The 72,089-nt window shown below is 43.2% G+C and overlaps 1 protein-coding gene across 1 annotated transcript; it reads right to left on the reverse strand.

Annotated features, from left to right (window-relative positions):
• Positions 1 to 11,743: 11,743 nt before the first annotated feature.
• On the reverse strand, positions 11,744 to 38,118 carry PAG1 (phosphoprotein membrane anchor with glycosphingolipid microdomains 1). Its single transcript, XM_043601262.1, has 6 exons — positions 37,913 to 38,118; positions 36,056 to 36,107; positions 31,706 to 31,802; positions 28,806 to 29,407; positions 24,886 to 24,945; positions 11,744 to 20,418 (listed from the first exon to the last, which is right to left on the reverse strand). Exons 1-6 carry the CDS (start codon positions 38,035 to 38,037, stop codon positions 20,050 to 20,052), a joined length of 1,305 nt encoding a protein of 434 aa, XP_043457197.1. The 5' UTR covers positions 38,038 to 38,118; the 3' UTR covers positions 11,744 to 20,049.
• Between the last annotated feature and the right edge of the window lie 33,971 nt (positions 38,119 to 72,089).

Consider the following 72,089-nt stretch of genomic DNA (forward strand, 5'->3'; position numbering starts at 1 on the left):
TTCCACTTTGAGGGTCCCTTCTGATGAGATTGGTCCCATGGGAATAATCCAGGATAATCTCCTCATTCCAAGGTCAGTTGCTGAGCAGCTTTAATTTCATCTGCAATTTCAACAGCTCCTTGGACATCTAAGTTTCTACAGATTTATAGATTTTGGGGATTAGGGTATGGGCATTTTGGGGGAGCTACCATTCTGCCTGCCACATATGGGGAGCTACTCACGGGCATAAATAGAGGAGCAGTATGACCGGGTTTAGAGGAAATGCATTTAGAGGGGCTGCCATTATGGTTGTGTGGAGATTGGGCCAGGGTGGGGTTGGGAAGGGCAGGGCACAATGGAGCTGCTGGGGCAGAGGCTGTAATTAAAAAGCCTAGGTGAGTGACAAATGACAAGCATCTGAATGCACATAAGGTAGATAATTTACCCCTAGAATTCTTAGAAAAATTTAATCTAATTAAGCTTGAGACACACCCCATAGTGTGGAGAAAAGGAAATTGATTTTTAATCCTGTTTTAAGGCATGAATAACTTTGGAACAGAGGCTATCTATGTCCTTGTACAGAATTTCCTTGCTTTTCCCAAGAAGGAGGGGTGTTTTCTGAACATTGTCAAATGGGGCTGTTGGATTGGGGCACGTCTAAAGCTTTCTCTACACAACTTCTCTGACTCCATGAAAAGGAGATGTTTCCACCTTCTTTAAATTGTGACTTTACAGTAAATTAACCACAAGACTGAAAAGACCTTTGTGAATATAACAGAGCTAATGCTAAGTGCCAGCGTTTTACCGAACTACAGGAGACTAGAACAGATGCTTCAGTGTAGGAAATATGAACAACTCTGTAGATCCCAAGAAAGGGGAAATCTCTGAAATCCCCAGGGTGTGTTTTCAGAAGAAACACAGCAGGCTTTAGCTTCAATTCTTTTCAACCTTGCTGGGGGGAAGAGTGGACGGAGGAGTGGATTCATACGGTGTCCATCAGGACTCTGGGTGGCAGTTGAGAGGGGCCGATTCGCTTTGGGAGGATCCTGAGGATGCAGATTGGCTGGGGGCTAAAGTCTGGGCTGAGAGGACCATCAGGAAGCAAGGGAACACAGACACCTCAGAGCTGGGAGCACAGACGAGGGGATGCTACAGAAATGTCCCGACATTGTGCCACCCCTGCTTCTGCCAAGCGCCTGACCTCAGTCCTTGTGTTGCTAGCTGGAGAGTCAAAGCCCTGGGACGAACATAGGGTTGGTCATGTGCCCATTCCCTTAGCTGGAGAGGAACAGTCCGGTCCCTGGAGCTCGGCCTGCTGTGTAGCCCACAGTTCACACTGAGAAATCTCCCACGAGGAAGAACAGATTCCAGTAAGTGTGTGTATGTGGTGGGAGTGTTGTGTGTGTATGTTGTCGGGGGAATGGTTGGCCACCAGATAGCAAAACAATGACAAATGTCTTCTAACCCAACCAGCTTGGCTTTTCTCTATGGCCTCTTGGCTTCCTCTTGGCTACTTTTTAGTTTGTTAACTTACTCTATGGGAGGTATGTCACTTGCGTTTAGACTGGTGACCAATTGCCAGGGTGAGTTAGAAAATAAGATTTTGAGTCACTTTGATTTTTTTTTTTGAGAGTGCCATCCTGTTATAGCATCCTGGATGCTGCAAGTCTAAACCCCAACCAAGGTGCAATTTTTTTTTTTAGCAATTTCTAATTTGTCTGTGTGGTGCTGACATAGCTTCTGACTGCTTCCCAGATAAGGCTGTGTGGAAACAACACGCACCAAAAAAAGTGTGGAGAATAGTGTGGAAGGACCCTTGCTTTGGGAGGAGGCTGCATTTGCAGTAGTGGTGTTCTACTGCAAACCCCTGATGCCATCCAGTTCAGTATGATTCTTGTGTGTATGTAGTAACTCTTCTAGTCAGTGCTCAGTGACGGAGATGAGCTTGAACTGACTGCTTTGTTTTCTGGACATGTGCTTTTACTGCTAATAGGACCAGAAAGGGGTAGCCTTGGTACCAAATTTTACCATCAGTTGGTCCAGAGTGAGAAAATAAGATGAGGGGCGCCTGGGTGGCTCGGTCGGTTAAGCGTCCGACTTCAGCTCAGGTCATGATCTCACGGGCCGTGAGTTCGAGCCCCGCATCGGGCTCTGTGCTGACAGCTCAGAGCCTGGAGCCTGTTTCAGATTCTGTGTCTCCCTCTCTCTCTGCCCCTCCCCTGTTCATGCTCTGTCTCTCTCTGTCTCAAAATAAATAAACGTTTAAAAAAAAAAACAAGATGAAATCTAGCCGCTTGGGAAGGAAAGGTCTGGCTTTCTAGGGGCCCCTTCTTGTGCGTCACTGGCTGAGGGTTGGAACAAGCACACGCTTGCTGGTAGGGGAGGAGCCAGAGGGTCAGGCTGCATGACTCCAGTTCTATGGCTGTCCCAATGTGGGGTGCAGAGAAGCAGACAGAATAACTACTTTTTCCTCTTTCTAGACTCCTTTGTCTATTGGTTTCTTTTCTTTTTTTTTTTTTAATTTTTTTTTAACATTTATTTATTTTTGAGACAGAGAGAGACAGAGCATGAACGGGGGAGGGGCAGAGAGAGAGGGAGACACAGAATCGGAAACAGGCTCCAGGCTCTGAGCCATCAGCCCAGAGCCTGACGCGGGGCTCGAACTCACGGACCGCCGCGAGATCGTGACCTGGCTGAAGTCGGACGCTCAACCGACTGAGCCACCCAGGCGCCCCTGTCTATTGGTTTCTGGCTGGGTTCAGCCAATGGGACACATGGGTAGGAGATTAGGGGGCAGGAGGAAGGAAGGAGCCGGAATGTGTCCGTCTCTCTGCTTGGGGTGTCGTATTAGACGGCAGCTACAAGCCTTCCGTGGGGGCTCAGTAAAGCACCTCCACCCCGGCTCCGCCTGGGCTCTTGCTTCTACCAGGTGCCCGGCCTCTGATAATGCTGCCTCTTCCCTCTCCCCTCCAACCTGGAGATAGTAGTGCCTTTCCTGACCTTGAGGGCCTCCAGAATGCCTCACCATTCCCTGGCTGGCTTCTCAGCAATTCAGTAACACGATCAAGACCCTTAAATTCCATCTTGTAAAAATAAATAGATGGTTTCTGTTTTCCAAATCAGATCCTGACTAATACGACCAACGTGAGGCTGTGGGGTATTTTCCGGGGGCAGGAAATGAGGCCAGCACAAGTGGCTGCCACTGGGGCAACGCCAATGTCCCCTTCGACCATCTCTGGAGGTCCCACTAATTCTCTCCCTCGAAGAGCTACCATCCGGATGCCCGCCATGACAGAGTGATGGGACCACTGGGTTCAAGGTGTCTCCCGTCTTTCTTTTTTGCCCCCCTTCGCCATGCTTTCACTCTCGTCAAACCCCGGAGGGGCCTGAAGTAGCAAGCAGAGGTGAGAGCAAGAGAAGCAGGTGTGGGGAAGGAGAGGGGAAGACAGACTCCCTTCTGCCACTGCTGAGCCCACGGAGAGCCGTCCTCAAGACAGAGCGCTGCTAGTGAGTCTGGGAGGGATTAGATACTAGTGGACACGTAGGTTGGGAAATCGTGGTCTAGGTCACAGTGACTAAGAATCTAACTCAGGTTTTTAAACAGTCTTTGCAAGGTGGGACCACACATGAAAATGGCTAGGTGTGACCGTGTCATTTCCATTCATTTATTTGTTTATTCATTTAACAAAATATTTATTGAATATGTATTAGGTGATGGCCATATCTACGGAACAGATCTTTCTGTATTTAGCATTGGGAAAGTGCCAAGCTCCTTCCTGGCTTTCTGTGGCTGTTCATAAGATTCCCCTAGTGGCTCTCAGAAAGATCCATACTGAAACACCAATGTGTCCTTTCTCATCATCAGCAGCATTGTTTAATCTGAAATGCACACACCATAAATCGTCTGATTCTGTATTGAGGCAGCATCTTATTATACACTGGCAGTTTATTTTCTAAACATTTCTAAACACACCAGGTACCTACAAATGGTGAAACTCCAAATCTTTGGAGGGTGAATCCCTCCAAATCTTGCCCTATAGGTTCGGAAGTAAGAACAGCACTCACCACTGTGTTTCTGCCTTCGATCCCTGGGACAAGGAGGCTGGCTTCTCACCTCTCTAGTGCTCAACTACAAGTTAACCACTTTCTACAGCTGAATTAGAGCCTTGTACTGCAGCCAAAACACAGTGCGGATTAGACAACTAAAGATGTCTTTTCAAAGTGAAACAAAGAAATTAATTAAAGCCAGACAGGAAGCGTCTTCGGTGTGGTGTCTGTCGTTGTAGCCTTTCTCGGGCCCGCAGGCTCTCGCAGGGAGGGTGCAACGTGGCAGGTGCTTATTGGGAACCGCGGCCAGACCTTGTAGTCAACAGAGGACCCCTCGTGGGATCCATGGTGGGCACCCCCTTGGTGCTGGCGAGCAGGCTGGGTGGCCCCGGCCATAGGGAGGGAGTCAGAGTTGCGTGTGCCTGTGTGGGGGCCTCTGGGGGGCCTGCGTGGCAGAAGGAAGAGGCTATTAGAAGACATGACAAAGATAAACAGGTACCTTGTCTATTCCCCAGCACAGAGGGACAGGGTGTCTGAAGGAAGGAACGAAGAAAACTAAGCGTGTCGGGGAGAATAGTCAGTCACTTGCATCCATGTCGTTTCATATGTCATCCTTTGAGGTGAGCACCGTCCCATGTTCCCGGAGGAGTAGACCGAGGTCGACGGAGTGGCTAAGCTCACCTGACACAGGTTAAATGGTGGGCAAGTGGCGTTGCTGGGATTTAAGTTCTGGTGTTCGACACCAAGCGAGCCTGCAGCCGGCCCGCTCCCCACACTGACTCCGCAGGGCCTTCTTCCTGCGGTTCCTCCCCAGGGATGTGTCTCCTGGGGCCTTCCTAAACGAAACTCAGGAGGGAAATCGCTTTGCCTCATGTCTTCGTCGGTAAAAGGAGACAGATGAATCCGGTGAGCTCAGACTCCTTCTGGCTGTAACCGTTTGTGAAGCCCGAAGGATTTCAGGAGAGGTGGTGGGGTGACCTAAACTCTAGACGAAGTTAGTCATGGTGGAAAACTTCCCTCCTCATCAGTTCCAGACACACATAGTGGTATTTAGTTTCTCAAAACTGACTGGGAATCGGGCACTAGTCCCCACGCTCTTCAGCTGCAGTTCTACTGTTTTTAGAGGGAAATAGAGTGCCTGGAAGATTAGTTATTATCTGGGAGATCAAAGAGTGAGTGGAAGCCAGCGTTGTACGTATGGGGAAAAGGGAAGGAGCTGTGTACAGAGGAACAGAAAGACACATTTGTACGTAACAGAATTTTAAATATTTACTACCAGGATCATGTGGTGAAGTCTGGATTTTTTTTTTTTTTTAAAGCAAAGAAAGATCTAGTTTCGGGGGGTTGGTTAAATGGCTTCCTTTGATGCGGCCACTTTGTTGACCCAGATACGCAGCCCCTCAGAGGCTGTTTTGTGGAAGGCAAGAAGCGAAACTTTAACGCCGCTGCCTGTTTATCTTTTCTGAGAAGAGGGAGACCCAGAGTAGATGATCTTTTGTATCCAGGAGGCTGTTAATTAGTCTTAGAATATGTAACGGAAGGTCTGGGGCTCAGCTGGGCGTGCAGAACGGGATTGTACAGCATGTTCAAATGAGGAGTTTGGGAAGCAAGTGTGTTCAGAGGAAGAACATTGCGGGTGGACGCCTGCGGTTCAGCTGAGATGCTTAATATTCAGTTCTAACTTTTTCCTGCAGCGACATCTGTTACCTTCATGAATGCTCTGTGTGAATGATTTCCAGGGACATTCAAAAGGTGGGGTCTGAGTCACCGTAGAACAGGAAAGAGAACAGTTGTAGGAGCTAAGAAGACAGCGAGATGGATGGTTTAAGGAGCAAGAGCCATGCATGCCGAAGGTCCCTGGCACTCCACAGATAGCTTGGGACAACTTTGGACTTGCACTGTATATGGGTGCCATTTTGCTGAAATTTAAGAGAACACGACCTTCGTTGATTGTAAGGTCTTGAGTGTGGGGAGCATTGCGAAGGCAAGGAGAGAGGGGCATTTGATTTACAAAGCAGAGTGAAAGCAGGGCCCACAGTACGCATGGCTGCTTTATTTCAGGACTCAGTGGGAAACCACTGGTGCCAAGGGATATGAATATTTAACATTTTCTCAAGGAAACAGTCAATCTGTTAGTTCTACCCTTCCCCATTTAACAAGATGTGGATGATAAGCAAGTGAAAGACACTGGGGACAACTGAAGGTCACTGGATCCAACTAGTTATGAAAAAGAATGAAGTGAGAAGCGCCAGGGGATTGAATACCATGGAGGAAAAAAACCGCTAATAATAATTGTAACTGACAAGAATCTCAGAACCAAAAACGTGTCGTTTTCAAAAGCTTCCCAGTAATTAATGAGTAATGGATTAAAGGAGAGAGCGGGGAATATGTTGTTGTTGTTGTTTTTTTTTATAGGAAAATTATTTTTACTGGGCTGATCAGTAGCGGTAATTCCCTATGCATTCTTTCTTCCCTCTATCTGCTGGCTGGCTCCACTTAATTGAGTCTCTCTTCAGTTACTATGCTAGTCTTCATTCAAGAGTTAGTGGAGTTTTTCATCCAACATTGTCTGTGATCCTAATATAACACGTCTTCATTGGGACTGGGGTTAATGTAAACTAAGTTAATGAAGATAGCTATGAGTTTTCAGTAAACCCTCATATGGAAGGACCCACTGATCCGGCTCATGTCTGGTTAATCATCGTTCAGTGGAAACTCCGTAGTTTTCCAATTTAGTATAATTGGAGAGTTTAAATCTCTTTCTTTCCTCCACCCCCAGCCTGGTACATGATATTACCTAATATCTTTTACTAGGAAGCTCAAAGCAATATTATTGAATAATTACGAAACCAGTAGGAAATAGGTGAATATTATATTACCAGTTGTGGAAATGGAAAGGCCGATATTATAAACTCAAACTGAAATCCTTATCTACCCCCCTTCTCACCCTCTTGCTCTGTATTTGTGGTTCATCAATTTTGTCATCTGTCCAGAAACCCAAGAGTTGTCTTTTCATGTCTGTACCTCTAATCGCCGACATCCTATCAGTTGCCAGATCCCTTCTGTTCTACTATCTGCTTGTGTCTGGAATTAGCATCTGTTCTTCCTACTCCCTCTGCGCTGGTCCAGCGCTCATCACATCCGAACTGGTCTCTGGCCTCTGGTCTCAGCAGCCCCTAGTACAAACTCGAAGTGCCTCAGATTGGAGCCTCTCGGTGACCTCCCATTGGATCTGCACATGTCACCTGCGTCACCTGGAAGGTTGGGTGCTTAAGGGAACGGAGCAAAATCCATCTGATTCACATTCGTGCTGCCAGAACATAGCATAGAGACTGGAACATTGGCTCCACATAAGCCTCCACCCATCCATCATCCACCCTTTCCACATATGTTTATTGAGGTCCTACTATGTGCAGCTACACTCTAGGTGAATGAGACTATGTCAGTGAATAAAACAGATACTGCTGCCTTTGCATATGTTCCTTCTTACCCTGATGCATATATTTAAGCTTTTATAAACAGGTTTTGTAAACATATGGAGTCAAACATATCTGCGTTTCCTTTATGATTTGTACTTTTTGTGTATTGCCTAAGACATTCTTTGGTTCTAAACCATAATAAAAAATCTTGCATAGCGCAATTATGATTAAGAACTCAGGCCTTGCGGTGGCTGGGTGGCTCAGTTGATTGACCATCCGACTCTTGATTTCTGCTCAGGTCAGGATCCCAGGGTGGTGGGATTCTCTCTCTTTTTTTCTCTTCCCCACGCATGCTCTCTCTAAAAACAAATAAACAAAAATCCCCTCAGGCCTAGAGTACAGTGACCTGAATTCAAATTCCATCTTGTCCACTAAAAGCTGGGCAACTTAGCTTAGGATTCTGTGCTTTAGTTTGCTCATTTGTACAAATAAGAGCATTTAAGGGTATTTAACTTGTGGAGTTGTTTTGGAGATTAAATGAGCTAATACAATGACATGCATATAGAGTTGTATCTGATGAGTTGTAATTTGTACTATTATTCTATTATGTTCTTTTTTATCATCTCTCTGATCAATTTGAAATTTGTTTTCATTTATAGTGTGTAAGTTGGGAATTCAATTTTATGTTATTTTTCATATGGAAAACCAATTGCCACTGAATCCTTGTTTTGACTTTTTCAATGGTTTCTCTTTGCTCCTAGAATCACTGTACAATTCCTTATTTTAATCTTTGCTGTATAGGATCCGGCCCCCACCTGCTTACAGAGATCCCTTTTTACTACCTTCCACTGTTGTGCTATTGCTGCCCTTGCCTCCTTTGTGGTCCTGGAACATACCAGCCTCTTCCTCCCCAGGGCCTTTGCACTTACTGTTTTCTCTTGTTGGAATGTTTTCCTCCCCAAGTTTTATAGGGCCGCTCCAGGTCATCCAGGCCTTCCCTAACCACCCAGTATAAAACATATCATCCCTCCCACCCAAACCTAGGCACTCTTTCATCAGCATTACCTTAGTCCAACCTATTCATTTTTATTCATCACATTTATGATCTGAAATTTGTTTTGATAAATCACTTCTTCCTCCACTGAAATGTAAGCTCCATGGGAACAGCAGGCCTTGCCTGTTTTAATGTATTGCTGTATCCTCAGAATCTAGAATTGTGCCCAGGAAATAGTAGGTACTTAATAATTACTTTATGGGGTAGCCTGTCCTTTTCTTCTGACCAAAAAAGGCTTGGTTTTGAAAGAGATTATTCTGAGTATAATGAAGTTTGATTTGAGGTATCACAGAGATAGTTAGGACGGGAACTGGATGGACAAGGGCAAGGGTGATGGAGAATGAGAAATGCCAGGAGGCCCGGCAGGTTGTATTGCCTCAGGTCTACTTGTGGGAGAAGAGCTTGGTTTGTTTGCTTGGAGTGCTGGTGCTGGCCATGCTGCACGCTCCGTGCCTGGAACACTTGTTCTCTGGCTTATCCTTCTGGCTTCACCTGAACTGTAACCTGTTCCCAGAAGCCTTTCCGGACCCCTGCATCTAGAGTCCATCTCCAAGGACTTGTTACAACTGGCTGAGGTATTGAGTTACTGGGCACCCTGAAAATTTAAATATGTATGCCAAGCCTTTAAAGGTAAGCATTGAGGCCATTCGAAGGGGAACTCCAGGTTGGGGCTCCTGGGTGGCTCAGACTCCCGATTTCGGCTCAGGTCCATGATCTCACGGTTCCTGAGATAGGTCCCTGCAAGGATCTGTGCTGGCAGCGTGGAGCCTCATGGGGATTCTCCCTCTCCCTCACTCTCTGCCCCTTCCCCATGAACTCCAAGGAGGCAGGAGTTTTTCTTCAATCGTTGCTGGTTTCAGCAGCTGGCACATAGTAAGTGCTCAGTAAATATTTTCTGAATGAATCAATACATGGTTTTTCTATAGTTTTTAATTTTCCGGTTAACTTGTTTTCTACTTTGAGGCTGCAATTTATCTACCATCTGTCTATCCATCCATCCATCCATCCATCCATTTTATGCTGGACCTGAGCATTTAAAGCTGTTTGCTTTGAATGACTTGTCTGCTTTACAAGACAACTGCCAGGTTGTAGGGCTGCTCCTCTACATGCCAGGTGCTTCCCTTCCTCTCCCGGTTGCTGCTTTGCAGGCCGGTCTAACTTGGAAGACATTCCTACTTTGTTACTCCACTGTCTCTTCAGAAATTCGCAGTCACAGAGAGGCGTAGGGGAAGACCTCAAGTGTAAAACTCTCAGGGTTTATACATGCTAGTCCAAGGCAGGCTCACTGGACTACGGTTGATAGAGAAGTGTGAGAATTCAAGTCAGATCAAACATTTATTTAGTGCTTGCTGTGTGCAGGAAACTGTGGTATGTGCCACGGGGGACACTTCAAAGCTCAAATGTGCCCCGTAGGGCAAATGAGGCTGGCGGGAAAGATTCACCGCACTCCAGGATGATCACGTTTTGAGATGACCTCAGGACTTACAGATGGAGACATCTCAGAAGATGTTGGCTTTGGAGCGCCCAAAGGCCAGTTGGCTTTGGAGCGCCCAAAGGCCAGCCTGGAGATTTTAGGAATTATCAAGGATGAAAACAAATATTCACAATGGTGACCTTCCAGGAAGGTCCTGAATCATTAACAAAAATAAAACGAATCATAGTGCAGATTGTATTTACAGAAGTAGAAAGATGGACCAATGAATAATTTTTTTTTTTAAACAATGACAAAAAAGAGTGGAGTATATCTGGCTCACCTGAACTAGGGCCTCATAATACTCTACTCCCTGTGATGAGCAGTTGTTAAATATGTCCTAAGAACATGTCCTAGCATTGGCAGTGCGCCTCTGACAGAATTGCAAAGACCACTGCATTCCACAGGTGACAGCAAATGTACCAGATTGCTGAGCTCCAAAACTTCAATTTCCTCAGCTCGTCCCGGTGGGAAACCAGGTTCTGTGATCCAGAGACTCCGAACAAATGTTTAGCCCTGACCCTCTGCACACAGAATGGAGTTGGGACTAATATCTCTGGAAGGGAGAGGAAATTCTCCCCACGTGGTGAGAAACGAAGCAGGGGTTTGAACCGGAGGTGGCCAGGCTCTTCCTGCATTTGCCTTGTTGCCATCTTGCACGAAAGCAAAGGTGGAGAGGGAGCAGAGACCTTTTGGCATGGGGCGGGGCAGGGGATGGAGGGAAGCAGGCATGGCCTCTGGGAAGGCACAGCAGAGCATTTTCTGATGAGGCAAATGTGCTCCCTCCTTTGCCTCCCCCATCACTCCCTGCAGCCTCTCATGGGTTTGCAATGCCCACAGTGAGAGTTACAGGTGGTTTTGGCTCAAGACTGTGATAGGCAGCAAGCTCCCTAAATCATAAACAATCCTAGGAGTAGTGGGCACGGTAACCTACCACAGGGAGGAGTTAGTTCCTTAGAAACAAACAGATGAGCCCCTGGGAACAGGGGATTTATGATTGTGCAGATGGGGTGCGGCAGAAGGAGGGAGCAGGGAAAAGGTCCCAAGAGAAGGGCCAGGTTGTGTGTGTGTGTGCGTGGCTGGGTGTGGGGGGTCTAGTAAGAAGCAATGTGTGAGTTTGGGGGTATCCAGGAGTTAAAGGGCACAGACATAAAGGAATCAGGAGCTTGCCAAAGAAAACCCTCGCTTGCTTCCCCTTTGGGCCCCAAGGCCAGTCTCCTGTCATCAGAAAGGGGGCAGCCAGGTCGCTGATTTAAAAGCTGTTTGCTCTGAGATTCCTGCTGGGGTTAGACCACCCTCAGCCACCAAGCAGGTGGGTTTTCCTGATGGCCTGGGCACTATTTGCTCTCAGGTTGCGTTTCTTCACCAGAGTGGCTGGCAGTGTGGGTAGAGGTCGTCACAATTTTCCCAGGCTTGTGAAGATGGTCTGTTTGCATTTACAGAGCATTTAGCATTTTCAGGGTACCATGCTCAATACCACATTTAATCTCCAAGACAACCCTGTTAGTAGGTTCTGAATTACCGTCCCTCACTTTTTATGTGGAAACAAGGGCAAGGAAAAGTCCAACAGCTTCTTCAAAGTCATCATAGAGCTGGGACTCAGACTCCTTTTCTGCAGTTTGCGATTCTAACCGCTACACTCTGTAGCCTGGTCATTGTCTTTCCTTTCACTTAGTGAACCGATTGCTAAAATCCCCAAACCCTGGTTATGCACGGAGGCATATAAACTAGCATTCCTGACCTTCCCACAATACCAAATGAGTTTTAACAAGCTTTTATATAAAACTGACTTTTATTGCAATTTAAAAAGAACAAAGACAATTTGATAAGTGCCTTTAATTACAACGTACCTGCTATTTACATGTAATTATACTTTTATACACAGCTTGAATAAGGTTCATTACATGTAAACTATAAGGTATTACAAGTTAAACTCCAGCCTTTTGGGAACATTCAGAATAGAAACACTACAGGCAGAAACACACAAATCAAATACCCATTTCAGTTCCTTAGGTACCATTACTGGATGAATGATCAAGATTTGGCCACAGAAGAGAATTGTAATTATGCACTGAGTTGAAACTTATTCTTAACATGACTAATAGTATTGCTATTATTTAAACTCTAAACATAACAATTGGATCATTAAAAACAATATAACTGTAATTTATATAGCACCTTTCTTCCAGAGATCAAAGCATTTGTATTTATATTATCTCATTTGTCCCCATAACATCCCCATGAGGTAGGCAATGGTTGGTATCATTATCCCCATTTTGCACATGGAGAAACTGAGGCACAGAGTAGTTAATTTGTTCAAGGTCACACAGTAAAGTCAATGCTGAAACAGGGATCACAGAGCTGTGAGCTCATCTCTGAATCCAATGTTTCTCTTTAAATTGTCGTCTCTTAGAATTTAATTCAAAACCTCAATTCACTTTTCCAAGAAGTGTGCATTTTTTTCTCCCATAAAAATTGTTGAAATACTATAGGTAAGAAACAAGCACTCTGGGGCAGATGACAGACTGATACCACACTCTTTTACTGAAGTCTTTTTGTTGGCTTTTAAAAATTATTATTATGAGGAGTTTCTTTTCCCAGTTTTACAACCAAGTTAGGTTTTTAAATGAAACACATTTGAAAGGATGTATCTGGTTGCCTAAAACTGTAGCTTTGGTAGCCATATTATGCTATCCATAAACCAGGCTTATTCCTGAGTTTACAAAGAAGAAAATGTTTAAAAATGATCGAAATCTTTGAGGTCATCCTTCCCATTTCTACACACTATGGTTTGCTCCTTAGGCTACTCAGGGTGGTAGACAGGGAGCTGGGATAATCTGTTTTCCAGAGACACAAACTGAGACGTGAGGAATGGGAAATCTTGCCCACGTCGCTTAGTTCAGATTTTATTCCTGCTCGCCAGGCCCCCCGTATCAAATATGTACTTGCTCCTCAGAAAAATATTTTTTAAATGTCAAAACCTGAGGCGTAAATGCTTGTTGACTTGAACATAAAATTCAGCTTGTCTGACACTTTGCACTTGCTTTTCCCTAAGAGGCAAGTCCTGCTAATGGTGCGGCCACATGTCCAGGACACCAGTAGTCACCCACGGAGGAGCCTGTCGGAATGGTCTTAGTGTGGCTCCAGGAAAAACAAGAAAGCCTATCATCAAAAAATAAATGCAAAAAAAAAAAAAAAAAAAAAAAAAGGCAAGCAGGCTTACGGGACAGGTCAGAAACATCATGTCAGATTCATGTGTGGGTTTTACATTAAAAGTACCTAAAAAGGAATCTTCAGGGATAGACTTGGGCTTTTGGTTCTCGCCTCTTTACCTGGGGAAGGACACTGACTGCTGTCTTTCAGGGAAGCCTTGACTACCTAAATGGGAAGTTCAAGTTAAAAGTTTTTTCTCCTTCTTCTGCTTAAAAAGGGAAAAAGAAAGTTTGTTTTAAACTCATGATTTCCAACTGCTGAGTTAAAAAACAAAACAAAACCAGACATTGTAATAAGACAGTTCTGAGGTATAAGACAGCCCCTGAGGCTCCAGGGGCTAAGACTGGTCTCCCTTTTAGTCTTAACCGTCCTAGCATGAGTGCCTAACTGGTATACTAGGTGAACTTTTAAAAATTAAATGTGTAAAGAGAATATCCGTTCTTTTAACCTGGGGGGGGGGCGGTGATGGAAATTACACTCCAGAATACCCATCCAAATAATTAACTATGACAACTTAGAGTGAAGTTAAAAAAAAACAACAAAAAACCCCAAACACATCCTGGATCCTTAGCTGTGTGGAAAGTGAGTGCTTAAAAGGGATCTGGTTTCTCACTTCAAACATCAGACAGTTTGTCTACAAATGGCCAAGTTATTCTCAATATCTGGTAGCTCCCCGGTGAGATGCTTGACCATTCTTGTGTCCTTGAAGCCTGGCAAAGCAGACCAAACTACTTATAACTACCAGAATCCATAAGCACTGTCTCCCGAGGGAGGGAGTAAATGGCTATATGGCTAAAGAATATTACACTCAGCTTACTCTATAAGTGATTAAGTCTTATAAGAAAGGGGTATTTTTCCTTGAAAGGCTCAACATCCTCCTACTTTACGGTCAAGTTATTGGTCTGTTATTCCAAGGATTTAACTCCACTGGAACTTAGGAGACACAGGCAGTCTGAAGCCTTATGAGGGACAGTGAGCTTACCCAGTTAGAGCACGGTGCTGATTTTTCTGCAGTTGTGACTCTGATTCTGGAGAATTTTTTAAAGTTCTTTTCCATGGCCCTGTAGTGCCAACCATTCTCATGAAAAATGTGGGCAGGTATGAACATGGTTTAGCAAAGCTCATGACCGTACCACCCAGCATCTGCTTCCCCAGGTGGACCCATGACCTTATCTTGGCAGCCTGGGACATAGGAACATGTTGAGTCGGGCAGAGCTGTCCGGCCACCGGACAGTGGCAGGGAATGGTTCCATGCTGGCGGGCAGGATCCGTGATCTGAGGAGTGTGTCCATTTTGCAAAAGATGTGTTGGAATGGCCTATGAATAGCAGAGAGCAGCCAGGGTGGGGAGGGGGAACAGGTGTGGTGCTGTGCAAAGTGACAGAAGGTCACCGGTGTGGAAGGTGCCGAGGTAAGATTGGAAGAAATGGTGGCTTTGTGTCCCCGTTCTTTAGACTTGCTCCTTAAAAAGACTAGAGTAGTGGAGGGGAAAAATTAGAAGATGTTAAAGCCAGTGAGATATTTTCAGACTTAAAACTAAGGTTTAAAAATGCCCAGTATCAGAAACAACTTTTTCCACTCTCTTGTGAATTAGACAATTTGACCATTATAAAGACCTTTTGAGACAATGAGTCAAAACGCCATTGTCATGAATTATTTTTGAGTCAGAGGAGCACTTTGAAACTGATCAGGACCACCTATGGGACAGTATGTCGCTTTCTACTGAGAAACTATTTTTATGAGGAAAAAATGCATGGACAGTGAAATGCAAATTCCTATTTGTTTAGCTTTCAAACTTCCCCTGAAAACTTGAGGTGCATTAATAAAACAGGATATTTAAAAGGTAACAACAATGAAACCGTTGCCAATTTCATACACAGAAGTTTGAGGAATGACCATTACCAGCCTTTATCATCCATTACAGAAGGTGATCTAAGACAACCAGAGCATAATATATTTTTTAAAAATACCCACGGTATATAAGTGGTGAGCAAAGAAAAAATCTAATTTGACTGCATTAAGATAAACGATTACCAAGTGGAATGCTTAAAAGAGTTTCCTTTTTAATAAAAGTTACAACATTTCTCATTTCATCTGGCATTAAGAAAAACTGAAATAAAGAAGTACCTGGAAAAACAATGACTACTTTATAAATACCAGAGACTGGACGTAAACAGACCTAAAAATGAGCGATAGGAAAAAAACCCACTTATGAATATTTGTTCTCTTCTGGACCACGGTTTTTAAAATTTACTTTCATAATTCCAGATGAAGACTAGTCTATCACGGTTTCTGGACTGGTCTCTTTACGTCAGACGCTTTCTAGGTGCGTTGAACTTGTCCAATGCCACTGTCAAGAATACCGTGTTTACAAAAAGGTACAGCACACAGAGCACTACTACAGGACGAGGCGTATAGATTTCACTGCAAAAAGAAGGCGTATCTGAGATTATAGACACACGTTCCTATTTTTCACATCAGTCACTTACACCAAACGATACACTCGAGCTTCTCCCGGTTACACAGGACAGTAAACCTGTCAGGATTTCCAGGAAAGAGCCGTCAGTACAGCTGTGCTTCCAGGGCCACCACGAAGCCGGCCGGGTACCAGACGCCGACACTTTTGGAGGAATGGCATCACTAGATCACACGGACTCAGTATTAACTAGTACAAGGAGCACTGGAAAAAAAAAATGTCATTTACTCATTTACAAAATCCTCACTCAGTCTTGAACTGAAGCTCTGGGATGAGAGCCGCCTCTCAGAACATCTCAGAGCGGTTTTCTGCACGTCATGCTACATCACCGCTCGCTGGTTCTGCGGTAAACTCACACGGCCTTCTAAGGAAAATGAAATAAAATGCAGCCATGTGATAACGGGCCTCTGCTTCTGCTACCAGGTGGGGGGGGGGGGTGGGGGTCACCTCCCTGTGGCTCTGTCCTGGCTCACATGGCTCTTGTTGCTTTCGGCCGAATCTCTTCTCAACACTGAGAACACTGAGAAGGACGCCTATTTACATTTCCTCCTGTCATGCTGAATATGCAATGAGCCACACACATTTAAAAAAAAAAAACAAACCAAGACAAAACTATTTTAATTCCAGAATACCCATCCAAACGAAGTTTGGATTTCAACGAAGAGAATTATGGACACAACTTAAAACCTGAATTTATTAATAAGAAAAATGTTATGAGGGTAACCTAGGAAGGCTTTCTTGTAATTACTGAGTGAAAACTATTGGGTAGCTTTTTTCTATTTTGCTTTTATGACAATAGTCATCACACTAGTAGGGGAGACATTCCAAAGACATCTTTATATATATATATGTGTGTGTGTGTGTGTGTGTGTGTGTGTAAATATGTATAGGTATGTATGTATAGTATATGTACATGTATGCACACAGTGTGTTACTGGTTAAAGTAAATAAATGCTCTAATTAAGAAAACGGAAGTCAAATACGAGAAATAGATACAGTGACAGGCTGAGGTTAAATTTTAGTTCTCTGTGGTGGCTACCTCTTGTTAGCACTTAATTAGAATTAACTGTTGGATTTTGAGGGCAGATACATCAGTAATTAGCCTTCTTCCACAAAAGACAGCAGTACCTTCAAAAGCTTTAATAAACCTAATGACGTAATTTAGTGGACAGGAAAGAAAATGTATGTGGCCCACATATTTGCAAAAATTACTTTCTTCTAGAATTTAAAATTTCCTTAAACATTTCACGTAAAATAGGTCATACTTTCCTGCTGACTGCATTTGAGAAGTAGTAAAAACAGCATAAAAATTCGTCTAAACTTTCAAAATATCTGACTAAAAACAAAGAACCTGCCTTTAGGCAAGATGAGTTTACAATTCTGACTTACAGGACAAAAACCACTTCCTAAAACTTAGTTTATTTGTGTAATTTCACATAACGTAAGTTATAACAATGCATAATATGGATGTCAAAGTTGAATTTTAAAAATACTGTAGAAACTTTTCATAACTACCTTTCACAGATTTAAACTGTAACATTTAGCTGAACATGAAACTTTTTTAAAGAAGCCATAGGCTTTTGTCCAACTCAAAGACTAGCACAGATTTTCAATGAATAAAGTAAAAGTGACAAAATTTATGAAATACTGTACTTTAAGGTCAAAACCATGAGGATACATCAATACTGTAGTTCAGTGAGGTACCCACTGGTCTAAACAGCAAGCCTGCTCCCAAAGTTTACTCCGCTTCTCCCTGCCCCCCACCCCTCATGGATTGTGCTATTACTTCTTTTAGCATTTATGCCGGAGGGCCTTCTAGTTTCCTTTAAAATATACTTACAATACTTCAAATCACAACTTATTCTTAGCACAGATTCAAGAGAGAGTTCAGTGCATATTCTATGGCTATATTGCATAGCCTTTATTTCAGAGCTTCTGGGGGAAATTCTGATAATGAAATTTCAAGATGATAGGACTATTTATAAAGAACTTTCCTCTCTGGAAATGATTTTACACTTTAGAGGTCATTCTCACCTCCCTGGCAATAAGTAAAGACATTATGAAATACAGTAAAACTTTGGAGTGGTCAAGCGCTCATAAAGGACATCACTGCAGCATGCACAATGCTAGGTATGCGATGCGACAAGGCCGTCACCAAGTGCTAAAGGAACCCCAGGATGTAGAGATTGTTGGGTCAAGCTCATTAATACCAAGTAAGCAATGAAAATCACCAGGCAAAACAGTGCTCATGAAAGATACGAATTCAGAGAACAAGGCCCACTTGTGGCACCTTCCTGATGAACTTCCCCCCCAACCCAAGGGTATTTCTGCCCTTATCTTCTAGTCAATGATGATTGTGCTTAGGCTCGAGGGGTCTTCATGGGAAAGACCAGGATGACCGAAACATAATGACAACCGACCGGTTTACCCCAACAAAGCTCACTTCACAATTTTCAGAAATGTATCACAGAGCAGTCACAAAATCAAGCCATGAATGCAAGGGATGGGAAAAAAACACGCCTGTGAGCTGGTCCCTACCATTTGCGAGATGCCTCATCCTCCGAACGGCATCCTTTGTCATAATGAGTGAAAACAGCAAGAGTATTCAACCTGAAAAGCCAGACATGTCGCAGCAGCATTGAATAACTGCCTCTTTTTTCCCCCTTTGTCAGTGTAGGAAAAGGTCCCTTTCTGTAGCCACACTGTATAATAGCAGGTTCCTTTTAAAATGAAAAGTGAACAAGTTGCCCAATGTTGGCCTTATAAAGTCTAAAGAGATGATTAAATTCAAACCAGGCTGAGCTCTTAATCAGAGTTATTTCAGCCACTGATTTTTGTAAAATGAAGGGGAAAAAAACCCCAATAGGCAATTTGCATTTGCAAGGACTGGCTTGCAGAAACCATCACTGTTTTCTTAAACACGTATCTGAATCTTAATGGAATTATAAATACCTTCATGAGGTTAATAATGCAGACATCCCTAGTCATATTTCGTTCTTTCCATTGTTTTTGACCATTTCAAATATTTCAGTATTGCCCACTGAACTCACTGAAAACGATCCTTTGTGTTTATTCTGCTGATTTCTCTAGTGAGCCAGATGACTTTGACCAGGAGCTCCAAGTACCATTTGAAAAGTTAAGTCTTGAAAAAACCTTCAGTATTTTAAACACTTGCTTAGAAAAAAGATAACAGCTACGTGTAGTTACCTAGCTTATGTGCTTTATGGTGTCTTTTCAAAATGAGAGTATAAATCATTGTACACAAAATCAAAATAGTTAATATACATTTTTTTTTCTGGCACTTTCTAGAAATTAGGCGTTAAACATAAAACATCTTATAAATTTATATAACAAAAATAAATGTTTTACATTTTAATTTTAGATAGATTACCTTAGGGTAGCAGTTAACTTATGAAATCTCACACTATTAGTGTGGCAGCAGAGAGCATCAGAAATACACATTCAAGTCCGCAGCCCTTCAGAGACGGATGCCATGGCTGCCGTCCAAATATGTGGTGTGTCCCAACATGGAGATTAAGGCTCTCTGTTTCAGAGAAATGAGCTCTGGGCTAAAACAAGTATAGAAGTACCACAATGTTCATTGAAAATACTGAAAAGGCTCTGAAGAGTTTCAAATACTGGGGGGGCACGCTTTGACTAGAAAAATAAAATAAAGCATCTAAAAATGACTTCAAGTACTTTGGGAGAGGCTGCCGATGTGGAGTGCCTAAATCAGAAGGAATGAAGACCTAAACCTAAGAGGCAGCCCCGGTCCTGTCCACCTGTAGTGGTCGTTTTTCCAGGTGCGGCTCTTGGAAGAGGCCTGTGAGCGGACAGGAACCAGCAACCACAGTTTCTTACCATCTTAAAATCCCTAAGTGGAAGGCAAGGGCCAAGCCTCGGGGGAGAATTTTCTCGGAATGAACCATTAGAAATCGGAAGATTTCACGGGGAAGAAATATTAGGGGCAGACAGGAAAAAAAAAAAAGAAAGGAAGAAAAACCTGGCTCTTCTGAATGGCAGTATTTTAGGCAGGTGGGGTCGTGGTTCTTGGTGAACGCAGTTCTTCCTTTCATCTTGGCTTTCTTCACGAATAGGATGAAACCACCGACAGCTGGGACCTTTCCAGAGGGCTAGGGTGCATGAAAGAGATGTGCTTGGGCGTGTGAGTGCCCCCTGCAGGCAGGGACGCACTCGGGTGCACTCGGTACGTACCTCACTGTTTCCGGCCCTGCTAAACAGTCTCCACGTTTTCAATCGTCTTCAGGTTACCGGAGCAGCATACAGAGTGTGGGTTGACAGAGCTTCTTGTTTCCCGCAGGAGTGCCCCCCAGGCGGCTGAGCCCTCCAGGCGGCTGAGCACACGGCATCTGGGGTTGTCTTCGTGGCTGCTAGAGCCTGGTGATGTCTCTGCACTGCTGCAAATCCCCAATGCTCTCATAGTCATTCTCCTTCGGGAGAAGGCCTCGGTGGCCATTGGTCTCTGGGGTGGCCTTTTCTTCCTCTCTGTTTAGAGCCTGTATTGCTTCATAATCGGGCTCGGGTTCCTCACTGGGTCTCACTGCTGCTGGAAGCATGCTACCGCTGTTTGGCGTTTTCTCGAAGTCTTTAACAGTCGCGTAGAGATCGTTACAGGAAGAGGGGGATCTCTGAGCGGTGCTTTGGATGGAGGTGTAGGTGGACTCTGGAGCTTTAAGAGACTGTCCCGATTTATTCCCTGACTGCCCAGGTTTATTTACTGATGAATACATGGCTGAGATCTAGAAAACAAAGGGTGAATTAAATAAATAAGCCTCAAGTTTGACTTCTTTCTCCCCCTTTACAGTGACAAGCTAGATATTTAGCACTATAGGCATGTGTATGCCCCTTTAAGATTTTTTTTTTGCTAATTCTCCCCAGCTTTAGTGAGATATTATTGACACATAGCATATGTAAGCTTAAGGTGTACAACATAGTAATTTGATACACATATATACTGTGAAATGATTACTACAAAGCTTAGTTAACTCCTTTGTTACCACTGTGTGTGTGTGTGTGTGTGTGTGTGTGTGTGTGTGTGTGTATGTGGTGAAAACAATTAAGACCTACTTTTCAACTTTCAAGTATGATAGTATACCACTGTTAATTATAGTCACCATGCTCTGTATCAGATCCCTGGAACTTACTCAGCTTACAGCTGGGAGTTTGTACCCTGTGACCAACATCTCCCCTTTCCCCTACTCCCCAGCCCCTGGCAACCACCATTCTACTTGCTATTTCTAAGAGTTTGGCTTTTTTAGATTCCACATCTATGTAGAACATATAGTATTTGGGTTTCTCTGTCTGACTTATTTCACTTGCATAATGTTCTCAAGGTCTATCCAAGTTGTCACAGAAGGCAGAATCTCTTTCACGAGTGAATAATATTCCACTGTGTGTGTATGTACATGTGTGTATACACACATTATATATATGTGTATATATGTATATATTTAAAATGTATACATGTGGATATGTATCTCACATTTTCTTTATCCATTCATCAGTTGATGGATACTTAGGTTGTTTCCATGTCTTGACTATGGTGAATAATGCTGCTAAGAACCTGAGGGTACAGGTATGTCTTCAACACAGTGATTTCATCTCCTTCAGCTATACACCCAGAAGTGGGTTCTTCATGTGCTAATCCTGAAGTACATTACTAGAGAACAATTATATATGTTCAACTTTGTAAGTAGACCAGTCCTATGAACATAACCCCATGACAACCAGGTTCTCTCTGGGTCTTCGGGAAGGAGGAGAGCAGGCAGAATGAGGCCCCCAGGACCTGACTACAGTATCATGTTTTACTCGATTTCTACATCAGAATATTTCACCTGGGGAAAAAAAAAAAAGCTCTACTGCTTTAAGGAAAAAGGAAGAAGACAGATGTTAGATGAATGGTTCTCAAAAGGCAGGCTTCGAACTGGCAGCAGCAGGATCTGGGTCCCATCCTAGAAGCACTGAATCAGAAACTCTGGGGACGGGGCCCAGCACTCTGTGCTGATTTTGATGCCCACTAAAGTGTGAGAACCCCCGAATTAGACCGTTTGGTTCACTCTTTCTGCATCGAAGTGGTCTGAAAAGTAGCTCCTGGATTCTGGCTGGCAATCTACTTCTACCTGTAAAAGCCTCATTTTTCATTAATTTTCAACTTCATTGCATATTACTGGTTAAATAGACATTTACAGATGGGGATAAGTTTTCTCCAGTGGGAAAAATCCATTCTTACTTGCAACCAGCCAACCCAGAAATGAAATTTGGGGACAATTCACTTACAGGGCCCTGTTTCCTACTGAAAGCGTGGGCTATTTTCCGGACACCCCACTCAGTCTCATTAATATACTCCATATAACCTCTACTATCAAGAGGGATTTAATTTTCTTTGGTAATGATAGATTAAACACACTGATTAAGAGATATTTGTGTGTGTGTGTGTGTGGGGGGGGTATTATTGTTAGAAACCACGGTTGGAAATAAGTAGAAATATCCTTCATTACCTTCATTGGCCATAATGATTGATTTATTCAAACACCCAGGAAATAAATGAACATGCCTCCTGACAGATGCTTGGCTTCCCAAGTGCGGAGAGATATTTCCTTGCTTTCACATATCTTACATACTGTGGATGAAGTTTCCAGCTGGCCTCAAAAGCTTCTTAAGACAGGCCTGCCGCATGTTAACTGGTCATTTGCATGAGAACTTTTCACTACAGGCTGGTGGCTCTGTTTTGCCAGGCCTTGACAATCCGAAGATTTAAAACCAGAGGAATCATCTTTGGGAAATTCTGCCATGCTGGTCTGACCTGTCTAGTGAATAGTAAATTAACATTCTCACCTTAGAGATCTGAATGGAAAATTACTCTTGAAATGAAGAATGATAATTTCTTTGAAATTAGGAAGAATAAATCACCTGCTTTTCACAGTGAGGTGCAAACATATGGAACTTATTATCTAAAAGGTCGTCCAAGCCAAAAATGTGGACAGATTATAAAGGGTGAATCATGGATGACAGTGAAGAGGGGAGCCAGCAAAGTAGAAATGTACTCTGTGCCCTCAAGGGCAACACTGAAGAGGACAAACACCATTTCCTGCCCTGTACCGATGACGGGGGCACACTGCAGCTTCTCTCCTCAACTTTCCTCCCCACGATTTCCTGCCATTAATGCTCCGCTCTTTGCAATTACTTGGGTTTTCTTGGCCTTTACACTCTTTTTAAAAAGTTAAAGGCTCTTTCATTAACTTGCAACTTAATATTGTCTCTGGGCACGAGCCTAGTGTGCAGAGAATGTTGAGAATCTTTCCTAAGTGTTAACATTTACAAGTCTTCTGATGTTCGGATATCTACCTTCTAGGACTATGATTTCCATTTCGTATACAGGTTCCTTTCAAGCCCTGCTGCTATTTAGTGTCACAAGTTTCCTCTTTTAAATTTTTTTTAACGTTTATTTATTTTTGAGAGAGAGAGAGACAGGGTATGAGTGGGGGAGGGTCAGAGAGAGAGGGAGACACAGAATCTGAACCAGGCTCCAGGCTCTGAGCTGTCAGCACAGAGCCTGATGCGGGGCTCGAATTCACGGACCACGAGATCATGACCTGAGCCAAAGTCGGACGCTTAACCGACTGAGCCACCCAGGCGCCCTTACAATTCTTCTCTTTTAAATCTCTCATCTTTATTATTTAGGCTGCAAATTGTTATTATGTTCTTATAAATTACCGTCTTCCTTTCCCCTATTTCTCTTCCTATAACCAACCCTTTCCCATCATTCGGTTAAATTGGGATAATTGTACTTAAAACTCATGTCTCAGTGTCTGTCTGGACTGGCTAACACTGTAGTACAAAAATACAAAAATAAATGACTTCCATAATTATTTTTTGTAAAGCAGCTTCCTAAAATGAATACATGTGAATCACCGTTCTTTAATCTATGTTAAAAATTCATCAGTATAACTAGGTCCTATTTTCCCAAACCACAAACAATGTCAGATGAGAAGAAAAGCAATTTAAATTTTTACATAGTCTCAACTTTATTTTAAAGGATTTGTTTCCAGATCTCTCATATATTCTTCTTTTTGGTCCCAAGTGGGATGGCCCTGGTGCAGTGGGGACAACAGACTGCTAGAAGAAGGTGAAGGCGCCACCAGGCTGGTGAGGGGCGGGCACAGTGGACACGGACAGAGCAGCATGTGAAGGAAACCCTTTGGAGGTAGAATTCAGGGGATCTGCTACTGCCTGAGTCTGAGGACATAGAGGAAATGGGGGTGTCATGGACGATGCCCAGGATTTTGGCTCATATGAACAGGTGGCTAGATCGCAGGTCCTTTCCCTGGGGCAAGAAACACAGAAGCACGTGGGCAACATTGCCTATGGGAAGCTCTCTGCTCTTTGAACTCCCAGTGTGGGATTGTAGTCTATTTCATTTTTTAATACTCTACACAAAGTCCTATGATGTCAGGGGATGTCCCTGCATAGGTATGTCATTTTCCTACATGCACAAAATTTACCATGCTAGGAATTCCAGATAGAAGCTATATACAGCCAGATAAATTGAGGTGTTCAGCTCTCTGAGCCTAGCTTGATATAATAACATATATACCGGCTTGTACGATTTTGACGCTTCACTGAAAAGTTTAGCTGGTGAATATTTAGCCCAGGCACTTGGAAGAAGACGGTGCTTTCTTGGTGGCTGCTATGTCTGACTGTTGCTGCAGCCTGGAATTGTACTTCTCGGAGTTAGTTACCTGCTCTCTGCCTCCATATTCCTCATTAAAACCTTCCCCCTCCACTTCCCAGGCTGGATTAAATTCCTTACACCCACCTGCTCCAGTTTCCTGTGTTTTCCAACCCATGATTAAGTGCCTTCGAAGGTGGACTTCCTTCCTGACTGCTCACTAAAGCTCTCGCACTTAAATCTCTCTCTTGTCATTCTATTTTCTCCCCTCCTCTTCCTATCTTTTTTTTCTGTTCCTTCTTTCCTACTCTGTTTCTTTCACTTAGATGACCTGTTCATCCTGTCTTCCTTTTTCTCCTACCATCTGCCAGTCACTTGAGCCACTATAAAGCCAACATTCCCAAATCCTGGCCTCCACACATATGCTTAAGAGTATTTCAGCTTTTTCAGAGACGAGTAGCATAACAGTGTATTTATTCAGGGAGAAACGCTCTATTCTTTAAAGTTTTCTGGTTATTTAAAAAGCAACAAAACTCACCTCTTCTTCTGTGAGAGTCGGGTCCTCTTCCCGGGACTTGTATGACAATGCACTAAATCTCTGTTAAAACAAACACAGACCAAAGGAAGATATAGTTTGAAGTCAATAATCCAGCCTTTCTTTTGCATTTGTTTTGACACATCTATAAAAATGTTTTCAAATGATTTTTAGGGAAGATATTATTTTCTACAAAGAAATTATGACAAGGGGTGCCTGGGTGGCTCCGTCAGTTAAGTATCCGACTTGGGCTCAGGTCATGATCTCACGGTTTGAGTTGGAACCCTTCTTTGGGCTCTGTGATGACAGCTCAGCCCCTCCCCCGCTTGCACTCTGTCTCTCAAAAATAAACATTAAAAGAAGAAACACTAATAAAAGAAATGCTGTCAAGCAACTAACACTTATAAACACTTGTAAAAAATCTATCGTGTTGGGGCGCCTGGGTGGCTCAGTCGGTTGAGCATCTGACTCTTGATTTCGGCGCAGGTCATGATCCCAGGATCGTGGGATCGAGTCACATGTCAGGCTCCATGCTGACTGTGGAGCCTGCTTGAGGTTCTCTCTCCCCTTCTACCCCTCTCCCCCTCTTGTATCTATTGTACGATGTTTTTCAATACCCAGTAGTATTAAATACCCAATGCCCTTCCTGGTCACTGGTGAATTCAACCTTCAGGTGGGTTCTTAGCACTGCTCTGTGTTGGACCACGCTTGCCAGTATACCCGGTCCCTGCTTGGCTGTTTACTTCCCACCTTCCCCTCCCTCCCCAGGCCCCAATACCTCCTCCCCCATCCTCACTCTTACCTGGTGACCTGAAGAAATCAGAAATTCCTAGGAACTTATACCCTACCCCACCCCCATCTCTGCATTCACGAATTGTCCTTCCTCCCTGTCACCAAAGAACTCTTCAAGCCCCTCTTAAAGGTGATCCCCTCCTCTTATACAGGAGATCCTGCCCCCTCACTTCTACTCATGAACATTCACTCCAGCAAGTCTCCCATTCAGTTTATATCATCAGCTTTTCCCTCACTGTGAAATCATTCCCACCCACGTGAAACCATGCTGTTATTTCTCTGACTCTGAAAACAAAACAAACCAACCCTTCTTCCAGTTCCATCTATGGCCTCATCCCTTTATAGCAAAAGCTCTTAAAAGACTTGTCTACAAAAGGTGCTCAAATAATTTTTCTCTTCCTATTCTCTCTCTAAACCATTTCAGTCAAGTTTCTGCCTCTGACACTCCAGGACACCAATGTCCACCATGTGACTAACCTGACTGTCAATCCTCAGCCCTCATCATTCCTGACCCGTCGCTGCATTTGCCACAGTGGCCACTTCCCTGTCCCTGACCCTTCTTCACGTGGCTTCCAGGACACTGAACTTTCCTGTTTTTCTTTCCTATTTAGGTGTCCTCTGCTCGTTCCTTTTCTTTCCTAGACCTGCGCCCTGGGAACTCTTCTAGTTGTCATTTACACTCAATCAGTGATCTCATTCCCCCCTTAAAGCAATGTCATGGCTGTAAGAAAAAATTTCTGCCGATGACTTCCAAGTGTACAAATCCGACCCAGACCTTTTCTCCTAAACCTCCTCATCCATCCAGCTGTTCTCTGCTGTTTCTACTCAGACATCCAGTATGTATCTCAAACGAAACATGTCCAGCACCGAATACGCAATCTTCTCCAAAAACCTGCCTGCCTGCAGCCCTCTCCATTTCAGCGAATGGTGGCTCCGTCTTGGTAGTGGCTCAGGCCAAACCTGGGACTCACCATTATCTTTTCTTTCTTTCATCACGCATCTGGTCCACCAACCAATCTCTTGGCTCCAGCTTCGCTTCTCCCATTACTTCTGTCCTGTTCTAAGCCACCATCATCTCTTGTCTGGTCTGTGAGAATGGCCACCTGGTGTTCCTCCTTGCTCCTCCCCTTTACAGTTGAATCTGACAGTACAGTCGGGGGCATCTTTGCCAAAGATCCAAAGAGTCATCCCTTCTTCTCAAGATTTTCTGATGACCCCTGTTTTATTCAGATTATGAGTAAAGGCCACACAGGATTGGGCCCCTAGTTACCTTCCTCTCTACTACCCTTTCCTCTCCAGCCACACCTGTCCCGCTCCTCTCCCTTGGACAGGCCGGACGGGCTCCAGCCTCAGGCCCTTCACACTGGCCATTCCCTCCGCTCTTCCCCCAAATGTATACAACTCATTCTCTCACCTCCTTGAACGTTTCATTCAAATGCCACCTTCACAGTAGGCGTACCCTGACCACTTGATTCATGATTGTACTCACTCCACTTTCCTAATCCTCCTTCTTTTGTTCTAATTTTTCCCTATAAACTTTAAAGCCTTCTAAAGTGCCATGTACTTTAGTTTTGTGCATATTTATGTCTCTCCCCACTAAGATGTAAGCTCCCCTGGAGCAGGAAGTTTTGTTCAGAAGTTTTGCTCACTAGTGGATTCTCAGCACCTAGAAGATTATGTGGCACGTCGTAGGTGCTTGCGAAAATCTTGTGCATGAATAAAAAAAGAATAAATATTAAATATTTCAAGTTATCTGAGTTGCTTAAAATTAAGATTGTTTATATGAAGATGATGGGTTATTCATTCTTGTATTACTATTGATTCCCAGATGGGTATTTCCATTTTCTACTGGGATATCTGGAGAACTGCTTAGTGGTAGTGGTTAGACAATTGACTTTATCTTTCAAGTGCTTATAAGGAAAAAAAGCTTGAATTTTTTTTAGGCATAATAGACTTTACATTAGTTTCATTATCTGTGGTTATATGAAGGGCAAAACAATAGACCGCACTTTTGCATTTAGGACTAGGTTCATGAACACTCTTACTGGGGCTCTCAACAGCTGATTTCACAGATAATATGAAAAGTTGAAACGCATTCAGAGAATACCACAAAGAATGACTTACTGGGTATAACCTATATAGCCACAGCCAGGGTTCACATTTTGATCATAAACTCCAGATGTTTTTTTAAGGCTACAACTGTATTGACTGACTAACCCCTACTTGTCCTTCCCACCAAAACCTGAGATGAGAACCTTGCTTTTTCCTGTGGAGAGGACAGAAATCAGATAATAGTTGACTAAAGAAGACTGGGCCTGGTTAAATCCCAAGGAGATACTGACAACTGGAAATGTGAATTTCAAGTTATTGTGGCTCATACATCCAGTTATCAGAAACAGGTAAGGCCCGGGGATTGTTAATACATTTGAGAGCTTTGTTGAATATCTAACCTTAAGAGTTATTGGCTATTGTTTTGAAATTGTCACAAAATAAAATCTTTTACTTGATTTTATATAGAAGTATGCATATAATCAGATACAACCAGTGGCAACTGTGAGTCTGTTCCCTCTGTGTGTGTTCCTATGCTCTGACTTCTGGGATCTTGAAGGCAGCAGCAAACAGAAAAGGCTAAACACGGGGCAGTCTAGTTTCCATTTAAATTCCTGGTCTTCAAAATGAAGACAGTAATACTGTGTAAGTAAGACAGTGGCAACTGTGAGTCTGTTCCCTCTGTGTGTGTTCCTATGCTCTGACTTCTGGGATCTTGAGGCAGCAGCAAACAGAAAAGGCTAAACACGGGGCAGTCTAGTTTCCATTTAAATTCCTGGTCTTCAAAATGAAGACAGTAATACTTAGCCCCAATTAGATAGGATGTAAAAACTGGAAAACATCCAAGTAAGGGGCCAAGAGAAAATATTTTACAAACATGAGTTTTTAGCATTTTATTATTTGGAAGGGCGGGGGGGGGGCGGGGAGAGCCACACACAGAATGATGAAGCAGCTTTCATCATTCAATGAACCTGAAAGTGTTTATATGTATTTCCCAGATTGATGTGCCAGTAAAAAGCCCCAAGATCAGCTAGATTCCTAATCGTGACAAAAGCACATGAAGCACAAACATGGGGGCCTACCTTGTTGGTTTCACTGGTCCCCTCTGTGGCTCCTTCGTCTCCTGTCTTGCTCTCTCTCTTCTCCTGAAGGTTTTCATTCTCATCCAGAAGTTTAACGGGGACAGGTGGTGGGGCTTCCTCTTCCAGATCGCATGAATTTCCAAGAACAGTCTCCGCATTAACACTCTGTCGACATTTTTTGTTTCTGTCCACCGAGGCATACTCAGCAAAGTCTGCTTGGGGGGCTTGAGGCCCCGGAAGCTCTTTCAAAGCGGAAGTTGACTTTGACCTGCTGCCATGGCCTTTCCCTGGGTTCACAGCTGCCGCCACCTCCTTAATTTCTTTCACAGTTTCATACAAGCAGTCCTCCACCATATTTTCTTGGGAGGAACTATCCTTGAGTACTTCGTACGGCCCTTCCGTCCCCAGGCCCTGGTCCCCATCCACGGCTCTCGCGTTGAGCATCATGTCCACGGCGCTGTCAGGAGGAATTCTGGGCAGTTCCCGGCTCTGATGACATTTTGGCTTCCCCGAGCTGTCCTGGGAGTCTAGCAGATCTGAAGCTGAGGTCTGGACTTCCTCATAATGTTGCATGCAGGTCAGAGTACTGTCTTCTGAAAGAACTAAGGCAGCAGAAGTATAAAAAATGAGGAAAGACAATTCTTTAATTATTACAGTGAATTGGATAATGCAAGGTTAGGTTAAATCAAGGTGCTTTTTATTGGACTCTAAACTGCAAATTACAGATGGTATGATTGTTACTTGATATTCTTATTTCAACCACAGTTGAAACTAAAACCAGCTATTACATCTTTCTAATACAATATTTAATAAGTTGTCTTGGCTATTAATTTGGTTCACAGTTACTTTCATTGCTTATTGGTGGGACTCTGGTAGGCAGAGTGCCTAACGTGACCAGAGGAAGAAAGTGATATTCCCTGGAGCCAGACCGTGAGTGGCTGGGCACCAAAATGGGGGGCATGTATGGTGGCCACCTTCCCTGGCCTTACTGGCCTCCTCCCGTTTGGAGGGAATAACTGGAAACCATTCCCTTTCAGTGGTCACTTTTGTTTGACAGACACGATGGAAACAAGGGGGCAAAAATGTGCCCTAAACCAGTGTAACAAAGGGACTGCACGCCTGTGCCTCTTCCTTCCATCTCACTGCCCTTCCCCCTACCATTTCTACCTCAAATTAGAAAATCCAAATGTGAAATCCTTCGATTTGCACAGAAATGTTACTGTGTGAAACCATTCAGTCATGTTTTCTGAGTGCCTACTGTGTGCCAGAGATGGTTGGAGTACATCAACAAAGCCAGCCCCGCCCTTCTGATACCTACATTGTAGTGAACAAGTTATTAAATTACTGTCGCTCTATTATATGTTCTTCATATACTATCTATTCTTCATGTGTAAGCATAAAAAGTATAAGTATATACGAATAAATGTGTACTAAAATATGTATATTTATATTCATACATTTATCTTACATGCTCCTTATATAATATATAGTTCTTATATACGATATGTAGTCTTTACATGTGTACGTATGTGTGTGTTTATAACTTACGAGTTTTAATCTTTATGGACTAGACTGGGATTCTCTGAGACCCCCGCAGCCCAGGACAGTGTCTGACACAACGGCAGGTACCACCCTAGGTTTACTTACTCATCACAGAGGGGTTGAACTTCTGCCCTCTAGCCCCAGACATGTGTCATGGTGGTCAGAGAACAAGCACTGGAGTCTGCAGATTCTGGGGTAGATACTGCCCCCCCCCCACGCCCCGAGTTTCCTTAGCAGGACACGGGGTACAGGACAACCTCCTACCTCAGGTGAAAGCACTTTGTAAACTGGACAGTGTGAAGCAAGTGTAGTTGCTATTTTTGTCAGGGACAGCACTCCGTGCGTGCAACAGGCAGTGTGCAGAGTGGATCCAGAGGTGTGCCCAGCACTCAGATTACAGATCGTCAGCACACTGACTGTGATCTCAGGCAAATTATGAGCCTCTCCACGGCGGGCAGAATTATGGCCACCAAAAGGTGTCCATGTCCTACCCTCTGGAACCTGTGTATGTGTGTGTTATGCTACGTGGCCAGGGAGGAATTAAGGATACAGGTGAACTATCAGCTGACCCTGAGAAGGAGAGTAGCCTGGGTCACCCAGGTGGGCCCAACGTAATCATGAGAGTCTTTTTTTTTTTTTTAATGTTTATTTATTTTTGAGAGAGAGTAGGGGAGAGGGGAGAGAGAGAGAGAGGATCTAAAGCGGGTTCTGAGCTGTCAGCACAGAGCCTGATGTAGGGCTCTAACTCATGAGCCGTGAGATCATGACCTGAGCTGAAGTCAGATGCTGAACCAACTGAGCCACCCAGGTGCCCCAAGAGTCCCTTTAAGTGACAGAGTGGGGCAAGAGAGTTGGGGAGAGGTGTAAAGATGGAGGGAAAGGCTAGGAATCAAGAAATGCAGGCAGCCTCTAGGAGCTGAAACAGGTAAGGGAACAGATTCACCCCTAGAGCCTCCAGGAAGAAGTGCATTTCTGCTGGTACTTTAAAGCTGTAAGTTAATACATTTCAGTTCTTCTAAGGCACTAAGTTCGTGGTGATCTGTCGAAGCAGCAATGTGCTGCAGTTTCTTCACCTCTAAGCTGTGGACAGTAACAACAGCTATCTTACAGGGAGTGAGAATATTAATATCAGTAATCTTATAGTAGTTGTATGGATGGGTTAGTATACAAACAGATCTTAGAGCAATGGCACAGAGAAACCAATTAATAAATACTAGCTTTTCATCCAAATGAGAGGACATTCACTAAAACTGGTAGACTACCAAGAGTGGGCAAGAATACATTTGATAATTTTTGAGCTACGTTTTTTGAAATGTGATGGGGTCTGCATGGAAAGCTAGTATTTTTGCATAACTTACTGTCTCCATTGGTGAGTATTCCGTTCTGTTCACTGCTGGCAGGTGCATCTGTGGCCAGGCTAGTTATTGAGCGGCTGAACATCTCCTTGTCAGAAGGCTGCAAAACAAACATACCACATGAACAATCAGACTGCAGGCAGAGGAGAGTGGCCATGGCTTTTTCTAAAAATTAAAACCGCAGCAACAAAAACCCTAAAAATTAAAACCGCAGCAACAAAAACCCAAATCCACTTAAACTAAGTGAAATTAAACAAAATTGAATTGCTAGTCACACTTTGAATGCTCATCAGCTACAGGTGGCTAGTGGTTACTGCAGATCAGGTACAGAACACTTCCATCACAGTGGAAAGCTCTACTGGACAGAACTGTTCTAGAATCTTCGGGGCACTGGGAATCTTCAAGACCATTTACAGAGCTTTCCACCTGGGGTCTCCAACTGGGCTACAGGTAGGTCATGAGGGATCAGTCCCCTTAGCTTGAGGTGAGAAGGTGGCCAAAAGGCCCAGTGCTGGTCAGAACTGACCCCAGCAGAAAGCAGCCGCATCCTTCCTTATACCACAGGCTCTGTAAAATGCTGTTTTTTTTTTAAAAAAATTTAATTTTAGGGGCGCCTGCATGGCTCAGTTGGATAAACGTCTGACTTTGGCTCAGGTCACGATCTCGCGGTTCGTGTTTGAGCTCCACATCGGGCTCTGTGCTGACAGTTCAGATCCTGGAGCCTGCTTTGGATTCTTTGTCTCCCTCTCTCTGCCCCTGTCCTGCTTGTGTTCTCTCTTTCTCAAAAGGAAGTAAACATTAAAAAAATTAAAAACATTTTAAAAATTTTATTTTAGACAGAACATGTGCGCATGTGATCAGAGAAGAGGGGCAGAGGGAGAGAGAGAATCTTAAGCAGACTCCACACTCAGTGAGGAGCCTGATGTGCGTGGGGTTTGATTCCATGACCCTGTTATGACCTGAGCTGAAATCAAGAGTCAGATACTCAACCGACTGAACCACCCAGGTGACCCACAAAATGCTATTCTTAAAGGCATGCCACACCAAGACAAATATGCCATCTGAAGGGAAGAGGCTTAAGTCTGGTCGAAGACAGATACTATAATCGATTTCTGACACTTTCATAACCAGCCAAGTCTCTGCTCTAAGGTTCACAAGAACAATCATGTTAAATAGTAGGTTTGCAAATCTTTCTCATTCTCACAAATTCTGGATGCTTGGAGGAAAGAAAGTCATTGAAGGTTTTTTCTACTGGGCTCAAATACAGAGATACTATATGGAATAAACAAGTAGTCAGAAAGCACATGTTTCTTTAAATGCCCAACTGGTTCCATGTAGCAGCCTGAATCACTGCTAATGTGACCTGTCCCCAAATCCTTCTCGCAGAATACAGTGTGCATGACCCAGGAGGCCACACTTGGTCTATGTTCCAGGATTCCACAGGGAAATTCTGATATAAACAGCACCAGAAGCTTGGCTAGTTGGCCTCACAAATTCTCTGACTTCTTACTGGGAACCAGATAATAATAATAATAATAATAATAATAAAGCAAATAGCTCATGCTATGTCATGAACCCTTAACTGAGAGTCCGCTGTTTCAGTTTCACGCTGCTCCTGAGTGAAGGGTGCCAGGAGGTGGGTCATTGCGTAAGGACGCCAGGAGCTTAAGGTGCAGGCTCTCATATCCCAGAAAGGTTGCACCCAGACAGGAGTCAGGTGTGAGGGGGGAAGCTCCCAGGTCGGCTCATCACAGCATAAGTACCCATCGCTGCTGAAGCAGCATAACCTGGGTCCTAGCCACCACTTCTCCTCTTAGCTTCCATGAGAAAATGCCCCCAGAGGAGCCTGGAGTGAGCCTCCCTCTCTCTGTAGCACAAGGAGCAAACTTCAGGACACCCCCATGCCTCTGGATCTTTTCAGGCTAGGCTTTAGTGGTGGCCCATCTGGGGCTTAGGAGGGAGCAAGGATGTATAAGAGCTGGGATCAGGGGTGGGGTGCAGAGGCGAGGCTGACTTGGGGGGCTTCTTTGGTCTAAGTGGCGAATCTGCAAGTTGAATAAGATCGAGCAGCTGAGAGAGAAGCTCTTAAAAAGAGCCGGGTGGAAGGCTGTGGTGGGTGTGTGTGAGCTCATGTACCACGGCCCGTGTGAACACGTGCTTTTGCGTGCTCTCCCCCACACGTTTGTAGAAGAGAGGCTGTGTGGTTATTAGTTAAGGATACGGCACGGGAACAGCCTGCGTTTTCCTTTCATCCCCCGTGACACTACCTTCGACCTCGTCCCTGACCCTGGGCCACGCAGGCATTGAAGGTCTGCAGCAGGAGTTCTCACGCTGGGGCACGTATCAGAACCACACGGCAGGGGGGCTTGCTGACGGCTCCCTGGGCCCCACCAGGGGTGTAGCAGCACAGGGAAGGAATCTGGGAGGAGGACAGAGACAGAAGCCCTTCCTCTAGCCCCAACCGGCACCAAGGAGCATGGGGGGTGGTGAAGAAAGCCAGGACCAGGGACCTACGTGTGGGAGAAGCAACCGCAGAGCTAACCCCCCATCTCCCCCACCTTTTTAAAACACATTTGTTATTTATTTTGAGAGAGAGAGGGTGCACACGTGTATGTGTGCATGGGCTGGGGAGGGGCAGACAGAGGGGGGAGAGAGAGGATCCCAAGCAGGCTTTGCCCTGTCAGTGCAGAGCCCGACATGGGGCTCGAACTCACAGACCATGAAATCTTTGACCAGAGCCTAAATCAAGAGTTGCACAGGGCGCCTGGGAGGCTCAGTCGGTTAAGCATCTGACTTCAGCTCAGGTCATGATCTTCCCGTTCGTGAGTCTGAGCCCTGCATGGGGTTCTGTGCCGACGGCTCAGAGCCTGGAGCCTGCTTCACATTCTGTGTGTGTGTGTCTCTCTCTCTGCCCCTCCCCTGCTTGCACTCTGTCTCTCAAAAATAAACAAACATTTATAAAAAAAAAAAAAAAAGAGTGGGAGGCTTAATCGACTGAGCCACCGAGGCGCCCCTCCACCCTCTCGATGCCACCACAGCAGCGATCTGCGCTCTGTGCGCTGGACGGGGGCACTGTGCACAGCTGAGAAGTGGGGTTGACAGCCAGGGACTGGAATGGGGGTAAGAAAGAGGGCAAAGGGAGAGCTGAGAACGCAGAACAGCAGCGGGGGAGGTGTGCGTGCAGAGGAGGAGGCAAGGACACCCCAGGGTCTCCCGGAGGAGAGAAGCCCCAACAACTCCAGCCTACTTGGGATACAAGAGCCTTGCACGCCCTTGGTGGGGGACGGTGACTGGGCCTGGAGACACCTCCTGGGTAAGCTCTGTCTGCTGGCTGCCTATTTCACACCCTCTTCCCGACGGCAGATTTTTCCTGATCTTAAGGAATTATGTCAGGGAACGGAGACACCTTCTCTGTTTTAGCACCGCCATGGGGCTCAAGCAAGACCGACGAAGTCAGCCCTGCGAATACGGGGTGGCCCCCTCCCCAGCTGCTGGAAGTGCTCAGCCAGGTAAGGGCATGACCCCGACACTCAGGGTGCTCCTCACCAGGGTGGGTCTAAGAGCCCCTTGTGGCTCGACAGCACCCCATGTGAGAGCTGTGGAAACCCAGCCGGGCCACATCGAGGCCGACGGGGGTCCTACCTTTTGGTTAGCTTCATGACCAGCTGTTACTGGTTGAACTGGATACTCCCCAAATTTCAGAGGTGAAGTCCTAACCTCCGATACCTTAGGAATGTGACCTTATTTGGAACAGGGTCCTTGCAGATGAAACTCAATAAGATGAGGTCACATTGGAGTCCTTACCAAACGAGGAAGCTTGGACAGAGACATGCAGAGGAAAGACCACACGGAGAGACACAGGGAGAAGACCACACAGAGCGGCAAACCCCCAGAAGCTGGGAGACAGGCCTGGAACAGATTCACCCTCCAGGCTCTCAGAAGAGCCAGCCAACCCCCCTGATACCTGGATCTCCATTTCTGGCCTCCAGAACATCAAGACAATACATTTGGTATTGAAGCCCCACTGTTTGTGATCCTCTGTGATGCAGCCCTAGCAAACCAATACTAGGCTGGAGCTGGGCAGGGGTTCCCTGCAGTAGGTTGGCATGCTCTCAGGATCCTTCCGGGAACAGCACGATTGCATCCATTTCTGAAACTCTCCCAACCAACCCGGCTAATTGCACAGGCCTCTAGCCACGCTGAGTAAGAGTCCTCCAGAGGGAGGACTCTAGGCAGCCAGTTAACTCTGGTGACCTCCTTCCCTCCGTTTCCCTCAGGTTGCCAGCTTGTGGGAACACACTTAGTTAAGTGGCCGGTGTTCGAAAGCACACACAGACGTGTATATGGGCTCACCACGTTCATCAGGTTCTCGTGGTCCCCGCTGTGCTGTCTCGGCTTCTTTTCTCTGAAATGGAACAGAAAACATTGCTGTAACGTCAAACGTGCCGTCTAAGATCAAACAGATGCTCCCCTTGGCTATCTGAATATTTGTCCACATTTAAATCTTTTAGGATCCTGGTTTGTTTTGTCAAGAAGCAAAAGCTGGACCGTGACTCCATCACTCCTTTGCAGGCGTCAGGGTCTGAGGGGGGTCAAGTCACAGCATGAGACCCGTCACCTCTCTAGCTCTCTTTCTCCCAGAGTAGAAAATACAAGTTCACAAGAGGACTGAGGCACATTCCTGAGCAGAAACTTGTCTCGACTCTAGAATGCTAGAAATAATTTTACCTGTTTTTTCCCCTTTTTAAAAGAAAATCCAGACAAACTCAGAGTCGACTACCCAGTGCAATGGGACTGGGAAAAAAATGAAAGAAAATACAAATTTTGGCACGTTGGGAAGGATACATGCTCTCAGGATGAGTCATATGTACTTCCAGTCTATGGAAAAGTCCATCGAATAAAAATAGAATTTATTTTTACTCAGGACAGTCTAAGGAAAGCCATCCGTACTAGAGAATACATGTCCCACATTTGTCGAGGCAACAGTGACGCCTAGTGGGAGTGTAAATAATTACAGGCAGGCCCTCCCTAGTCCAGGGGAGCAAACTCCACCAGCCTCTATTTTTGCACCTTCCTGAGGAGACTCAGATCCAGCTGTAGAGCTCCAGGTCTAAACTGGGAGGAGACTGGAAGGCTACTTGGTTGGGAGAGTCTGACTTTCCTCTTCTTGACAGAGACTTCAGGGTAGGAAGTCCTGTCAGATTTGTAAATGACCCTTGTTGGGTCTCTCCTGCAGTTACTGAGAGGAAGGTTTGGAGGTAGACTGGCTGGTTTGCTCCAGCCCCACGGCACCAGTCTGCCAGGAGGCTGCATGTATCCTTCTTATTTTACAATTTTAACATTTATTCATTTTTGAGAGAGCGAGAGAGAGAGCAAGCAGGGGAGAGGCAGAGAGAGAGGGAGACACAGAATCCGAAGCAGCCTCCAGGCTCTGAGCTGGCAGCGCAGAGCCTGACATGGGGCTCGAACTCACGGACCACGAGATCATGACCTGAGCCGAAGTCGGATGCTTAACTTACTGAGCCACCCAGGCGCTCCTGCAAAATATCCTAACAGCGTCTGAACACCTGGGAAATCACTCCCAACATGTTAGAAAGACCTTTGGTTCTGAGCAAAGAGCTTTTATTGGGCGGGGGGGGGGGGGGGGGGGGTACAGACATTCCAAATGAGGGAGACATGGAAGGGGAGAAGAAGCATAACTCTAAAAACAACCAAGATGATTATTTCATCTCTCTTCTAGGAAAATTAATGTTTCTTAAGAAATTGCACTTCTAGATCACAAAACTTGAATGGTCCTTTCAAAGCACGTAATAGCAATTATAATCAGTAACTGTCAAGTGGCAGCAAAGAGTATCTTTCATGCACATCATACTAAGATTTCCAAATGTCCATTGACAGGAAAACACAATATAAATTTTAACAACAACGTGCTCAAAAGAATGGCAAGAATTTCATTTTGGGAAGTTTTGTATACAAGGGTTCTCCCAGTTGCTCCTGAGCAAAATCAAGCATGGATTTTCATTCGATGAATACAAAAAACGTCCTGAGGTGCTCTGCAGCACAGAAGCTAGTTAACTTTAGAAACACAGGGGTTTCTGTGAATGTCTGTGTAGCGGGATTCTGTTTATAACGTGCTTTTCCCATGAAGAGTCTTCTGGGCACAGGGAACGGGTTATTTCAAGGTTCCGGCAGATACACAGGAGATCTCACCTGTCACAACTGGAGCACAGAAAGACGAGGAAACTGATGAGGAAGAAAGTGACGAGAGCCGCCAAACTGCCCCACAGGACCACCTGCATCTGTCCGCTGCTCAGCACGCTCCCCGAAGGTCCCATGGCGGGAGCAAGAAGTGGCACAAGCTGGTGGGTCAGTCAGTCCTTCACAGGTGGTAACATGGGCACAGAGTGCTTCGTCCTCCTGCGGAGAGACCACTGTGTTTTGAAACAGCTTCTCACGTGAAGTGACACAATCTTGTGATTAGTGCATGTCAGGAGGAAGCCTTAGAGCAAAGGCAAGGATGTGTGTGCGGGACGCCCTGCACTCACCTGGACACCTGCCTCGGGGCAAGTCCCCTCTGTTGTCCAGGCCTTTGTTTTCCTAACCTAAAAACGTACAGTGGGAATGCACGAGTACCCAGCAGTGCTTCAGGCAATGCGTGGCTTGTTAGTTTGCTATGTTTGGGGACAGATTCTTAATGTCCTCAAATAAAATTCCAGATAGTCCATAGCAAATAAGTGCTTATTTGCATTTTTTTTTTCCCAGAGCGGTGTAAAGCATTTATTATAGCTTTCACAAAAATGCAGTTCACACTTCCCCACCTATCTCCCTAGCTCCCAAACCTACTTTTCTTCGAGAAGGTCTAAGGCCAATACAATTAATGAAAGACAATGTCTTTTACTCACTTTCGTAACAGTTATCTACTGTGAATATGTACCTGTTTTCAGGGCCGGCTCTCACTGCGCTTCTGCGAGCCCTCAATAAGTACATTTTCAAACGAACAGATGAAAGTATGTGCTAATAATACATCAGCAGCAGTAAATAAGACCTATTTATAAGCAACTACAAATGAGGCATGGGAGCTGTATCCAGTACATTTTCGGACCTGGCATGTCCTGGGACTCTTGCTATAGGCTTTCCTCACTGAACTGCTACAAGACGGTGAGAAGGCCCTGCTCATCCCCATTTTTCAGACAAGGAAGTTGAATGGCGGAGACACTGAGTAAGTTCTCCTACGATGTCACAGATGCTAAGTGGCCGGTGAGGATATGAGTCGAGCCATTTCTGACTCTAAACCTGTAGTCTCAGCCCCGCGAGGAAGGTCCTTCTCAACGGGGGTACAGCTTGTTCCCCATCCCGGCGACAATGCTTCTAAATGCAAATGGCCACATGAGTTCTGGGAAATATTTCAAGAGTGACAGATTTTGAAAAATAGAGCCATATACCAAAAATTAATGATTGTCATGGGAGATACAGGCTTCCAGCTATGGAATGAATAAGTCATGGGAATAAAAGGCACAGCAGAGGGAATCCAGTCAATAGTACTGTAAGAGCGTTGCATGGTGACAGATGGTAGCTACAACTGTGGTGAGCACAGCATAACGAACAGAAATTGAATCGCTATGCCGGACACCTGGAACTAATGTAACACTGTGTATCAACTATACTCACATAAAAAGAAAATGTTTAAGTTTATTTATTTATTTTGAGAGGGGGATAGTGGCGGAAGGGCAGAGGGAGAGAGGGAGACAGAATCCCAAGCGGGCTCCACACTGTCAGTGCAGAGCCTGACATGGGGCTCAAATTCATGCAACTGTGAGTTTATGACCTGAGCAGAAACCAAGAGTTGGCCACTTACCCCGACCGAGCCACCCAGGCACCCCTCAAATAAAAAAATGTAAGAAAAAAAACTTTTTAAGTTTATTTATTTATTGTGAGAGAGACAGAGATAGCGCAAGTGGGGGAGGGGCAGAGAGAGGGAGACAGAGAATCTAAAGCAGGCTCCGCCCTGTCAGCTAGGAGCCCCACACGGGGCTCCAGCCCACGAAACCGTGAGATCATGGACCTGAGACGAACCAAGAGTCGGACGCCCAACCGACTGAGCCACCCAGGCACCCCCTCCCCCAATTTTTTTGAACAATTATCTCTTGTCAGAGAGGCCTCATTTATAGAACGTCTGCTTTGCTCAGTTCTAGAATATTCCATCTTAAAAGGAATAGCCTATAACTTAATATCAAGTTTCACGAATAAAGTAAGCAAATTATTGTGTTAATGGATCAGAACTCAAAAAACTTTTTTGTCGTGCAAAAGACTGTCCACGTTTACATTTTCATTTGCTTCTCTGAAAGAGCCATAACTGCATCTCGGGAGCCCTGAGCTGTCCGCATCCAGCCAGCGCCTGGGGGGCTTAGGGCCAAAGAGGAGCACACCTTGAGGGCTCGGACAATAAAAACCATTTCAGCAAAGGCAGTTGAACTGGACCGGATTTTCTCTGAGTGAAACACATTGCATTTATGCGCATATTTAAGGTTGAAGAATAATAAAAAGCTGGAGAAAAAGAAACTTTTGTCTACAATGTATGCAGACTATTCTTGATGAAGTCAATATTTTCCTTAGGTCCCTGAATCAACACGAACACTTCCTAATGCTCTGTAAATATAGAAACGTACAACTTCCGGTGTGATAGGGACCGTCTTCCTATGTCGGTTTGAAGTCGCACCTGCAAACACCACACGCGTGCAGTAATGGATGGTCAAATTGCTCTTGCGTGGTTGCCCCTGGATGGCTCCCACCGAATGAAAATGACCAGCACGTCTCTCCTGATTTGTTGAGGCAATGAATAATTTACTTTAAATTTAGACTACAAATTGGCACCACCGTTACTAAAATATAGTCAAGCAGGCACATAAATCAAGGCGACCTATGAATACACAGGGTATCAATTTTCATATACAGGTCCAAAGGATAACACGGTTTAGGAAACACAAAAGGTATCTGTTGCGCAGGCATTTGTTTGTTCCTTCCTTCCTTCACTCATACAACAGATTTAATCGATGTCTATTTATAAAGTGCCAGATTCCTAGAAAATAGTTTGCTGTGTGAATTATTCAAAAGCCAGATATCCATCCAGGAAGCGAGTGTGTAATCTGTAGGGCCTTTCTCTATTTCTGTACACGTTTCCTTCTTTTCTCTCTCTCCCTCATCGGGGAAAGCCGATAGAATACAATGAAAATACGTGGGGTGCCCAGCCTACCAGCACAGTGTAGGGAGAGAGAGGATGAAAGCGGGTTATTACGAGATACTGAATAAAAGATGCCACTCAGAGAAAATGTGTCAAAGCTCCTGGCACTCTCCTTCAACTAAAATTTGTTGAAAAGCTACTGAAAGGACTACTTTTAGGTGGACAAGAATCTCCCCATGGGAAGAATGATCATCATCATGTTTCTGAGCCAGATACATTGTAATCCCTCGGGATGGGGGCTCCTGGTTTTTGGGCCGTGTCCACCTCTCAGAAGCCTTGAAGTGAAACTCGACAGGAGGACCCGAACACCACCGGTCGCAGCAGGCCTGGCAGAGTGCAGGGGTTTACACATACATGACCTCTGACTCTCACTCACAGCAGGACCTCCCGGGTGGGTTTATTCCTATTTCAGAGGTCTGCACTCGTAAATTCTTCTCTCCTGGTCTCTTCTTTTCTCTGGACTTCCATTTCCAAATTCTCTTGCCCATTCCTTCTCTGGTCATCTCCTTAAATTTTGGTGTCTTATCTACAATTAAGACAGGACTGTCCCCCGGCCCCCTGTGCCTACCCCCCCCCCCCCCCCCCGCATGTGTGTAGATGGGCTGCCCCCTCCTGCACAGATGCACATATGACTTCCATGTTCTTTCTTCTTGGTGGGGATGGGAGCACAGGCCTTGTGTGGATGGTCCAGGGCTGTCCAAGCAGTGCGATGGCCTGTCTCACGCACTGGTTTCACTGAGGTTAAACGCAGGGGTCAAGTTAGTGTGTTCTGAGGAGTGAGCGGGTCAGTGTCTTTCCATGTGGCCAAAAGGCTTCTCTCAGGATTAGCAACAGAGAGTCAGAATAAGAGGACAGGAGGCACAGTGTGTGGGAAGTAAAAAGTCGCCCTGAAAAGGAACACTCCTGCCACAATGATGACATTTTCCAGACCACTCACTGTGCCCTTTTACCGACCAGGTTCCATGTGGAAAAGATGATCTAAGGCTCCAAAGTCCATGATACTGTTACTGGTCCTGAGGATCATCTAATTTTCTGCTAATGCCTATATCAAGCGCGGTATTTTCTGAGTACCTAGAATTAATCCATACCAGCAGAAATACATGAACAATTTGCAGTGATCTCTCATTTAAGAGAGATTTAAGCCTATTTCTTTTAACCCTGTTCTTACGTGACTCAATACAATTATATCCAACTATAGAATATTATTTTCTCGAAGCTTCAAAGATATTTCGTTGTCGGACCACATGTATAAATATTCTATGAGTTACTTAACATAGGGAAAAGGAAGAGCATTCATTGCACCTCAACTAAAATTTATGATGGCACCCAAATGCCTCACCAAGATGAGTTGCAGAAAATCATAATATTCACTTAGAGTAATAGTTGCACATCAGTTATTTTTGTTTTAGAACAGACTTCATTATTGGCTCCACTGATATACAGTCACGGCTGAGACTGTCACTTAAGACAAATGTGTGATATCGTTGTAACATAGGCAATGGTTCCATCCATCCACCCCAATTTTATAGAATTCAAACTACTGTGGGAATTTGTCATTTGGCCAAGAAGGGTCAGTACGTGAGGTTATAGAACTGTTGAGGAGCCTCTGAAAGGACCTTAAAAGTTTGCCTGAATAATTATTTTGAGCAAAATTATTCTTCTCCAGAATCTCTTATCCTTTTACATCCATTTATGTTTCTAACCAATAGGTGATTCAATCAGTAGAAACACTGATGGCTTTTTACTTTAAAAAGCAGGTGCCACTATTAGCCACAAGGTGGCGGTATAATCCTATTTTCAGCCTCTTCAAGGAGCGACCGCTATACCTGCGGTTGGTGCCTTGTGCTAGGCATTTTGTCTTCATTAGCCTACACTATCAGCCACCAAAATCAATTCCAACAGGAAAGAAAACAAAAACCAGAGGAAATTAATGAAAGGTGACAACCAGATGACAGCTATTTTTATTTTTTTTATTTTTTTTATAACACTCTTAACAGGTAGGTGCTCTGATCACGGCAAATTCTGCAAGTAATAATTTGGTAGAGTTGGGATGGCCGGTGAGATTAGTTGCAGAAGCAGACACTTTAGTTCCTCCGAAGCAGGTTTAGGTTGGTAATGACAGTCATTACCATTTTACAGCCGTCCTGCTCAACTCATAATTAAGTATGATAGAAACCGCCTCCGCTCATGACCCCTCACTGATGAACAAAATGAGGACAGGACCCAACCCCATGGGAATATTCCTCCTTCCTGGTCATTACCAGGTGTGGGAACCATGAGTTAAAATGACGCTTTATGAGCTACAGATTAGCCGAACAAATTTCACAATGGCTGAGGAGCTAAATTCCCTGCAGGGCTCCTGTCCTGAGAGGCACATTCGCAGATGCACGTGCTAAGGCTAAATTAACCTCTCAATAGAATTCTCGAGTGCCCTGAAAGAGTTTGAAGCTAAAATATTGAAATTCAGGTAGATTTCAGAGTAAGGAGACTGTGATACAGGCAAGCCTGTATGCTGTACTCTGGTTGAGCGTTGACCAGCCATCTAAGCAAATGTTTGCCATCCCTCTGGCTAAGGAACAATGGTTCTCTGCCAAATAAGGTCATTACAAAGACGTCCTGATTTCTGGGGCGCCTGGGTGGCTTAGTCGGTTAAGTGTCTGACTGCCACTCAGGTCACGATCTCACGGTCTGTGAGTTCAAGCCCCACGTCAGGCTCTGTGCCGACAGCTCAGAGCCTGGATCCTGCTTTGGATTCTGTGCCTGTCTCTGCCCCTCCCCCATTCGCACTCTGGTCTCTCTCAAAAATAAAAACATTAAAAAAAAAAAACAAAGATGTCTTGATTTCTCTTTTTTCCTGAGTTGGGGGAAATATATCCAAAGAGCGGAAGGTGGTAAAGGTAAGGTTTTCTTGCTTATAGTTTCTTGAACTATAAATTTTAAAACATCACTACGGAGCAATGACTTGACATTTCTTTGGTAGCCGCCTAAGGGAAGCACACTACCTGTGAGCACAAGAGACAGGAACCTGGAAACCTTTAGCGTCACTGGCTGATCCTGTTATGGAGGGGTTGCTGCTGAAGACAGAAAGAGTCAGGCATTCATTTGAAGAGCGAGTTATAAATCCTTAAGGCCATCTGTCAGTGTAACCTGATTACTTTTCGTACATACCAAACGTATTGATCCACACAGGAAACGGGAAAGCTGACCCTTTCAGGAGGAGGGGTCTGTGTGGCTCTCACTTGTCTTCAAAAATACATTAAACTTACACTACAGAAGTAACATCGTTTACTGTTTATAAAAGCTCTGTCGCCATTTTGGTTTTTTGCCTTCAGAAAAGCCAAAAGGTAAGAGACTTTGATGGATGAGGAATAACTTCTAAGGTTGCTTTTGCTCATATCCTGACTTGAAAACCAATTGCCAAGGTTTTTGGTTTTTTATTTTTGTTTTTTTATTTTTTAATGGCAAATCTCAAGACAGGGAGGGAGGAGAGGGAAAGGGGGAGATAATGATTGATTCTCAGAGACCAGAGGAGGTACACAGGTAAAAAGGGGTTTCATTTTGCATAAGCAAGTCTTCATGCAAAATGTGCAGTTTTGGCTTTAGGGTCTATATCTCCTGTGCCTTCCATGTTTGTTCATCTGATCTGAATTCAGAGCTCCCTGAGGGTGGGGACGTGTCCACTTCATCTCCCACCCTATTCTCAGCATTTACAATAAACTGGAAAGTAGGAACCAATCAAGAAATTTTTATTGAATACTTATTTCTGTAGGAACAATGAGGAGTAAATTCCCAAGCTGACTCTCAAAATGCAACTTGAATAATTTATAAGGCAAGGGAGAGGAGGAGAATAAAAGAGACGAGCACATCAAGCAAATAATTAAAAAATACGCCAAGTATGTCTTAAGGCAAAGCCTTAACTCGGGAATGAACACAGCCACCTGGCTTCTTTGTCCTGTCATCGAAGCAGCTGAACGTCTCTCGAGAAAAGGCACAGCAGTGAGAATGCTGGTGTCTGTGTGCATGGCTGCTCACCAACTGTAGCGTCCAAGCTTGGTGTTCCTCTGACCCCTTCTCAGCAACCGTCTTTCATGCCTTCCCGGCTCTTCTAGCCCTCAAAAGGTGCTAAGTCTTACATGTCTCAAGGGAAAGAGGAGCCTTAACTATTCTTGGCTCTTCTTCCCACGTTTTTCATCTGATGAAAGCCTCACCATTCTTTAGATCTCAGTGTAGTGTCACTTCCTTGGAGCGACTTTCCTGACGATGCACTTCAATCCCCTTCCCCCCACACTGCTTTAGTTTTAGGCCTGTTTCATAAAAGCCTGAAGAAGCTTTCTCCTTCGTGGCATCATTCAACATGGAAATGAGGAAGCTTTGCGCTGTCTCCTCTGCCGGAGGAGACACCAAAAGGTGACGCCATGAACAGACCTATCCGGTTCACAGCCGCAGCCCTAGTGTGCAGCACACACAGTAGGCATTTAATCATCCGAATGAATACACAGTTGAAGGAACTAACAGATCGGAAGAGAAAAAGCATCCATGAAGGGGTGGATATTGACTAGGCCTTCAGAGACAGGAAGGACCAGAAGAAACCCCTTTTCTCAGTATTTTCGAATGATGTTGAAATTCCATGGGGGACGTGAGGAGTTCCAAAAGTCTGCTTGTCAGGCTACCAGGCAGACGGACTTCCATAGTACTGGCTCTATCCTACTAATGATCATCTTGACCCTACCCAGGTCCTGAAGAGACCTACCGCACACCAGTTTTGACTCAAAGGCTTGAAATTAAAAACACTGAAAACGCCTGAGCGCATGCAACACGCCAGCCACTTTCTGCACGTTATGCTATTTAATCCTCATGGGCCTTTGGGGTCGGGCCACTGTATCTATTTATGGATGAGGAAACCAAAGTTCAAAGCTAAGTACCATGTCTAGGGTCATGCAGCTCTAGGTTTCCTGACTCAGTGTCCCTGGCACTTTCTACCCTAGCCTAGTGCCCAGCGGTGTGTTCTCACAGATGGGGCGGTGACCATCCCCATGGTGTTCATAATCCCCAGGTGGCTGCCTGTCTGGGACACAAAAGCCTCACCCTCTTGGCAATCTGAACCTCTCTCTATCATGACTTGTCTTTAGCACCAGAGAGAAGAATGTTCCCTCCCTTCTGGTTTGCCTACTGCTCATTCCCAGCCACGCATTCATCATGTGTCCTCCTTCCAAGGGATCGAGAATACTTTATGGCCCTTGCCCGTGTCTTGTGAGGATTTGGTGTTAGCACGCAGGCCAGTTTACTGAGGCCAGAATTTCACAGTACTGCTCTGTTAAGCATTGTTTTGCACTGGTTTTATTTGGCTTCTTGGGCACGGTGATTCAGCCACCTTCTCGTCCATAATAGTACAAGACTTAACCAAGAACAACTTCAGTGTCTTTGCTGTGAGGTTCAGAAATTTACCCTTTGACATAAATGTCTCTCAAATCCTCCATTCATGGCTGATGACATTTAGGTGATCACTTTCACTTGTTGGTTGGACTGTGGTCGGACAGCTAATTATAAATGCTCCAGTATCCATCACACGCCCATTAGCTTTTACCAAGCCCTCACCCGAACCGTGCTGCCTCATTGAAACAGCACATCAAAGGGTGCTTACCCTGGGAAAGGTAAACTCTCAAGATGGAAGAGATGCAATTTAAGAGGTGATGGCAATTTGTCGCGTACCAGGGGAATCCCACTTTGTAGCGTGGGTTTCACTGTGAGCTACAGCAAGGCTGGACAAAGCAGTCGGCTGTCTCTACCGCACCTTCTGATGTATTTCTACTTGTTCATTACCGTAGGCTCGGCTGACTTCAGAGTTCCTGTTTTCCATGGATGCCAGCGAGCATGTGGCTCAACGTGCCACCCGGCGCCTGCTCCACCACGGTCATCTTCGTTCTCATCTTGACTAAGTTATATTTTTATTTATTTATTTTTTAAGTTTATTTATTTTGAGAGAGACAGAGACAGCATGAGCAGCGGGGGGGGGGGGGGGGGGGGTAGAGAGAGGGAGAGACAGAATCCCAAGCAGGCTCTGTGTCGTCAGTACAGAGCCAGACACGTGGCTCGAGCTCATGAAACTGAGATCATGACCCGAGCCGAAACCAAGAGTCGGACGCTCAACCGACTGAGCTGCCCAGGCGCCCCTCTTCTCGACTGTATTTTAAAAACACCGTGCGTCCTTTGTATTATAAAACCAGCAGACAACAGACTTTTTATTGACTCCCAAATCTTCCAGAAACATGCATGTGGGTCACTTGCTGCTGTTACCGGGAACTACTCGGGGCTGGGACTAGCTATGTTAGAGTAAGTCAGAACTTGTATTTGAAAGTGGAGGTTCTCGGGGCTCATCCTCAAGACTTTCTGCCAGGAACAGGCTATAGAAGATTCCCCAGCTCTGTGCAGAGAAGCGGCCGGGCAGTGGTTCTAGTAGGGCAGCGCTTCTCAAAGGTTGGTCCTGGTCCAGAAGCCTCAGGGTCATTTGGCAACTTGTTAAAAATGTAGAATTCTGGGTTTCCCTGAGGCTTATGAATCAGAAAGTCTGGGGTGGGGCCCTCAGTTTTTAACAAGCCCTCCAGGTGATGGTGATGCAGGCTGAAATTTGAGAAGACTGTTCCAGAACAGCACTTCAGTGTGTCTACAGATCACCTGGGGATCTTGTTAAGGTGCAGATTCTGAATTCTGCGTTTGTAACTGGCTGCCAGGTGAGATCTAGGCTGCTGGCCAAGGACCATTATTTGGAGTCGTACTATAGCGTAGACGTTCATCTTCCTTCCAACAAGGATGGAAGGGCCATCCAGCCAGATCCCTAGTACTGAAGCTTGGACTTCGTCTCATTCAGAGTTATGTGAAAATGAGGTCACAGAGCCCCTGCATCTTAGGACTCTCTTCATTCCCATATAAGTACTAGCTCTTTACCAATCCAGGGTCCCATAAAATGGCAGTGAGTGGACACATCATCTGTTCTTTTCCACATAATTAACCAAGCCCAAACCTCTCGTGCCTCAGTTTCTCCTGAAAAATGAGGCCATTTATAAAGTTTCTTTCCAGCTCTGAGACTCTACCATTTTATGAAAGTAGCCAGAAATTCCTCAGGTCTAAAATAAAAATTCAGGACTCTCCACCCAGAGGGACTTGCTGTCGACCCAGCAAGAACGTGAAATTCTCAGTGTGATCAATAGTTTCAACTCCCCAGAAAGCACAGTCTTAGTAATTCCCTGGAACACCTGACAAGGCTACAGCAGTTACAGGAATGTTAGGAGGAAGAATCGCAGGCAGCCTTTTTAGTCCCCTGTCCAGTGCCAGGAATCCATCCCAACAGTGCCTGACCGGAGAGCCCAGCACCAAACACTGGCTGCAGGGATGACTTATGAGTCTCTGACTAGAGTCATCAACATCTAGTTGGCATAGTTACACATCGATAATTCCTATTTATAACAGCCTTTAAACAGAATGCAAAGACAAAACCAAAAATATGCAGATGGGCATACACAGGTAACGGAGAGAGAAAATGCTGCTGCTGGAAGCTTCTGAGGCTTTTTAAAGAGGCACATGCCCAAATTTAGGAAGATCTTACACAGAAAGCAAGTCTGAAAGGCATCTATCTAATTTCCGACCTCAGTATGTGATAAGCCTGAAGAGGTTCCAAATGTAATAGAACATTCTGGAGAAGTTCTCGGTCTCTGTTTTTAAAAATAGTTCTTTGGGTTGGTTTCATTAGCTGCTTGACGAATACCTCTGATGTTTCTTACTCTTTAACACTAAGGCACAAAGTGTATTTTACTCTTTGACACTCTGTAATTCATTAAAAAAATAATTGCTAAATCCCTACCATACACTAAACACTGTTTCATCTTCTAATCGCCCCTTGAATATGAGACTAGACTGGTTTGAGGCAATTTAATTGCAAAACTCAATATGCAAGAGGAGAAAAGTGTTTTGAATTAAGGTCTTAATACAGAGCTATATTTTGATCAAAGATTAAGAAAACCCATTGTTGAATTCCAAGCATGTGAAATCAGAAAGAAACAAAAAGCCACAAGCCCTTTCCCTTCCACCATATTGCATTAGTCACAATAACTGCAGCTTGATTCTGTGTAGCCTGGTGGCAGAGGCCCCATGACATGGACACAGCTGCAGTGCCCTTGGACTGATGTTGTTTCAAGCTGAGAACTGTCCTCAATGTGTCTGGTGGATTCCAAAGACAGCCTTTGCATGTTCACAGGGTGCGAAGGACCATTTCCCTGCACGCACTCAATCACAGTCAGGGTCGGCCAGCCCCTGGGGACAGGCCAGATTTCAAGGACCAGGGAAGGCACGTGGAGAGCCTCACCATGTCCCTACTAAGTGGGAGAATAGCTGCTTTCACTTTATGGTGAGAGGAAGCTTAACAAATATTCACGCAAGCGTTGGCATGTGCATTTAAAATCTTACGAAGGCATAAATTACTGGAACAGACCAAGTCAGCTGGTAAGGAACAGGGAGGGGAAGGAGAAGGATGAGAGGGGTGAGGCCAAAATGCAGGCACTGTGTGTCTGAGGTAGGCAAGGGGAAGAGATTTGGGGGCCTTTTTTTTTTTTTTTTGTCATTTTACCGGACAGCTGGTCTTAACCCGTGGGTTACTTTGTGAATTTAAGAATGACGTATGTACGTACCTGTCTACATCGATACATTTATTTTCCTCTCTTCCTTTGCCCAATCTAGGGAAGATAAAACCATACCGGCAGAGGTAGGGGAGCAGGTATAACAGAGTGACTACACCTTGGAGATTCTGTTCTTACAAGGTCTGACGTGACCAAACAGGGGACTCCACAACCGGAATGAGTCACCTCCTTCGGAAAAGGTCCAGCTCATTCCAGAGCCACTCGTATGCTAGGCAGCCAGAATACTCTGGACTAGATATAAAAGGCAACATGGAGTGAACTATGGGATTCTGAGGACAGACACGGCAGGATAGAAGAGTACTGCACTTCTGAGTAAGAGGGTGTTTCCTCAGCTTGGAGGGAGGAGTATTTTGGCTGTGACCTTCCCGAATAACTACCCCCGATGTATTAAAGTGCACGGCTCCAGGTCCCTCCATCCACTGGCCTCATCGCTTGGCACATGCCTTCCTTCCCAGGCCTTGGGAGAGCGCCAGCCATTGCACAGATGTCCTCCAGAACCCTCTCTCAAGTCCTGCTTCACAACACCCAGGGCACTTGCTATGCTGCCAATGCCCAGGCCTGACCCTCAGATATTCTGACATGATAGAGTTGGAGTGGGGCCCAAGAATCTGTATTTTTAAATGTTTTTTTTTTTAACGTTTATTTATTTTTGAGACAGAGAGAGACAGAGCATGAACGGGGGAGGGTCAGAGAGAGGGAGACACAGAATCTGAAACAGGCTCCAGGCTCCGAGCTGTCAGCATGGAGCCCGACGCGGGGCTCGAACTCACAGACCGCGAGATTGTGACCTGAGCCGAAGTCGGCCGCTTAACCGACTAAGACACCCAGGCGCCCCATGAATCTGTATTTTTAGCATGTATCCTAAGTGATGCTGAAGTGAGGAGTTCACCGAAAACCCTTGGCTCAGAGTTTGCTACGAGCCCAGTGGGAATCCTAATGAGGTGGAAGTCACTCATCAATTTTTCAAAAGTTCAGAAGCCCTCAAAACTGACACAGCATTTGGCCAGGGAAATCACCGTGGGAAGAATTAGGGAAGGACGAGAGGAAATGTTTTTGTAAACATGGCTTCTATATGCTGTATCGTTTCTATCGGTTCATCCCGTGAAAGGAAAACTCGAATCCCGTATTGAGTCCCAGTGTACAAGAGGTAGTGAGACTCCAGGGAAATCCACAGGGGGATCTCCGCAGGGCACATCCTCTCCTTACAATGTCATGTAGCTAATGTGATTATAAGACCTAATGAACTGAAACTAATGCAATTTTGAAAATCTTCATAGCTAATGAAAATCACATCTTCTCCCTCCAGATTTCCCATTTTCTCTGTTTGTAAATCATGAATAAAATGGAAGTTATGGGTTGAGGCTGTGTTTATGGAAAGTCTTAGTGTAATTTGGAGAGGGTTTTGTTGTTGTTGTTGTTGTTGATTTATGTATTTTGAGAGAGAGAGAGCATGCACAAGCGAGAAAGGGGCAGAGAGAGAAGGGGAGAGAGGATCCCAAGCAGGCTCCATGCTGTCAGCACAGAGCCTGATGTGGGTTCACTCCCATGAACTGTGAGATCATGACCTGAGCCAAAACCAAGAGTCGGGCACTTAACTGACTGAGCCACCCCAAAGCCTCAAATTTGGAGAGTTTTATATTTTGAGTGTCACAGTGGCTTCCAAGATGAGGGATCACATTTGGAATTCACATTATATGCCACAGTATTAAGAGATGTGTGGGAGAGACCCAGAATATGGTTCCTAACACTGACATTTTAGAGATAGCCTTCTTCCCCTGCTGATGTCAAAGCACTGTGTACCTTAAATAGTCAGTGTAGTCCCTCTGCCCCAATTTCCATTTTCTCTGAAAAGCAGAGAACAAGGAGAGTCTTCAGATTGCACAGTAAGAGCTAATTATCAGGGTAAGGCTTTGACATCCCCCACCCTTCATTTCCTTATGCCATGTTTTCACCTCTTTGGGGGAAGAAACATTTCAAAGGCTTTAAACTGAGAGGTAGGGGAGTGGCCTAAGGTGGCAAGCTTCACAGGACGGGAGAGGCACGTGGTAGAGATGTGCTGTGGTAAGATCCAGAAAAAGGTGCTGGCCTTTTTGGGACACATCTTCTGCGTGTCCAAGTTACTCAATTTTAACTCTAGTAAGAAAAGAAATACAGATATTTATGGAGTATAAGGCAAAACTATTAGTAACTCAAAAAATGGAACATGGGAACTCAAAGAAATTTTGCACATGGAGTCAAGAATGTGAGTTCACTCTTCTCTGCCACTGAGAGTCTGAGTGGCTCTGCTTGTGCTGAGAGCACAGACTGGACCATGTGAGCGGTGCCTCCTAGAGGTGTGGGGGGTGCACTGCACAGCCACAGCAGCAGCTCTGTAAATGCATACTGTGGAAAATGTAATAGTGGGATCTGATCTCGAGAGGATCATTCCTTTATTTCTCATGCCTCTATGACAGAAAGACTTCAAGAAAAATATACTTACATAAGGAACAAGAAGGTGTGTTTTCAGGACAAAAAGAAAACTCATTAAAAAAATCAAAATAGTGACTGACATCTAGTTATTACTATTGGGGAAAGACGTTAGTATTTATCATTTCAATCCTATTGGATTAAATAAGCTAGGCCAGGCTTCATTCCAGTTGTTTTTGTAAGCAATTATTTATAGTGGATATGAGACTTCTCAATACTAATTGTAAAACAATACATTGCTATGGCTGAAATTTAAGAGAAGCAGTTAACCTTTTTTTTTTTTTTACATAACTTTTCTTAGACCTTTCTTTAAACTCTTTGAAATCCAACTTCATTTTATTTCCTGATATACTGGAATATTATATCAGGAATAAGCAAATTTTAGGGACAACTGGTCCACTAGCAGTCACCTACGTCCTATATTTCATCTTCTTGAGAACATGATTAAAAACAATCTGAGACATTCCGAAACATTCACTAATCTATCACAAGTCTTTGATTCTGCAGCCAGGATCCATCTAAGACACTGTGATTTCAGTAAAGTCCTCACACTATAAATATTCTCCCAAGACTGTTTCATAGTACTACCACCATAAAAATTGTAAAGGGTAGGGATAGGCTGAAAGATCAAATTCCAATATTTCATTTCCTAACAGAGTTGTGACCTGATGCCTTTTTCCATAACCTATTATTGGATATGGCTTTCAGGTGGACTGAAGGACAGTGTCCTACCCTGGTTAACTGGAATACGAACATCCTCCATATTGTCACTGATGTGGTCCTGTTGTCATGAATGAGGGCTTAATTAGGTAGCAGCTGAACCGATTGACTAATGTCTTAAGTGGCTATTATAAAACAGTAATATCAGAAACTGTCATGATTTGCTTATCTTCATCTTTTGGTAAAACTATTAATGACATTGTTCTATTGTGTACTACATAAAGCTTGGTGTGTTTGTGTGATAAACTCAGAGATTTTAGTGCCTGGAAAAGGTTTTTTATCCTGATAGCTTAGTTTGCCTTTTTAAATAACTCAACTATACATACGAAAAGTCATATTTCCTTTTCTCTTCCCTTCTCATATAGCTGGCTGGAAGCTCAAAGATGTAATTATCCTCAATTATCGCAATTACCGTAGTCTAGCTTTTTCTTTCCTCTCTCTACACCAGCCCCAAATGCAAGTTTTTTATTTCATACATTTGGAAGAGTCTTACATGAATGTCTTTATTATAACAACCTCACTATTTCTTAGAAGTAAATCTTAATTTCTAAATACTGCATACATGAAGTTTTAAATTTAATTATCATGAACTATTTATAGATTTTTAAAAGTTTTCAATGTCCAGAATAGGTTTTAGAGGAAGAGACATTTTTTTAAAAAGCAAAGGATAAAAGAAGGAAAAAGGAAGGAAGGAAGGAAAAGAAGACTTTCACTACGTTAATCTTTTGGATCGTAAGTTCTGATCTTTAAGGAAATGTTGAAAGAAGTATCCAAATGATATATGAGATGCAAAGACTAAGATAATTAAAATCAAACCAACATTATCCTAAAGGCTATACAGAATTATTAAATTCCTCTGAATTAGACTAGAGTTTTCAACCATGGCTATACATTAGAACCACTTGGGAAACTTTTTACAACATACCAATGCCCAGGCCTAACCCCAGAAATTGGCTTCAGTTGAGCAGGGATTGGGCCTGGACACTGACATTTGTAAATGTGTCCCCATAGCATGTGAATATATAGTTAGCGCTGAGAATCACTTAGCTAGACTCTTCATTCATGTTTCTAAACTCTTAACTGGGACCTGCTACTTCATGTTATTTCTTGTAGTACTGAATCATGGCATAGTCAGGATGTGACCGTGTCAAACAGATATAGCTCCCTGTTCCTCTCTCCATATGAGTCCACACTGGTAACCACATACACCAAGTTTTCTGCACATGTATATCCTCAGAGCTTGGGCCAAAAGACAGCATGTATAGAGTCTATTCCAGAAGGTGGCATTTGAGCTTGCAATACAGAGACCCAGACTCAGAAGATGTGGGCACTGAGTCATGTTGTCTGATTGTCCGCTGTAACGTCTACCTATTTTTCTCTGTGTCCCTCAAACACTAATCTAAAAGTTGTATGGCTAAACATAATTGGGTAAATTAAAATAGAATTATTTTACAGTATATTCAAATATGAAAATTTCACCAAGAAATACAAAAAAGTTCTCCTGGTCCGTTATTCTCACATACCACTGGTTTTAGATTACATGTCAAAGTTGACCTAAAAAATACATTCATTATCCTCCACTTGCAAAATGATCTATAATTCTTAGAGGAAGAGCGTCCTGGCAATCAATGCATTATTAAAACAATATCTTTCTTTATGCTTTAGGCTACTTTAACTTTTCTCTTGATCTCCATTGTTTAAGTGGACACAATACACTTTGTTCACCTCAGTTTGACAAACATTTATTGAAAGACTACCATGGCTTTTTCTTTCTAGCTCTTGAACATAAAGAGTTTGTCCTTACCCTGGATCTTTTATAACTAGCTGTTTACCTCCTGGAATCATCCTTCAGGTCATAACAGAGCTGCTTCCTCTCCATTTTCTTCTATCCTGTTCAAGCATCATGTTCTCAGAGAAGTCCACTCTGAGCAGTCATTCTAAAGCTCTCCTGCCCATCCCTACCTCACCCTTATCCCATGATCTTCTCTTCCTTTCCCTATATGAAAGCATCTTATATACTGGCCTTTGTATTTATGGTTGCATGATTCCCTTTAGAATATAACCTCCATGAGCACAGGCACTCTTTGTCCGTGCAGCTATAACTCCAAAACCAGCAAGAGTGGCAGTCACTCAGCAAATATTGACAGAGTGAATGAATGCATACCTTTGCAGTCTGACCAAGAGTGTTCTGAATACAGTCTTATATTCTTTAAGGTTGAAACTACTGATGTTAATAGATCATAAATGAGTATGTACAGTTGCAATTTTAACATGCAGTTCTCCAAACAATATGCACGTACTGGGATTTTAATCAGACCCACAAAGCCAGCCACTTTTGCAGAGAAGGTGATACGCACCCTGTGCCTTGCTGGCTCTAAGCTTCTGCCAGAGAGCTTCTCTGTTTGCACATCTTGCAATGTTGGCTGTTTCTTTCAATTCCCAACAGAAAGCAGCTAGACGTTAATGTTTGAAACTGCACTTCCAATCTTTTGTTGGGGTTTCTTTAGACCACTTTATTGGGGGTAACACCGTGCTTATTTGGCATAGGATCCTCAGGGTACCAAGGAAAAGTTTTTGGATCCCTTGTTATTGGTCACTCCCACACACGTCTGGCTTGGGACAGGAGTTACATTGCAAAAAGCATCCACTTCATGTTGGTGGATTTATTACAGCCTGGGATCTTTTGTCAGTAATCTTACCCTTCCATCATTACCACATGATACTAATAGATCTGGCCAGGAAGTCAGCTGTAATATCTTCAGGACAAATCCTACTGACATATGGAATCGACAGTTGGACACTACCTCTATTTTGAGGCGCTTCTGTTGGGTCTAGATTAGCACTTTAAGCCATATTGATAACACACTCTGCCAGCTTTCCAAATATGTGCTATGCTTGCGTGTCAGCTCCATTCAGAATCTTCAATATTTCAGTTATCCATTCAGTAGAGAAAAGTATATTGGATATCACTATCAAAGTCAGCTACGTTTGTATCTTGTGAAACATGCAGTTTCGTGCCCTTGCCTAGAAAAGGCACCTGATAAATACTAGTTCCTCCTCCTGCTTTCCTCGCTATTTATATAAGAAGAAGAATATGCATCTTAAAGAAATTCAATGTATATAAAGTACTTAAATCTATAGCTTGTATCTGATTATTTCTCTTTTTAAAAAATGTTTATTTATTCTTAGAGAGAGAGAGCACAAGCAGGGGAGGAGCAGAGAGAGGGAGACACAGAATCTGAAACAGGCTCCAGGCTCTGAGTTTTCAGCACAGAGCCCAAAACAGGGCTCATACTCACGAACCGTGAGATCATGACCTGAGCCAAAGTCAGACGCTTAACGGACTGAGCCACCAAGGTGACACTGATTATTTCTCTTTTTAAATAGAGTTAAATTCAAGTGGTAAACTGTAATCATTATCAATATCAGAATTAGCTGATTCAAATGAAGAAAGTTTGCTCACACTATACAGTTCTAAGAGATGGTGTTATCTTGCTTTAACCACATCCAATACATATAAATTTCTATTTATGAAAGAGTGAAATAAAATGAAATGACATGGATGTTTTCATAAAAAAATACTATTTTAAATCATGACCAATTCAAATTTGTTTAAAACATAATTCAATTTCAAATAGACTTTTATAGACACTTACAGGAACCTATGTAATGCATACAGTAGGCCATAAATAGTCACAAAGCCAACACATAACTAACCATTATTTCTCAGCAATGATCATCCAAGCCTGTTCAAACTACAGGGTTGGGCTGATAGGAAACTTTGTAGTAAGTGAGTCAGGATGATTACACCTGGACCCAATGGTTAATCTTAACGTCATGAGTGGAGGCACAATCAGACATGGGGTTCTACTGTGTGAGAGGAGGCACTAACTATGAAGTTTTCTTGCCAAAAATGCGAACCTGAACTGATTAACCCTCTAGATATAACCACCAGGATTTTACTCATTTTTGTTGTTGTTGTTGTTGTTTTACTTCCATCACTGAAATGATCAAATTACAATCAAGGATTTTGTCTCCCCAGGTCAGTTAACTCACACTCACAAGATTGTGAGGTTTCTGATTAAGTTTATGTATGTGTCTATCTATGAGCAAGAAAGAACAAATTTTATATATGCCACTTGTATAACCATCCATAATGACTGTCATCAATGTGTCAACTAAAATGCCATGGACTTGTAAGGAAATGAAAATGACAAACTGTGGCATTAACCATACACTGAGAAGACACTCCTAGGGCCTTTCTTGCTCCTTTCCATGGTTGTGTAATTTTGTGGTTCTTCTTTGAGGTTCAGTCTTAGCCCCTTTTCCTTATTTCCATCATATTTACTTCCTGGAGTCTTACGCAACAAAATATGTATTATGTATGTCCGACTTGGCACTTTTTATGGCAGACCATAGAAAAAAGGCAATAACCACAACATTATTAATAACACAGGAGATGTACATGGGTTCAGGGGTCTGACAGACACAGGTTAAATCCTGCTCCACTGGTAAATCACCCCATGATCACCCCATGATCCAGGTGGAGTCTCTCAGTCTGAGTCCTTTACTCATCTACGAAGACCCAAGAGTCCTCACCTTCCCTCACCACAGGGCAGAGTTTTTTTTAACTCTAACTTAAGAAAACCACAGCACACAGGGCATGGTGGTTAACACTCAGCTTGAAGTTCAGGGCAGCCATTATTATCACCTTATTTTTGTGTAATACTCCAGATCTTATCAAACATTTTCACAGATTTTACTTTTTGACTAGCTCAACAATCTTATGAGAAACCTTTAAGGCAGCGTTCTCCTTCTTTTAAATCATTATTGGTGTTTTACAACAAGGAAACAATAGACCAGAGGGAGTAAGAGGCTGGCCGAGACCCCACCTAACCCAGGAAAACAGCAGGGCCATCCCTGTCTTCCACTCTAAATCTGATGTTCTTTCCTCATGGTGTTGAAAATGCAGTATTTAATACACGGTATTAAAAAAATGTGGTTTCATACAAAACGATGTTCTCATCAACAAGCCAGGAACGCAAAGAGCACACAGCTGTCCCAGCCACCAACTCCAATGCCACAGCGGCCTGGCGGGTACTGCAAACACAGGGGCAGGCCAGATGGGAATTCACCACGCTGAAGTATTTTCTCTTTCGCAAAGACACGTAATGTTTCTCATTTTTCTTTAAAGAAATGTTCATTTCTTTTAAACAACTTGTTCATTCTATCTTCTGCTTTTTTGCTTAACTCGAACTTAGTAAAACCACGGCACACGGGACATGGCGGTTAACACTCAACTTGAAGTTGGGGAATAACAGCGTAGGGTGGAGCAAACCATGACTCCACACCCTCCCACTTTGGGTGTTGGTTGCCGTTCTTTTAAAAGGCATGACATCCTCTCGAAGGGACAAAGTTCTATGGTCTTAAAAGGTAGAATGCTGGTGTATTACTCAGTGTCAGCCTGTGAGAACTTGCATTAATACTGGAGATGTAGAAGACAGAACCAGTATTTATGTCTTACTAATCATCTAAAATCTGAATAAGACCAATTATGCCTCCTAAATCTGTCGATGGCTTTCATTTGAATAGGGTTTCCGACAGCTTTCAAAGTGTGTGTTTTAGGTAAAATGTTTAATATACTGTAAATGCTTTATAGTAGCAATACCAAAAACCTCAGGATCTCCAGGGATCTCTGAAACTGAGCATAGCACATGTGCATTTAATTTTTATTTATAAAAAATCTTTGCAGTAATTTAAGATATTTGCAGGGTAAACTTCTCTGAGTTGGGTTCAGAAGCCTGTATACAACTTCTAGTTTGCCAAACAAAGTTAAAAAATATGGAATTCCCCTTAAAGATATTAGGTATAAACAGAGCCATCAAGTTGAGAATAGCAAGCCCCAGATGGTCTATTAGTATCAACAAAAACCACTGTCCTTGCCAACATGAATTTCATAAAGCAGAAATCACTCTCAGGCATGCACAAACAGACATATCACGTCCATGAATACTTATTACCATATGCTCGATACCAGGTAAGGTACTTTATTACACGGTCCATAAAACATTACTTTAAACACAAACACCAAGTGTTCAAATGAACTGTTTACTCTTACGGCAAAGGCACTGCACTCCCGTGTCTTAGGGTGAGACAGGGTGGTGATTATAGCTGGGACCGGCAGGCTTTAAAAGCAAAAGCAAGGCCATCAGCAAACGTGTTTGTGCTGGGCTGTCTTGAATGTTTTAACTTCTATTCTCTTTTTCTTTCTGATCATCTAAATTTCCGGGAGGCAATGTTTGTGTTGTTAATAACCTAATGACTGTAAATATGATGGAGCAGCCATGTAAACCTAAGTGTCTTTGTACAATCATTGCTGGTGAAATAAGGAACGGAGGCTTCTAGGGTTTCAGTAGCTCTTCACGCCCATCACTCAGAGAGGAAGAAAGTGAGACAGGTAAGGATGAGGACCATCGGTCTCAATCACTCCGCCTCAAGAATCTTCTAAAATCATGAAAGGAACTGCAGTACAGTGGGAGCTCGGCACCTGGAAATTAGTGTTATCAGGTGGACATGGCCTTTTGAGGGCCTTGGGGCTTCTGGAGGTGGACGGCTGGCTAATAGAGGCTGGATTTGGGATGCAGAGCCCAATGATCATCTGAGATCCCTTTAAGGAGCTTAGAAGCACCACAGATGTAAAAAGCAGACACCATCCTCAATGAACATTTGCCATTTTTCTATACTACATGTTCTTGAATCACCTCTGATGTCCTATTTATTTCAAAGAACATAGATTTTTTTTTTTTTTGACCCAGTTCACATCACTGATTAGAGAGAGTCTATCTGTCAGACAAATAAATCTCCATTGAATCCAATTTATGGGATCCAAGAGCAGTTTTTGGATCAATCTGGAACTATATGGGGCTACGCTGGTTTTGTGAAAATACTTATAAGGCAACAGTGAAAGAAATCAATAAAGATTTATTAAGGTTTTCATTCTTTGCATAGGTTTAAAAATGGGTTCTAACCCATTAAAAGGGCCTTTAATATTTTTGGAAATGAAATACTATACTTTACTATCTCTATTTTTTTTTCTTCTCATTAAGTATATCTTTCTTCCGGGCAGCTGTGAAGATGCCTGGCCCCACTGCTAGGTTTTGTCAGACTCATCAGGTGACAATTCCTGAATGCTGTGCCAAGATACACATGCACTCATAGGCAGTGAGCTTTTCTCTACTTATATTACTTTTCTGCAACAGGGAAAGAAAGCATAACATTTATGTAACCTTTGTGAATACCATTTGGTGGTTCATCTGATGCTCTTTAAAATAGGTAATTAAAAGAATCTTGCTGAAATTCTGGTTTCTAATATATGTAAGAAAAAGTTAATGGCTTCTACTTACTGAACATCCACTATCTGCCAGACACTTTTTAACTTGGAGCCTCATCTAGAAAAATCAAGTTACAGTTAACTTATTCTTCACAGGACTGTTGCGAACCATAGGCAGGTGGAGAAGGTTGTGTAAGTGGTTACAATTCTTCTCTTCCCTGCATCCTCACCCCTAGCAATATGACTTTGTAGCCCCTTACAGTAAAAAATGGTGCCCATTTCTCTACTCTTAATTCTCACCTAGCCTTGCAACTCACTTTGTCTAATGAAACGCAGTGGAAGCAACAGTGTGTCAATTGTGAACCTCACCCATAAGCTTTGCGGGTTTCTGGTCTCATTCTTGGAAGCCTGGGGATCCTCTGTGTGACCCTCTGTATGAATAAGCCCAGACCAGCCTACTGAATGAGAGGCAGGTGCCCAGGTATCCTCACTATACCCCCAGCTAGGTGCAGACACCTAGCTGACTGTAAGATGACTACAGACACATACGTGAGCCCAACTGAAACCAGCTGCCATGCTGGGCCAGCCCAAACTATAAACCTACAGAGTAAGGAGTCCAGTAAATGGCTGTTGTTTTAAGCCATTAAGCTGTGGGGTGGTTGTTATGCAGCAAAAATGAACTGACACAAAAGACATTACTCTCTTCACTGTACTAAAGAGAGCTACAGAAGGTAGTAACTTGTTTAAGGTCACTCAGATGATAAGTTATAAAGCTATCAGATTATTACATCTGTATTATGGGCCCACCCAATTTGATGTAAATGATGTAAATGCAAATGAAAAAGTACATGCTGAGTGCCTTCTAAATGCTCTGTGTTGGGCTAGCCGTATTTCCTATATTCAGGAAATTTTACAACCTCCATTTTGTTTTTCATTAAGGAAACCGCAACTTGACAGTTTCACTCATGCTATTGTTTTCATCTCGCACTGTTTGTTTTCCAGGTTTGAACCTGCTCAAGTCATCTCTCAGAAATCTCCCTTAACGTCCCAAGACAGAATTAGAATTTCCATCTGTGGTTGATTGCAAAAATAACCACAATTACTCTACTCTTTCCTTTATCCTCACCCTTTGTAATAGAACTTTTCAGGACTATCCATCAAGAGATAGAGTCTATTTCCCTAGCCCTTGGACCTAGACCCGACTTGTGACTTGCTTGGCCAAGAAATGTGGCAGAAATGATCGTGTGCCAGTTCTGAGATGAGGCCTAAGGTGCCCCATAACCCTGCATTCATTCTCTAGGTAACCCTAACTCCCTCAAGTGATGAAGACTAGGCTAGCCCTGTTGAAGGATGAGACAGAACGCTGAAGGGTGAGAGATAACATGGACCAGAGTTCTGTCAACCAGGTTATCCCAGCCCACACCCCAGACACGTGAGAGCCCAGCTAAGATTAGTAAAGCCGAACCATAGCTGAACATTGTTGTGTGTGGGAGCCTGGTGGGGACCAGAGGAATTCCCCAACTAAGTCCAGCCTTCATTGCCAATTACAGAACTAATGGTCATACTGAGTCACTAAGCTTGTTATGAAGCAAATGATAGCACAAACAGATCCTTCGTACTTTAAAACTTAAAGTACCTTTAAAGCTTGTTTTTGGAACAGCACATATATTCTATAAATGTTTATTGAATGAATGAATAAATGATCAAATATCCAATTACACTGAGATAAGATTTCTCTGACAAAACAAAACCCTGGCTTTTTACTTTTATTCTGAAGTGACTAACTTTTTCTTTCCTGGCTGGGAGGCAGAATGATGTATAGTACAGGGACTGAAACTTACCGGATGTGCTAAGTGTTAGCTCTCACTGATCTTGTACGGGAACTAAAAAACTACGTAAAACAAAAGCCACAGCAAACACTGTAGCACTAAGGCATGCAATTTCAAAATCAGGGCAAACTCTCCTGGTATTTGTGAGGTGGAGATTTAGGGCAAGGGACATGCTTTTGTTCCTTACTACTGGCAAACTTCTTTCTCTTTGGAAGTAGACAGCAGTCCCCTCTTATCCATGGTTTGGCTTTTGCGATTTCAGTTATTCACAGCCATCTGTGGTCCGGAAGCAGATGACCCTCTGATACATTGTCACAAGGTCAGCAGCAGCCTAACGCTACGTCACGATGCCTCAGCCATTCCCCTCACTGCATCTTATCCCGAGGCCTTTTAGCATCTCTCATCATCATCACCAGAAGGGTGAATATAGTACGACAGGGTATTGTGAGAGAGAGAGCACATTCACGTAACCTTAATTATAATGTGGTTATAACTGTTCTATGTATTATTAGTTATTGTTGCTAATCTCTTACTGTGCCTAATTTGTAAATTAAACCTTACTGTAGGTATGTATGTTTAGGAAAAACATAGTATATCTAGGGTTCAGTACTACATGTGGTTTTAGATATGGAGGGTCTTGGAACGTGTCCCCTGCGGACAAGGAGGGGGACTACGGTTCACTCTTTAAGTGACTAATAGCTGCTCAAGTCACCCAATTTAGAAGGGCCGGGGAGTTCTGCTGGACGGAGACCATCACAAGGCCTCAAGGCCAGGAGTCTCAATTTTTGCTGCATATTGGAAGCACCTGGGAAGTTTTAAAACAATGCCTCCAGAGACTGGTTTAATTAGTTTGGGGTACAAACTGCACACGGGGATTTTTAAAAGCCCCCTGAGTGATTTTATTGAGCAGTCAAGGTTGAGAACCACTATTCAATTGTTCCGGGAGTACTTCCATCAGTCAAGCGGTTATTATTCGATTTAACTTTCAAGGCAGACCTAAGTAACCTTTCTTTTTTTTATATGCCTCTACTCAAAATACAGCACTGAAATACTAGAGCTAGAAACTAATTTCTTATGGACAATGGCTGACTCAAAAGGAATTAAGAAATAATTATCAGATGAGTAACTTCCTAATGATTAACTCAACAAGCGTAATATGGATACTTGGCAGGATCTTAAGTGTGTTTAGAGGCCTTAAGCATAATTAGGTATTCAAAATTTTATTATCATAAACTAGAATACCACAAATAAGCTATCAATTATATTAAATAATAAATTCAAACTAAATTACATTTAAGTGTATGATCCAAAGGCACATGAACTGAAAAAATTTGGTTTGAGATGTACCTTATATTTACTTATATGTACTTCATCACAAATTAAGGTATAGTTTAATATTTTAATAGGATTTTTACTTCAGATTTGATGCGGGTATTTCAAGAAACTGTGGTCTTGTCTTCTTTTAATGCATAAGTGACTCTCACGTGGCAACAGTATTATTTTCAGGGACTATTTCTTTTGTGGCAGAGTTCAAAAATGCTGAGAAAATGATGGATAATCTCATGCTATAAACTATCATAAAGTATGCAAGTTGGCTTAGTGCCACCATTTTATCCTCAATAAATTCCATAGCTACGATCACAAACAGACCTGTAGCACACAGGATCAGAAGTTTGTATGCCACAGATTCCCCGAGAGAAAAATCTGATTTGGTCCTCTGACTTCCTAGAAATGGAAAATGAGGTCCAGAGAGGTTAACAAGTCAAGTAGAGCCGCTAACCAAACGGCTGGGAATCCAGCCCGGGGAGCCTGAGCCCGCACCCTCTCAGCCCTCTGGAGACGGGCACAAGAAAGAAAAGCAGCTCATGTGCGAGCCTGACACAAATGGCAGCTGGCTGGATCTGGCCCCAGATGTTGCCAACCCCTGCTACAGACAGCTATGTTCAGAGAGGACCTCGGCAAAAACAGAACCAGTTATCACTCCATACTCTAATTATTCTTGTCACAAAACAGACTGCAGTCAACTCTGCCATTTAATACATTAGCTATAGTTATTGTAATTTTTCTAGTTTACTATTAACTTTGTACGTTAACATGGTACATTTGTACCATTAATGAGCCAACATTGGTACATTATTATTAAGTAACGTCCATACATCATTCAGATTTCCTTCGTTTTCAGCACTGTCCTTTTTTTGTTTTAAGATCCCATCCAGGGTACCACATTAGATTTAGCGTGCTCTATTTTTTTTATTAGTTCAACACTCTGTGTGTGTGTGTGTGTGTGTGTGTGTGTGTGTGTGTGTGTGTGTGAAAGAGAGAATGAGGGAGAGAATATGAATATCTCTCTTCTGTTCAGGCAAGTAAGAGCAGAGAATTACTACTCTCATATTGTCTAAGGTAAAAGGAAAGGGCATATTTTAATAAAGTAATCTGGAGTTTTAATTATGAGAAAAACACTGTGGAGACATTTAGATTAAAAGGAACTTGACATTTGGAGGGACCCAGAAACATGGTGTCTGATTTCAACATGGGTTTACAAAATCGAAAAAGCAAGGAATGGGGCAGAGTAGTGTGAGAATTTAACGCAATAAAAGGCAGTTCACATAGAACTAGAGTAATGCAGAAGAAAGAAGTAATATTGTGCAATTTGTCATTTTCTTTAGGGGAGTTTGCATTTTTAAAATCCACAGAAATGCAGTTACAGTTTCCTTGCCAATATTTGTATAAAACATTTTCCAAACAAGACTGATTCATCTTACTCTGAAATGAATTGTTAGATCACAACAGAGAATGTTAAAGAGTTTGCATCCCTTATAGAAATGCCAAACATTTTACTCTGCCTGATGCTGTACTATAAATAGGGAAATTCAAATGCTAAAAATGTTCTCCAAGTTGCCAAACATAGTTCTTCAGCATCTACTTCCTAGTACAAATGACTCATTCTTCCAAAGTTTGAAAATGAAAGCTAGTTACAACTCACAGAGGAATATTTAGCTTACATCAATTAATTAAATGTAAAAGAGATTTCATTTATATGTATTTCTTTTTCCTTAGGTCCAATCCATTGAAATGCTTTTTCAGACTTTTACTGAAGCTTTATTAAAGAGTAGCTATTTCGATGAAGGTGGGTTTTTAAATGAACAATTAGAATAGTCAAGCAACATTAAGACTGTTGGAAAATAATGATGTTGATTGAAATCATTTTGAAATGCATTAGCTGCATTTGAATATAATAAATGTAAAATTTATTTACTGTACTAAAAATAAGTTAATAGTGAAGTTGGAACATGAAAACTAATAAACTCACCTAAACAAGACAGTACAAATAATACTCCAGTGACCAAGAACACAAGGAAATGAAACTCTGAGAAATTTAACGTGATTAAGAAAATTAAGACTTAGGAAGAAGTCACCTTTTGTTGTAAAAAGAACAATAAATAGTGGAAATGCCATTGATTTATGGTTGGTATTTCAAAACAGTATATGTATGTATGCGTATCTTACAATAAGTAAAGAGAACATAATTAGTACGGGGCAGGGGAGGTTGCAACACATCTGAGGTCAGCACTCCCTGAAAGAGGTAATCGCTGACTTTCCCTGAGAGCTGGAACAGGAAACTACAGCAGATGTTCCTGTCATGTAGGGCGGGGGGCATGAGGCAGGCAGGGCAAGAGTGGTTTCATAACATTTTCTTCTAATCAACTGACTCCACCGGTGGCCTTTAATCTTCTTTCTGCAAATCACCATACCTCATATTATCTCATTACCAACCATTTACTCCAGAACAACAAGATTCTCTTTAAACTGCACACAAATAATTATTGCAACGTCTTGTCCAGGCTGCACTAAAGTCTTCACCTGTTCTGACTTGCATAGTTCTATTTTTGCAAGCCTCCATCAGATATGTTTTGGTTAAAAATTTTATGGTATACAAGACAGAGATGACTTAAGTACAATTATTTGATTTTAGATGGGTTATTATGAAAGTTTGTATTATTATGCTCATTTACATACAAACCTTAATAATTCTGAGTGTTTCCTACTTAACAAGTGATGTGCTATTCAATGAGCTCTAAGTTCCTTTTATAATAAAATACATGACTTTCAGACAAGTTTTTGAAAAGGCATATTGGTGTATATCACATATATAAATATTTTCACATGTAAGTTTCAAATATATAGGTTCCAAATTATATTTAATATGTTACAGTACCAAAAAGACAATAATTGCTTTCATTAGCTAATGTTTGAGTATTCAACATTTTGGACAAACATAATCGACCTATGATAATTTTTGTGTTTACTGTTAAAACAATGAGACAAGATAAAAAGGTTGAGGCTGCTGTTTGTAAGCGTTTCTCTGCAACAAACATATATTTTGTCTGATCTGACCATGTTGTTAGCTTGCCAACAGGAGCTTGAGGACATATATATTAACGGTATGGATGATACTTAATTCTAATAAATGAAAAGCCAGATTATATGATTGTCACTACTACTTTTTCTTTTTTTAACATTGAATTTTATACCATATTCCTTTTTTTTGGGGGGGGGAGAGAAAGAGAGAGGGAGATCTGGGGAAGGGCAGAGGGGGAGAGAGGGGGAAAAAAGAAGAGAGAGAGGGAGAGAGAATCTCAGTCAGCCTCCTCACCCAGCACAGAGCCCAGCACAGGGCTCAATCTCACAACTGTGAGAGCATGACGTGAGCCAAAATCAAGAGCCAACCAAATGAGCCAACCAGGCAGCCCTACCATACATATTCTAATAAACTAATACAAAACTTACCAAATATATTAAGATATTTAAGATTCACAAAAAGTATGATATAACAAATACTCATATAACCACTACCCAATTTAAAACATAAAACATTATCAATACTATGATAAGTATATAAGAATTTTGACCAGATGTTTGAAGCTTATAATATAACATTGATACTTCTTATGCCTCTTGTCTCACTAATCAGCTATCTGGTGTGTGTATATATATACATATATATACATATATATATATATATATACATATATACATATATACATAGACATATATAAATAAACAATACATGGCTGTATTAATTAAAACTGCATTGGAAACTTGCAGCATTTGAGTGAGCATATTTGTTCATCTGACTGTCATCAGTGGCTTTCTACGCTCTTAGAGGTCCTCCAACAGTTTTGTTTTCTTTAAAAATATTTACATAATCATGCTATTTACTAATACTTTAAAAAGAGGCCTTGGACTTGAACCTTTACCACCCTAACAGTATAAAATCCCTGGGACACCTCTGAATCCCAAAGATCTTCTGAAGAGGCTGTAGGGAAACCCTGATCCAGGCTACGACAAAGGGTAAGAAGTTGGACATGAGTGGGGGACAAGGGGATGAACGTCCTCAAAAGTGAATGGATGTAATGACAGCGTACAAGGGCGGCCACACAAATGGGCTCTGCTGTATACACCGTGCACCCCAGCACAGCAATCCAGACCTTGGCCTCCCACCACACAGCCCTCCAGGTTCCAGAGAATACTCCAGAGTCTAGAGAAATGAGACCCAGACACCTTCACATACAGCAAAGCAGAGCTGGTCTACAATGTGTAATGATTTAATAAATGAGGACGATGTATCCACAGCTACCTATGAAGCACATTTATAGACGGCCCAAATCTCTTTGGGACCAGCCTATCACAGAGCCAAAATTTCTATCCAAAAGAGTAAAAGGCCACAAAATATAAACATCATGAGAAAAATTTGGTTTCGGAACTAGGAACAGTTGTTTCTGCAGGAAAAAATGTGTTTTTAGCTTAGGACCCTATTAATCACAAGGCTATGATTCTAGTTTTCTCTTCAGACTGTTCATCAGAAAGCATTGAACAAAACTTGGTTCTTTCATATTAACCATGAAAGATTTCACAGAATTCATTCTGCATACTAACCTCCCTCCTTCCTCTGTGTTTCCTACATTATATTCCCTGTGCCTCATTTCACCTTCACCTGTTTTTAATCCACTCTGTCTTAATGTGTTATATATTGTGCCTTATTCTTACAAACCCTTCTGGAGCAAGCTAGGATATAAACAAACAGTTGCCAGCTTTTCATAAAGATGAAAAGAGCTTAGAGATAATCCAGTTCTATCCTCCATATTTTACGGATGAGAAATCTGAAGTTCTAAGGTTGCAATGATTATTGGTTTAAAGACGAGCTGGAATTTAGGGATCCCAAATGTAGCTGACTGATCTTTCCTCAATACCTGATTACCTTCTATGACACATCTGTTGTCTCTCCTTTTCTTTTCTTTTTTCTTTTCTCCTTTTCTTAAGGCAGCACTGCCCCAGGGGTGCTGGTAGACATTTCTCCCCATCGGCGGGAATAAAAAATTTAGGAAATTCTGCATTCTACATCTTGCTCTGGAGAGTCCCAAGAAAATTCTGAGAAACCTGCACTAAGTACATCGATTTAATTTCGTTTAACCCACGTCTCTCAAACATCTGATCGTAAATAAAACGTTTTTTCTTTTCTCTTTCAGGAGCAGCAGTAGGGAGCTGAACCTATTAACATCTCTCTTTGGGAAGTGCTGGGTTAAGTAAGACAAGACCGACCTCCCAAAGCCAGCTGTCTAAATCCTCACGGCGGGTGAGAGGAGAGTGGTCAAACATCCAACTGACTGACATATCAGCTTGAATAGCGGCGTCTCTCAATGTTGGCAAGTCCAACACTGCTGGCCTCACGGCTGGAGCACATCCCACCCAGTGAAAGAGGTGCAGAGGCAGAGGGACAGTGGCCGCCCTTGGCCTTCCTCCTACTGTTGCTGGGGGGCCCTATGCAGGCGTGCTGCGGAGTCCAGCTCACCCTGACGGCCGTGGAATGTAGTGGCTGGAATCCCGGGTTTACCACACAGCATTAACCTGTACCCACTCTGAATTCTAGAAGGACAGAAATCAAAAATGCTTCTCTTGGGGCGCCTGGGTGGCTCAGTCAGTTGAGCATCCGACTTCAGCTCAGGTCACGATCTCGTGGTTCGTGGGTTCGAGCCCCGCATCGGGCTCCGTGCTGACAGCTCGGAGCGTGGAGCCTGCTTCTGATTCTGTGTCTCCCTCTCTCTCTCCTCCTCCCCTCCTTGTACTCTGTCTCTCTCTCTCTCAAAAATAAAAATAAACATAAAAAAAACATTTTTTTAAAAATGCTTCTTCCACCGATGTAAATAAACGCCAAGAGACAAGGGGTGCACAGTTTGAAAACCAACAATGTAACACATCACGTGCACTTCCATGGGGATGGCATGTGTGTTTACAGATCCCCAAGGGACATGGCTTCGAAGCAAGCTCTGTCGTTGGTACGTGTACAGGAGTTACCTGTGATTGGGCGCATGGAGCCCTAACACACTCTGGCACAGACAGCCCCAGTGCACATGCCATCTTCCCTTACCACCTGCGGAACCATGGATAAGTCACCCACGCTCTGTGCACTTCAGTTCCGTCTTCAGTAAAACGGGAATAATATTAATGGTAGCAGGAGTGGGAGAGTCAAGTGGATTAAATGAATTAGTATCTGCAAAGTGCTTAGACCACTGCCTGTCTCACAGTAAGAGCAGTTTAAGTGTTTGTTAAATAAAATAGTTAAGCATTTACTCCAATTTCCCTCTATTGGTATACCTATACCAATAGACAAAGTCTTTGGTATGTCTTTTGTCTGTCTGTCTTTTTGCAACAGACAAAGATGAGCTGTAACTGGTGAAACAAGACCCTTGCAACTCCTCATTTTAAGACAGGGATAGTCCTTGTCTCCTAGTTACAAGCCTATGAATGAAGCCAGGCCAGGCGATTCTGCCTCTAGAGGTGCACACACTGACTTAGCTGCCTGGGAGCTCCCACTGCTTTCCGGCAGGCCGTGGCCGCATGCTCTGGAGAGCCAGTTGTCACTGGTGCATGCTAATGATCAGGCCTCCAGTGCAGCGGTTACCGGGGATTCCAGCAGAATAGGAAAAAGAAGGCAGGATGGGAGCCGGGGCCACCAAGGCACAGAAGCGCTAGCAATTCCTGCAAACTGTCTTCTGAGGTCCGCGGGTCGTCTGCCCCAGGCAGCGTCTCCAAGGAGCCGTTGCGGGGACAGGAGGGACTGGCTGCACCTTGGCCTTACCTCCCTGGGTAGCCCTTCACTGGGTTGTTAAAAATAATAAAATAAAAACGACTTTAAGAACGGACAATATAAATGTACCCATATACTGAAGCAATAAACAGAAACAGTCCTGGTTAATTTTTCTTGGTTCCTTTGGTATTTACTTGAAAATATCATCATATAAATATATTTTATATATTTTTAAAAGGTTATACAAACACATCTTTGAAAAGATTGCCAAACACACTTTAAAAGACTGAGAAATTTAAAAATTAAGCAGATAATGTACCTGAATGATGTCATAAGTAGCAGAGTAAAAGATCTGCTTTTGGTATTTAAGGCTGACCCTTATATAGGTTACATAAAAAGCCGAGAAGGGTTTGCAATAATCTAATGACTGAGTGTATTGTGACATTATCACAACTATAATTTTAGAAATGTCATAATTTACGTGATATAGTCCTTATAAAAACATGCAGAGAGTTCTTACAAATATAAGCCAAGACTGGGGAATATGATAAATCTCTCTTGGAGCATAAGGACGAGGGGCCCTTGAACTTGGCTGGGAATGGCCCCAGCACACCTGCTCTTGGAGCTCTCCTGGTCTGGCTCATGTGCTCTGAGAACATAGGAGCCTGCAGCCTGACAACATCTCTTTCTGCTCTAGTAAGAAACACACAAGCACACATATGAAGTCCCTGGACACCAGGGGCTGTTGGGGACCATTGCACCACACAGTGCCTGTGCTGGGGTGGGGGAGGGGGCAAGTGGGGTGAACATAGAACCTTAAGAAGAAGAAACACTGGGCCTCAGTCTTGCTTTGCTTTCTGCCGTTTCAGTTTCCAAGGCAGGGTTTGCACACTGCTTTGCACTTTCACTTCTACAGTTGTTAACTTTAAAGTTCTGAACATTTGGGGCATGGCACCCTCTCACAGAGTCCCTAGCAGTGTACTTCTTACCTCAAAGCGTATCTTTTAATGGGTCTTTTTTCTCTTACCTTAGGCAGCCCACACCTGCTTCTGCGAAATCATCAGATGATGCACATAGGTTATTTTTCATTTACACTGACATGAATACAAATGCACAGGGAGCAATCTCAAAGCAGGCCTGGTGTGTTCATAAACTTTCATGATTGCAATTCTTGTTACTACAGTATTTTAGATAGGCACACTGCTATCTTGAGCCTTTTTAATGTAATACATGCATAATGTAAGGTAAGGAAAACTATCACTTAAAGGAAACTATTTCCCCAAATTGTGACTTGCATCTACAATGAGAAACTACTGAAATATATCATATCATATTATATTATATTATATTATATTATATTATATTATATTATGTTATGTTATATTATATTATATTATATATATATATATATTTTTTTTTACAAAACCTCTAAGCTAATCTGTTGCTCAGGATTTTGAGATTCTCCACTGCTCTGCTATTTTCCCATTCTGTATGCACAGCACAGATTCCTGCCAAGCCTATTACAGTGAACAAACAATGTCTTCTCTGTCAGAACAGACAATGAATAGTATCAAAAAATTCTCCTCTAATGTACAGCCTCCATTTCCCCCACTCAGCCCCTTCAGAAAAGAACCACCAGGATGAGGACTGATGAGGAAAACATTACTCGCTCCTTGCCGTCTGAAATTGCATTCTCACAAGCTAAGGACTAAGTAACGTCAGCCATTTATTAACTGCTAAACAGAGAAAGCTGACAAGTTTATTTTCTTTTAAATTGGATCGTATATTTTTGCATGTCTGTGGGTTGTGTACATGGGTATCTTTATCAGGAAGGAAGGAGGTGTTTTATCAGATGTAATTTCAGGGCTTAGCAAAAACAGCTTTTGGCTAAAGACTGAGCAGCAACAGGGGAACTTCATAGAAATGACACAGCGATTTGTGTTAAAATATTGGCAGCCAATTCATGAATGCTAAAGCTGACGGTGAATTCAGCTGCTTCTGTTAAGCCTTTATTCCCGCTAAGCTCATGAT

This window comes from Prionailurus bengalensis, chromosome F2 (assembly GCF_016509475.1).
Source record: "Prionailurus bengalensis isolate Pbe53 chromosome F2, Fcat_Pben_1.1_paternal_pri, whole genome shotgun sequence".
NCBI classification, from domain to species: Eukaryota; Metazoa; Chordata; class Mammalia; order Carnivora; family Felidae; genus Prionailurus; species Prionailurus bengalensis.

Coding starts and splice junctions, on each gene's coding strand:
- PAG1 (XM_043601262.1), bottom strand. CDS start 38,037: ATGGGACCTTCGGGGAGCGTGCTGAGCAGCGGACAGATGCAGGTGGTC. Junction 31,803..36,055: donor ACGAGAACCTGATGAACGTG/GTGAGCCCATAT, acceptor TTTGTTTTGCAG/CCTTCTGACAAGGAGATGTT. Junction 20,419..24,885: donor CGACTCTCACAGAAGAAGAG/GTGAGTTTTGTT, acceptor TTTGTTTTCTAG/ATCTCAGCCATGTATTCATC.